At 37.9% G+C, this 54,395-nt stretch overlaps 6 protein-coding genes across 6 annotated transcripts; 4 read left to right on the top strand and 2 right to left on the bottom strand.

The window, feature by feature from the left end:
- Positions 1–4,279: 4,279 nt before the first annotated feature.
- LOC132551404 (acetylcholine receptor subunit alpha-like) lies at positions 4,280–5,431 on the bottom strand. The gene has a single exon (XM_060215545.1). It carries the CDS (start codon positions 5,429–5,431, stop codon positions 4,280–4,282), a length of 1,152 nt encoding a protein of 383 aa, XP_060071528.1.
- Positions 5,432–7,932: 2,501 nt separating this feature from the next.
- LOC132551403 (neuronal acetylcholine receptor subunit alpha-6-like) lies at positions 7,933–9,249 on the bottom strand. The gene has a single exon (XM_060215544.1). It carries the CDS (start codon positions 9,247–9,249, stop codon positions 7,933–7,935), a length of 1,317 nt encoding a protein of 438 aa, XP_060071527.1.
- A 3,908-nt stretch (positions 9,250–13,157) lies between these two features.
- LOC132551402 (histone-lysine N-methyltransferase, H3 lysine-79 specific-like) lies at positions 13,158–14,717 on the top strand. Its single transcript, XM_060215543.1, has one exon. It carries the CDS (start codon positions 13,158–13,160, stop codon positions 14,715–14,717), a length of 1,560 nt encoding a protein of 519 aa, XP_060071526.1.
- Positions 14,718–26,508: 11,791 nt separating this feature from the next.
- On the top strand, positions 26,509–28,209 carry LOC132551324 (uncharacterized). Its single transcript, XM_060215449.1, has one exon. It carries the CDS (start codon positions 26,509–26,511, stop codon positions 28,207–28,209), a length of 1,701 nt encoding a protein of 566 aa, XP_060071432.1.
- A 2,726-nt stretch (positions 28,210–30,935) lies between these two features.
- LOC132551365 (uncharacterized) lies at positions 30,936–34,116 on the top strand. The gene has a single exon (XM_060215503.1). The coding sequence runs from the start codon at positions 30,973–30,975 to the stop codon at positions 33,319–33,321; it is 2,349 nt and encodes a 782-aa protein (XP_060071486.1). The 5' UTR covers positions 30,936–30,972; the 3' UTR covers positions 33,322–34,116.
- Positions 34,117–38,270: 4,154 nt separating this feature from the next.
- On the top strand, positions 38,271–40,766 carry LOC132551401 (histone-lysine N-methyltransferase 2D-like). The gene is made up of 2 exons (XM_060215542.1): positions 38,271–38,334; positions 39,037–40,766. Exons 1-2 carry the CDS (start codon positions 38,271–38,273, stop codon positions 40,764–40,766), a joined length of 1,794 nt encoding a protein of 597 aa, XP_060071525.1.
- The last annotated feature ends 13,629 nt before the right edge of the window (positions 40,767–54,395 follow it).

Below are 54,395 nucleotides of genomic sequence, written 5' to 3'. Positions count from 1 at the left end.
ATCTGGATAAAGTCAGCCAAGTAAAGGTAGTCCGGACAATACGGGCTAGGTCGAGGTAGTCTGGATAAGACAAATTAAGTCTTGATAATCCGGGTAGAAATTTAACAAAGTCAAGGTAATATTGGTCAAACCAGCTAAGTCAACGTAATCCGGGTAAAATCAGCAACTGGTAGATCAGTCCGGGTAAATTCACCAACAGGTAGATCAGTCCGGGTAACATCAGCAACATGTAGATCGATCCGGGTAAAACCAGCAACAAGTAGATCAATCCGGGTATCATCAGCAACAGGTAAATCAATCCGGGTATCATCAGCCACGTGTAGATCAATCCAGGTAAAATTAGCAACAGGTAAATCAATGCGGGTAAATTCAGCAACATGTAGATCAGTCCAGGTAAAATCAGCAACAGGTAGATCAATCCGGGTATCATCAGAACGTGTAGATCAGTCCGGGTATCATCAGCAACGTGTAGATCAGTCCGGGTAAAATTAGCAACAGGTAGATCAATCCGGATAAAATCAGCAACAGGTAGATCAGTCAGGGTAAAACTAGTGTAAAATGATTTGTTTTTATTTGATTTGCAACTTTTGAAGTAATCGGGGTTCTATACCTCCATAATGTGACGTCATTGTGTAATTAGCAAGTATGACTTCATTTCACAATTATGACGTCACATTATTTAAAGAAATTATCAAAGCAGCTCTTTGTGTCTGTTATGTGTTCTAGAGAAGTTTACCGTGTACTTTAGCACGTTACAAAGATATCAATATTAAATTATTTCCATCCAGCATTGCTACCGACCGTTGTTATATCGCGGATAAAATATTTGACGTCAGGTTTCTTGAACCTTTAGAATACATTTGAATATCCTATCTACTTATATCACCCTTTTTTGTGTGTAGCGTTATCTATCATCGGTATATTGATCTTTAGCCATAGTAAAGCGCAGATGACTACTTGTTTTCTTCAAAAGGAAATCGCCTTAGAAACATTTTATTCAGAAGTTTTAACACCTATCTTTATAAATGGAAAGGGTTCCAGGTAGAGACAAAAAATCCTTAAGCGTGGGGTTACTTTGAATGTCTTTTAACTTATCTCTTATTTTAGAAAAAAACGCCTGTTGGAATCCTCACTAATCGTGGATGTATATCAGATTTACAATATGTAATAGATTTAAGTATTCTGAGACTATCTATTCTAATTTTTATTCAACAGTTGCATGACGATGGTTGGGCGTTTTCTTATGTTAATGAAATGTAAAATTAACAATGACATATGTATATATGAACTTAAAACTGTTAAATATGTACTTTACAAAATGGATAGTTTACACAGTATCAACAAATTTAGCTAAACTGCATTCAAATATGTTCACAGGCTGATACTAAATGGCGTTTTAAAATTCACCGACAGGTGTTTGCAATAGAATAGCTCAATACCCAACTTTAACTTGAAGCAATTAATTTGAATAGATGCCCATAATGGACTTAAGAAAACAGGAATGGCTTCCATTATTTCTGCTATTTGTAAAGGTCATAGTGGAGTTGGTGATATCTGATATTGATTCTGATTCTAATTGCCTTATGTGTACATACTTATACATGTATATAAAGACATATTTGTTAAAGTGCTGTGAAATAAACTGATCAAAATTGTCTCTTGTCTTCTTCATTTATATAAAATATACTTCAAATCCAAACCAATCTCCGATAAAAACATTATATTTTTTTGATAAAAAAAGAATCAAAAGTGTCGGTTTTTTAACCTTCAAAAAGCACGAAACGCATTTCTAGATGACCATATCCCCCAAACAATAACTTACATCTCATTAGAGAACTTGATATAACTTACTTGGGTTGATTAAGATTTACATGGTAGATGAAGCAGAAGACGCGCACTCCTCTGGAACACGTGGTTTTATTCTCCTTCTTGTACTTTTTCTTGAGACGTCGTGTAAGTCTTTCTTTAAACCATATTTTGTCAGATTTAAATGAATATGAGTTTGGACTTTGATTATGATAATATATTGGTATTTTCATTTTTCACATTTTCCATTCGTCGAAGGTAACATTTCTGATTCCCTATTTAAAAAGGAATGTACAATAATTAAACAAAATAGAATTGCAACCTCCAATACAAAATTAACATAAGGTAAATTTGAATCAAAGTATTAGTAAACTGGTTCGTTCGTCTAGGATTGTAACCGTGAAGGCGACAGAGAAAAATGAAAATTCCGTGATCAACAAAGTTAATCGTTTTCACAAAAAGGATATTTCAAACAGACATCAGGTTTGTGTCACTAATCAAACGGGATGCAGCTAACAGAAGATTTAAGGATGTACTGTTCTGATGTGTGACCAGAATTCAATATCAAATGGATTTCAGCGTAATGTTTTGAACTTTTGTGTGTTTACATACGTTGTTATCTATCGTTCTACATATTAGCTGCAAAAATGACTTTTTTAAAACAAAAATCAGTTGTGGACTACATTTTAGACGGTGTGATTCGGTTAATAACGTCAACAATTTCGACGTTTTATTCGTTACTGAAGTACTTCTCATGAGTATAAACCGGAAGTCTAGGGGTATTTTTCAACTTAATTTTACATGAATTATCACAACGAATCATAGTTTCAAAATTCATAAATTTCGACTTGGTTGATCACTTTCCTCGAATTTTAGGACTGAAAAACTAATATTTCAGCTTGATTCTTGATCTTGTAAAACTGGCTATTTGGATTTCAAAATTTGAAGCATAGAAATCTCCTCGTGTTTAATTCTGAAAATTCTTTATCCAAGCATAATGTCTTTAAAAAGTTAAATACTGAGATGGTCAAAAAGAATTTGAGCCATTTTTCGAGCTTTCTATTTCTCGGTTGCTACACAGGTGTACTTTCAATAAAGCAAATGAAAATTTAACATTTTCACATAATTTTTCTCAATATCCAATTATCATACTATTACATTTTAATGAAAGATGAAAAGGTTTGTCACGAAATAACAATGAACGTCCGTTAACCAGGAAAACTATAAGAATAATACGTGAAAATGAATTATTTCCTGTGACACGTATTCTGATGGCATTATCAGAAAAAAGACTGAATTCTACTGGTGTAAGGGTTTCTCAGATTCCTAAATAGAGGCAATTGAAACAATCTCTTACCCAACAAAATGAACCATGCTACTTTCCTGTCAAAAACATTTAAAAGGTGAGATCAAGAACTAGCAAAAAGAAGGTAAAAAAAATGCTCAGAATACCAGTCAATGTATATATCCATAATGGTTTAAAACACAACAAGAAAATACCAACAAGGCAACATATTCATAATTCAAACTCATATTCTATAAAACTAGGCATAACACTGAGTTCTTCTTATGAAACACTAAACACTCTTACATGTCTTATTTAAGTCTGTCTGTTGGAAAAAATGAATAAAGAAAATAGTAACATGTCAACATGATCAAGATTCAAATTCAAATTCGATCAAACGACTGCAAATATGAACAAAACAAATATTGATGCGGGGACTCCTAAAAAAGTACAATAAGACCAGGTGTTTCGGAAGCGAAGAAAATACAATAAGACCAGGTGTTCCGGAAGGGAAGAATAGTACAATAAGACAAGGTGTCCTGGAAGGGAAGAAAAAGTACAATAAGACCAGGTGTCCTGGAAGGGAGGGAAAAGTACAATAAGACAAGGTGTCCTGGAAGGTAAGAAAAAGTACAATAAGACCAGGTGTTCCGGAAGGGAGGAAAAAGTACAATAAGACCAGGTGTCCTGGAAGGGAGGAAAAAGTACAATAAGACCAGGTGTTCCGGAAGGGAAGAATAGTACAATAAGACCAGGTGTCCTGGAAGGGAGGAAAAAGTACAATAAGACCAGGTGTTCCGGAAGGGAGGAAAAAGTACAATAAGACCAGGTGTCCTGGAAGGGAGGAAAAGATACGATAAGACCTGGTGTCCTGGAAGGTAAAAAAAGTATAATGCGACCAGGTGTTCCGGAATGCTGGAATATTTAGACTGTAAAACATATTTCCCGGTGTAGATGAACAGTGACGGATTACACAATAAACACTTCCCGTGGAATAATAATTATCAGTTCTTCGCTATGAAATGTTATTAAGCTGTTAATGGAGAATCTAATATGTTAATTCAGATATTAGATTCCACTAGTAAGTAAAACAGTTTTTCCAATTGTTCAAGAATCTGTCCTCCAGAAATAACGTTCAATATAATCTAGTACAACTAAGATTTTCAGTACAAATAACACAGTCATTGGTCAACCTATGCGATGCGTAATGCGCACCAGGTTGTAAGTAATCTCGACAACAGTTACACATGTAAATACCACAAAGAATACGTTGTCCAATGCCTGGCCAACGGAACGCCACGTGGGAAATGAGGTAGTATATGTGATCTGTGCTATGCTTTGTGTGTCCTTCATTTTATCGACAGTCGGACGATCCTCTTGCTTTTCAAATTCATCTTTGTTGTCAACTCTATTTCTGGATCGTATTATGCGCAAAACCCACAGTGGAATAGGCTTGCGTTCATCAGTGTGGTAAATTTTCAAAATGAAAACAACGGTCAATACTATCATGGCGCTGTAAATAAGTTTGATCATTAAAGAAGTGGTTAGAATGGACACCGGATCACTGGTGTTGGGTATACTATCCGACATTATAGTCATATACACGGACAGGGTTAGGAGCACCGTGATGGCGAACGACACCCTCTCCCCAGAGTCTGCCGGCAGAATGAACGCTAGGAGATTCACGAAATTTAACAGACAAATAGGCAGAATAATAGTAAAAATCAGGTAGCTTGGACGTCGCTGAATCATTAAAGATATTTCAATAAACGATATGTTTTTCTGTTCGTAGTTTTTGTATTTAAAATCAACTATTTTCCAAAGAAGATTATTCTTTGTGTCTGGTTCCATCTTCATGTCCAGAATCGTGGCTTGTATCTCTGAGGCCAGCTCTTGTGTAGTCAGTGTAACTGAGCACATATGGACATCGTAAGGATAATAGGTGATGTCCGGTTCACATGTTGTTGTCATCACGCCGTTTAGTAAGTATACTGCCTTCCCAGAGCTGGAGAAAGATATTGAAATATCCCCAAACCTTGAGGTTCTCGTGTTCATGTCATCCGCGCCGTTAGCAATGAAGAAAATAGGAGCCCATACATCTGACTCCCTAAACGCTACCTTCTGTATGTTTCCATAATCAGCGGGATTCCATGTCATTTTCTCATCTGTCCATGCTAAATGAAATAATCCCATGGTGGTCATTCTTCCATTAACTACGTCGAAGTCGTTGAGTGACTTCAAAGTGTATATCATAACAATAAAAAGAGCGTTGTCCTGGTTTTCCAAGGGGCGAACTTTCCTAGAATAACCCGTCAGAAGGTCAGACTGGAGGCCAGTCATGTTGCCATAGGACGCTGCTGATGTACTCGAGAGGAACATCGACAGAATTAATAACATTGTCCTTACGTCATGGGTCGTAATCTTCATGATGTACATGCAATATTTCTGCTGCTGCACTGAAACTGTAATCCTCAAAAGAATCATAAAGTTATTTACTGACCAGGTTACCCTGTGTGTGGTTCGTGAGATAATGACTCAAAGTTAAGCTGCTACGTAGACTTATCCGATTCCAATGACAAAAAATCAATAAGAAATTATGATGTATTACAAGTAGTATTTGTAGATCTGTTAACCTGTCGACATTCTTTAAAAGGCTTGGTAGCTTGTGGAAGTGATAAATCATTTCAGAATTGTATTTTCTTTTAGCAATTTCTCTTAAAGTAAATAGTTCCCGTCTTTGCCAATAATGGCTTATCATGAATTACAGAAGTTAACTTACACCACTATATCAGGAATAATTATGCTGGCTTGTAACGTTGTATCTAATGCATCGTTAGGTTGACGTAGCAAAATATAAGCTTATAGTCAAACCTGTATATAGGTAGAAGACCATTATATACTCATCGCCGGACCTTCGCTTACAAAACTCACATTGTAAAGACAAATCTATAATATCGTTTGTCGATATAACAATGTCGCTAAAATTAATGCTGTTACAATATAGATTCAAAGACACAAGCCTCGCGTTATATCAATTAGTAACCGGAAGAGACTAATGACTTCGAGAATTTGATAGTGTTTTCTGTGGCCAGTCGGCTTAATGTGGGATTTGGAGATATGTGATTTTCATATATGATGTTCATTAGAATAGTAGCACGGTTCAGAATAAGAACATGCACGTCACGCTCTTATCGAGTCGTTACGTATTGAAAATAGCTAAAGAAAAACAAGAAGAATGCACCTACATGTCAACATAATCATAATCCGAACTCATTCAAATCTAGTGAAAATAGGAACAAAAGAACGATTTACACGGAGAGTCTTGAAAAATTATAACACCATTCTGCCAATGACTTTTAGCATTATAAGATACCCTAACAACAGCAAAAATTGGGAATTGTTGGCACAGAAATACGAATTTTGACGTCACCTACGCCGACAAAACATAGTCCACAAATAAACGTTCTAAAAAACATCATATTTAGCACGTAAATTTGACTGCTTAAGTAAAACCTTTTTACAATAAAGTACATATCAAAACTAAAGACATTAAAATATCACGTTTGGATTAATTTGATACTGAATTATATTCTGCTTCCGGTCAAACATTGGTTTCAAATATTCTGAATATCATTGCCCAGTATCTGTGAAGTTATGGTAGAGAAGTGGTATTTCCTTGGTAGGCTATGCTATCAATAAGAGTTTTGTTGGAAGAGCATTGTAATGAAGTATCTGGGGCGGCATTTCACTTCTACATTACCATGGTGATATGAATTGTTTGATACTCTCGAAGTAAATTGTCCGTCGTCACATTGTTCCCAGGACTGTTTATTCTGATACTGATCAGCTTATCTTGATGAATAGTTTTAGATGCAGTAGCTTCAAGTATGAAATCAAATTCATCCTGGAACCATACTTTCATCTACATGTATACAATAATGAATTTCAATACATGTGACTTTTTTATAATTAATTTATTGTGCTGATAAACAATGCTGTATTCTAAATCATCGAAAACTGCTAATCCATATAGAATAACTTATTGCCTATCTTGATTTCGATGTAATTTTTGTTTATCAAAGGTGTAGTGGCATAAAACGCCTTCACATGCGTTTCTTTTTTAATTTTCTGAATTGTAAATACTACATGTTTATTCACACGTGTTTTGTTAAAATCAATGCCAGACAAAGACGGGACACTGTCGCCCCTCGCGGATAAATGTATCTGCCATTGTCAAGGCACGGTATATTTCAAGTAGACTGGGATAGTGCTATGATGATATTGGAAAAACACGACAAAACGATATCACAAACGTCTACAAGGGATGGTCAATTAGAATTAAGTAGATACGGGACGTCAAACAAGAGGATGTAAGTACATGGCAGTTATACCATCAGCTCTGTAACTCAACTATTGAACACTATCGGATTATCAACGTTGCATGTTTCCTCGTATCCACACCAATTTGTTACATACATGTACCTATATATAAGGACTTGCAGATCCTTCAGACATGGCTAAAATCAAAGTTACAGAAATTGCATATACTATAGGTCTTCGTTTTAAGTTGTAAAGTTGGAAAGTTAAGAATGACATAAATACATATTTATTCCTCATTTATTTTTCTGCATTGTTTCAAATCATAAACATTCGTAATTACAATTAATTATCTTTAGATACATGTAAATTATAAATACATCCATATGAATTACCAGAACTGAGAAAAAAGGCAATTTCGCACGGAAAGATTTTGCCATTAAATAAAATTGTACACCAGTATTGTGTAATGAGCATTCTAACATTGTAACTCCAATAAATTCACTTCAAATTTAGACAAAAAGTCAACCTCTTCGACATATTATTCGAACCATATGGAAGATGGTTTCTATACTTATCACTAAACTAAACACCAATAGCAACATGTAATCCAACGATCTCCCAACCTTTGACCACGTGATGGAAGAATCTGGCATCTTCTTTTGCTCCATTGTTGTTGCTCCTTTAACTTCAATATCACAATTTGTTCTGCAATGCTCTGTTTTAAGATCTGACATTTCAAGCTTCTGACCAATCCTTGAGCCCCTAATTTTGATCTTACGGATCGAGTTTTTATGTAAACATAACATGCGCGACAGCCAACTAGGAATTGGCGTGACGTCACTGAGGCGGTATATATTTAACGTCCCGATCACTGTCAAAACTATAAGACTGCTGTTGATGAGTTTGATCATCAGAGAAATCGTGAGGATGGACACCGGGTCACTGGTGTTTGGGATACTATTCGACATGATAGTCATGTACACGGATATTGTTAGTAGTATCGTAGTGGCAAATGACACCCTCTCCCCAGAGTCTGCCGGCAGTACAAATGCTAAGAGGTTGACGAAATTCAATAGACAAACAGGAACAAGTATATTGTACAATGAAAACGTCGGTCGTCGCTCTAATGCAAAGGTTACCTCGATGAAAGTGTTTGTGTTTTGAACGTTGTATGCTCGCATTTCCGAATATTCGAGTTTCCAAAACAAATTACTGTCAGCACCGGGCAATATAAATACTGCATCAAAATTTAGACTGACTTCATTCATTGGTTCCTTTGTTGTGAACTGTAGGTTACATTGATGTACGTCATAAGGGTAATACGTAATATCCGGGTCACATGTTGTAGATATGAGACCACTCAAAATAAGCGAAGCCTTTCCCGTGTTGTCATAGAGAACGGTAGAATCTTCAGATTTCGTTCCCTTGATATAAATATCATCGGCGCCGTTGGCAACTACAAATGTTGGTGCCCATACAAACGTTTCACGCATCTTTATCGTCTTAATGTCATCGTAGTCTGATGGAAGCCACGTAATCATCTCATCCATCCAGGTGACGTACAGAGACCCTGTGGTCACCATCCTTCCATTTACGGCGTCAAATTCGTTCAAAGATGTGAGCGTGTACATTATGTTGATCGCTATTGAACTACTCTGATTGCTCAGTGGGCGTATATCTCGGTTGTAGTTTGATCGTAAATCCTTGTGAAGGTTAGACATATTTCTGTAAGAACCAGCATAGGAATATGGCAATAGTATACACAGCATTATGATGGAAGTGACCTGTGATACTAGGTCTAATCCAGAGGAACGTCTCCTGTAAAGATTAACTGTCATTTTGATCTCCTCAATCTCGACACTGTATTAAAACTGCTGTGTTACATGGACATTGTTCAATTCTTAATTGTACATTAAGCTATTACTATCTAGTGTGTAGAGTGTGTCCCTGAAGGATCTGTCGACCTGTCTCCCACTATATTGTATTTGATTAGAACAGATTTTACATTAACATGGCTGTAAATCAATATTGCATACAATCGTTTTGTCACTTAGTACCAGAGAACATTTCGCGATAAAAAAAATGAAATTCTGTATAATTATGGTATTATTGACCTACACTGGATAATGGGCATTTTACCTGTGTAACCTAATCTGTGTTGTGTAACCTATTCTGTCTTGAGCATCCTATCGTCTGGTGTGTAACATATTCTGTGATGTGTAAAATATTCTGTGTTGTGTAAAATATTCTGTGTTGTGTAACCTTTTCTGTCTTGAGCATCCTATCGTCTGGTGTGTAACATATTCTGTGTTGTGTAACATATTCTGTATTGTGTAACCTATTCTGTGTTGTGTAACCTATTCTGTGTTGTGTAACCTGTTCTGTGTTGTGTAACCTATTCTGTGCTGTGTAACCTATTCTGTTTTGATAATCCTATCGTCTGTTGTGTAACATATTCTGTGATGTGTAAAATATTCTGTGTTGTGTAACCTAATCTGTGCTGTGTAACCTATTCTGTGTTGTGTAACCTATTCTGTGCTGTGTAACCTATTTTGATCATCCTATCGTCTGGTGTGTAACATATTCTGTGTTGTGTAACATATTCTGTGTTGTGTAACATATTCTGTGATGTGACCTAATCTGTGTTGTGTAACATATTCTGTGTTGTGTAACATGTTCTGTGTTGTGTAACCTTCTGTGCTGTGTAACATATTCTGTGATGTGACCTATTCTGTGTTGTGTAACCTGTTCTGTGTTGTGTAACCTATTCTGTGTTGTGTAACCTATTCTGTGCTGTGTAACCTATTATGTTTTGATCATCCTATCGTTTGGCGTGTAACATATTCTGTGATGTGTAACCTATTCTGTGTTGTGTAACCTATTCTGTGATGTGTAACCTATTCTGTGTTGTGTAACCTATTCTGTGTTGTGTAACATATTCTGTGATGTGACCTAATCTGTGTTGTGTAACATATTCTGTGATGTGACCTATTCTGTGTTGTGTAACCTGTTCTGTGTTGTGTAACCTAATCTGTGCTGTGTAACATATTCTGTGATGTGACCTATTCTGTGTTGTGTAACCTGTTCTGTGTTGTGTAACCTATTCTGTGTTGTGTAACCTATTCTGTGCTGTGTAACCTATTCTGTTTTGATCATCCTATCGTTTGGTGTGTAACATATTCTGTGATGTGTAACCTATTCTGTGTTGTGTAACATATTCTGTGATGTGTAACCTATTCTTTGTTGTGTAACCTATTCTGTGTTGTGTAACATATTCTGTGTTGTGTAACATATTCTGTGATGTGACCTATTCTGTGTTGTGTAACATATTCTGTTCTGTGTTGTGTAACATATTCTGTGCTGTGTAACATATTCTGTGATGTGACCTATTCTGTGTTGTGTAACCTGTTCTGTGTTGTGTAACCTGTTCTGTGTTGTGTAACCTATTCTGTGCTGTGTAACCTATTCTGTTTTGATCATCCTATTGTTTGGCGTGTAACATATTTTGTGATGTGTAACCTATTCTGTGTTGTGTAACATATTCTGTGATGTGTAACCTATTCTTTGTTGTGTAACCTATTCTGTGTTGTGTAACATATTCTGTGTTGTGTAACATATTCTGTGATGTGACCTAATCTGTGTTGTGTAACATATTCTGTGATGTGACCTATTCTGTGTTGTGTAACCTGTTCTGTGTTGTGTAACCTAATCTGTGCTGTGTAACATATTCTGTGATGTGACCTATTCTGTGTTGTGTAACCTGTTTTGTGTTGTGTAACCTATTCTGTGTTGTGTAACCTATTCTGTGCTGTGTAACCTATTCTGTTTTGATCATCCTATCGTTTGGTGTGTAACATATTTTGTGATGTGTAACCTATCCTTTCTTGTGTAACATATTCTGTGATATGTAACCTATTCTTTGTTGTGTAACCTATTCTGTGTTGTGTAACATATTCTGTGATGTGACCTATTCTGTGATATGTAAAATATTCTGTTTTGATCATACTATCGTCTGTTGTGTAACCTAATCTGTGCTGTGTAACCTATTCTGTGTTGTGTAACCTATTCTGTGCTGTGTAACCTATTCTGTGCTGTGTAACCTATTCTGTGATGTGACCTATTCTGTGATGTGTAACATATTCTGTGATATGTAAAATATTCTGTTTTGAGCATCTTATCTTCTGGTGTGTAACCAATTCTAACCTATGTAACCTATTCTGTGATGTGTAAAATATTCTGTCTTGAGCATCCTATCGTCTGGTGTGTAATATACTCTAACCTATGTAACCTATTCTGTGATGTGTAAAATATTCTGTCTTGAGCATCCTACCGTCTGGTGTGTAACATACTCTAACCTATGTAACCTATTCTGTGTTGTGTAAGCTTGTCACATATCACATGCATAAGAACTTTGAATTACGCGCGCACGGTAGAAAGTCGTGTATCGGATATTTATTTGGAAACGAGGGGAGGACATTCGAATATGGGACACTAGCAGGTGCGTTGTAACCGTGGGCGGTTAATAAACGTAAATACGGGAATAACACCAACGGAAACCGCAGCTTTCGGTGAGTGCCATACCCGTTAAAGGTTTATATATGTATTGTTAAATTCATGAGTTATTTTGCTGTGAGATAAACAGCCGTAAACAGTGTCATTACCTGTTCTATTTATAGAGTCGCAACCGTACTGTACAGGTGTATACACGTGTTAGCAGGTGCGCGTTTGTTATTGTAAGCTAGTAAGGTGGTGACGCTACATTTGTATATTCAAGGAGTGATGCGGCATAATATGTAACATTATAACAAACCCAATTGTAGTTAAGTAATTACTGTTTATAAGCTGGAATAATTTTGAATAATTATAAAGAGTTTCGTAGAGTGGTTACATCTATTGTGGCTTATGATATTACACGCAAAACGGGTTACGTTGTAGCGTTGCTAGTAATAGCGTGTTCCTTAAAGACGGTTACTGCAATTTACTCAGAATGATAGGGAATAAGTTTGTGATTAGTGGATGTCAATTATATTGTAGTTTAACCCGATATTGTTGGTGCCGGTGGGGTCTCACATTGACGTTTCCGGAGTGTTACGGACCGGTGGCCGATGCTATTGACCGGTGAGGTAGACCAAGGTTCATACAGTCCTCCAACTGGGAATGGTTATTTGGGATGATCGTCCAACCCTCGGGTCTGTTGATGTAGGATTCGTCTTCGGCTTGGGAGGGTTAAGGTTGTGGAGTACCTGGAGTAGCTATGGTAGCTAGGGACTCAGTACACCGAAAGTGGAACTCAGCCCACTAGTAAGTGTGAGGACGTTTGGCCGTCAGTGTGCAACATGGTGGATTACTGCCCACTTGCATTGTGATCTGAGACAGTAGTGTTCATTGTTTGACTGTTTTATAGAAAGTGTGGACCACAGCCCATCTTTACCAGTGTTATTGTGTATTTTGTTGTGTTGTAGCAATGGAGTCAAAGAGTGAGAGAATCCGTGTTAACTTACCTTTTCTGTCATTGTAAATAAATATATGTACAGGTATACTAAGGAACAAGTGTCAGTTATATATGTCAGCATCAACACAAAACCGCTCTTCCCGTTACAATTTTTGGTGGCAGCGGTGGGATGAAGTTTTGTGTTGATGGAGATGACTGATGATATATACATATGTTCTTTGGTAGGCCAATTACTTGTATAGAATTTCTTTACCAAATTGTCTTATATGCGAATTTGAAGCTTATAAATTCACAATGTCGTCTATAAAAGAGTTAGTTGCCATAGGAACTGAAATGAAACTTGAGGGTGAGGCACTCGCGAAGTTCGTACGTGAAGAGCAAGCCCGAGAACGCGATGAGCGTGAACGTGAACAGGAGGAACGCCAACGTGAACGTGAACGCGATGACAAACTTCAGGAGGCAGCCCGATTGCATGAGCTCGAGCTTATTAAAGAAAAACGCGAAAGTGTTGAGAAGGAGGTGAGATTTCAACTTGAATTGGAGAAAGACCGCGAGGAACGTGCAATTCGTGATCATCAACGGAAGCTTGAGCTGTTAGCAGTTGAGAAAAAGCCAAGTACTTCCGATTTGGAGGGTAACGCGAAACCGTCGGTGCGTGGTCCCAAGCTCCCACCGTTTGAGCAGGATAAGGACAATATAGACTCTTACATTAGACGGTTTGAGCAGTATGCGTCGGCACAAAAATGGGAAAAAAGTAACTGGGCGACCAACTTAGGGGCGTTACTTAAAGGGCGAGCCCTTGATGTGTATACAAGGTTACCTGTGGAACAGTCGTTCGACTTTGATATACTGAAGACGGCACTGCTAAAACGTTTCGAAATGACGGAGGAAGGCTATAGGAATAGGTTCCATACATGTAGGCCGGAGTCAGGTGAAAGTTTTACTCAGTTTGGCGTGCGACTCGACAGTTACATAGAACGATGGCGAGAAATGTCTAACACGGCTAAGATTTATGAGGGTCTTAAAGACCTAATTGTGCGCGATCAATTTCTGCAATCATTTGCACCAGAGCTTGTGTTATGGCTAAAGGAACGTTCTACCAAATTACTAGGTGAAATAGCTAAATTTGCTGACCAATATTCCGAAGCGAGGGGTAATAAAGGCAGTCTTGTTAAGCATAAGAACGCGGGAAAGAATCCTTCTCATGGTCCTAAGCGGGAGCAGTCCGACACACCGGAGTCATCGTCCTCTGCTAACGCAAATGTCAAGGACAAGGAAAAGAAGAAGCCTCGACAATGTTTTATCTGCAGAAGTACCGATCACATTGCGTACAACTGTCCTAAGAAATCGGGCACAAATCGTGTTTCCATGGTAACCGGAACAGATCAACACCGCCATAGAGCTAGAAACCGGAAAAAGAAACCAGACACTTTGGAGTACGATGAGGTGGTCGTCGATAGGGAAATGTCGGATGAAGTACATAAGACAGACCAATCACAGGGTAGGATGCCGGTGGTTGAAGGGCTGGTTGGCAGGCAAGTAGTGACGGTTTTAAGAGACACGGGGTGTAGTGGGGTGGTGCTTAAGCAAAGCTTGGCAACACAGGACCAGTTAACTGGTGATACTAAGACTTGTACATTGGCTGATGGAAGTCTTCTTCAAGTACCTATTGCTAAGGTAATGGTAGACACGCCTTATTATGTTGGTTCTGTAGACGCCTGGTGTATGCAGAATTCAATCTACGAGCTCATTTTGGGAAATATCGAAGGCGCAAGAGCCCCAGATGATCCTTACTTAGGATGGAATTATGGTGAGGAACTTGTAGTGGCAGTCAAGACAAGAGTGCAGATTTAACAAGAAGGGAAGCCATATCGTCCTCTCACTGTACCTACAGCTTTGACAGACGTTCAACCGGGTGACATCAGACAGGCGCAATAGGATGACCCTAGCTTGGATAGTGTCAGAGGTATGGCAAAGCGGGAAGAGGTCAAAGAGAGGCGGGATGGAGGAAAGTCGAAATTTTTCGAACATGGTGGATTGATATACAGGGAATATCAGAGTCCTGCGGTGGCGAATGGTCGAACGTTCAAACAGCTTGTTGTGCCCGCATGATGTCGGGGCATCTTGGAGCCAAACGGACAGCGGATCGGGTCATGATGGAGTTTTACTGGCCTGGAGTGAGTAGCGACATTACCAGATTTTGTCGATCGTGCGATGTGTGTCAGAGGACCTATCCCAAGGGACGCGTATCCAAAGTACCCCTTGGTACCATGCCTTTAATCAACATTCCGTTTCAGCGGGTGGCGATAGATCTTGTGGGTCCTCTTCAACCAGTGACCGACCGTGGAAATCGGTACATATTGACAATCGTAGATTACGCGACGCGCTATCCCGAGGCGGTGGCGTTAAAAGGGATAGAGACTGAACGCGTTGCGGAAGCTCTGGTTGACGTTTATAGTAGAGAGGGAGTCCCGCGCGAGGTACTAACGGACCAAGGAAGTCAGTTCACATCAGACGTGATGAAGGAAGTCAGCCGACTGTTGTCGATTCGCCAGCTTACGACCACGCCCTATCATCCGATCTGTAACGGCTTGGTTGAACGATTTAATGGGACGTTGAAACAAATGCTTAAGCGGATGTGTGCTGAGCGGCCCAGAGATTGGGATAAGTACTTGAACGCACTGCTATTCTCTTATCGCGAGGTCCCTCAAGAGAGTTTGGGTTTCTCGCCCTTCGAGCTGTTGTATGGGAGAACGGTACGCGGGCCTATGATGGTATTGCGCGAGTTGTGGACCAAGGAAGTACCCGACGCGGATACTAAAACTACTTACCAGTACGTGGTAGATCTCAGAGAACGTCTTGAGGAGACCTGCAAACTCGCTCACGAACAGGTCAAGTCTGCACGGTCCCATCAAAAGAAGTATTATGACAGAAAGGCAAAGGAAAGAACCATGGAGCCAGGACAGAGAGTGCTTGTTCTTCTGCCAACGAAACGTAACAAACTGTTGATGCAGTGGATGGGCCCGTATGAGATAGTTGAAAGGAGAGGGTCTATGGACTATCGTGTCAACGTGAGAGGAAAGATAAAGACCCTACACGCGAATCTGTTGCGTCTGTACGTCGAACGAAAGGATGCAGCAACCACAACCTGCGGGGTGGAACCAGGAGTCTGGTCAGTAGTTTGCGCGGCAATTGTTGAAGAACATGGAGGGGTTGATGAGGAGGATGTTTCTTTGGAGGCGCTAGAGACAGTACCAAGTCCAGTTAGTTCGGAGTCGGTGGCCAATGTGGATGTATCAGCTTTGTTGGATAGTAGTAAAACACAGCGAGTGAACGATTTGTTGACGTCGGTTGCTGATGTGCTGACCGATGTTCCTGGAAGAACGGACCTGGTGGAACACGACATCAAGTTAACGACGCATGATCCGGTCAGAGTCAAGAGTCGCGACTTTCCTTTCCAAATGAAGCAGACAATTCGAGAGGAAATGGACAAGATGTTACAGATGGGTGTAATTGAGCATTCTGAATCGCCGTATGCTGCACCCGTTGTCATGGTCAGGAAGAAAGATGGTAGCAACAGATTCTGCGTTGACTATCGGCAGATCAACAGAGTTACGGTATTCGACGCTGAGCCGATGCCTAACGCTGACGACATCTTTTCTAGATTGTCGGGACACCACTATTTTTCACGACTTGACTTGAGCAAGGGGTACTGGTAGGTACCGATGGCGGAAACATTCAAGGCTAAAACGGCGTTTACGACACCCGTAGGGCTATTTCAGTTCACCGTCATGCCGTTCGGGCTAGTTAACGCTCATGCCACCTTCTGTAGACTGATGCGCAAGCTTTTGTACGGGATGTCAAACGTTGAAAGTTTTATCGATGACATGCTCATTTACACTACGACGTGGGAACACCATCTTGAGGTTCTACGCGATCTTTTTGAGAGGTTAAGGAGAGCTGGATTGACGGCTAAACCGTCAAAGTGTGCAATAGGTTACAAGAGCCTAGATTGTTTGGGGCACATGGTTGGCGATCAACGACTCTTACCAAACCCGGATAAGGTCAAAGCGATACTCGAAGCATCGCGGCCGGTAACAAAGACCCAGGTCCGATCCTTCATAGGGTTGTCAGGATTTTATAGGAAATTTATTCCGAACTTTGCCGCAATTTCCGCACCTCTGACGGATCTCACAAAGAAAGGTCAGCCCAACAAAGTGATCTGGAAAGAACCCCAGGAATCAGCATTTTGCACCTTGAAGAAGATGTTATCTTCTAGTCCTATCCTAATACTCGCTGATCTCGAGGCGGAATTTACTCTCCGTACCGACGCGTCTAATGATGGACTTGGCGCGGTATTACTGCATGAGGAGGAGGGAGAATTATTCTCAGTCGCGTACGCGAGCAGGAAACTGAAAGGATCCGAACGATCATACGCGGTCATCGAAAAGGAGTGTCTGGCTGTTATCTGGGGAATAACGAAATTCCAGCGATATTTATACGGACGGCAATTTGTTCTAGAGACTGACCATCAACCTCTGTTATATCTGAACAAATTGAAAGGAACAAACGCTAGGTTGATGAGGTGGGCATTGATAATGCAGCCATACCGTTTCCGTATAAAATCTATTCGTGGAAGAGACAATGTAGGGGCGGATTATCTGAGTCGGGTATAGAGACAATTTAAATGTTATCCAGTCAGAACCAGTGATATGTGTTATATAAATGGAAATTCTCCCTAATTTCATTTTTTACCGGGGGCGTGTGTCACATATCACATGTATAAGAACTTTGAATTACGCGCGCACGGTAGAAAGTCGTGTATAGGATATTTATTTGGAAACGAGGGGAGGACATTCGAATATGGAACACTAGCAGGTGCGTTGTAACCGTGGGCGGTTAATAAACGTAAATACGGGAATAACACCAACGGAAACCGCAGCTTTCGGTGAGTGCCATACCCGTTAAAGGTTTATATATGTATTGTTAAATTCATGAGTTATTTTATCCATTTTGCTGTGAGATAAACAGCCGTAAACAGTGTCATTACCTGTTCTATTTATAGAGTCGCAACCGTACTGTACAGGTGTATACACGTGTTAGCAGGTGCGCGTTTGTTATTGTAAGCTAGTAAGGTGGTGACGCTACATTTGTATATTCAAGGAGTGATGCGGCATAATATGTAACATTATAACAAACAAAAGTTGTAGTTAAGTAATTACTGTTTATAAGCTGGAATAATTTTGAATAATTATAAAGAGTTTCGTAGAGTGGTTACATCTATTGTGGCTTATGATATTACACGCAAAACGGGTTACGTTGTAGCGTTGCTAGTAATAGCGTGTTCCTTAAAGACGGTTACTGCAATTTACTCAGAATGATAGGGAATAAGTTTGTGATTAGTGGATGTCAATTATATTGTAGTTTAACCCGATATTGTTGGTGCCGGTGGGGTCTCACATTGACGTTTCCGGAGTGTTACGGACCGGTGGCCGATGCTATTGACCGGTGAGGTAGACCAAGGTTCATACAGTCCTCCAACTGGGAATGGTTATTTGGGATGATCGTCCAACCCTCGGGTCTGTTGATGTAGGATTCGTCTTCGGCTTGGGAGGGTTAAGGTTGTGGAGTACCTGGAGTAGCTATGGTAGCTAGGGACTCAGTACACCGAAAGTGGAACTCAGCCCACTAGTAAGTGTGAGGACGTTTGGCCGTCAGTGTGCAACATGGTGGATTACTGCCCACTTGCATTGTGATCTGAGACAGTAGTGTTCATTGTTTGACTGTTTTATAGAAAGTGTGGACCACAGCCCATCTTTACCAGTGTTATTGTGTATTTTGTTGTGTTGTAGCAATGGAGTGAAAGAGTGAGAGAATCCGTGTTAACTTACCTTTTCTGTCATTGTAAATTAATATATGTACAGGTATACTAAGGAACAAGTGTCAGTTATATATGTCAGCATCAACACAAAACCGCTCTTCCCGTTACAAAGCTAATCTGTGTTATGTAACCTATTCTGTGTTGTGTAAGCTATTCTGTGTTGTGTAAGCTATTCTGTGTTGTGTAAGCTATTCTGTGTTGTGTAAGCTATTTTGTGTTGTGTAACCTATTCTGTGTTGTGTAACATATTCTGTGATGTGTAACCTGTTCTGTGATGTGTAACCTATTCTGTGCTGTGTAACCTATTCTGTGTTGTGTAACCTGTTCTGTGTTGTGTAACCTATTCTGCGTTGTGTAACCTGTTCTGTGATGTGTAACCTATTTTAACATGTGTTATTCATTGTGGTTTGTATTATTTTGTGATGAAGGACACGCTTCACCCTAGTTGCTAAAATCAAGCATGGGTGACCTTCCGGCATACTGCTGAGAGTTGAGAGAAGTAGAACCCGTGTACAATATATTACAAGTAACAATTTTAACATTACCTGACTGTTTAAAAGGTGATGAAACAAACAAGCAAACAAACAACGATCCAAGTGTTTAGTTTTATTTTAACTTAAAACCATTGACATAGCAGTATAAACTACATACTTGTAGATATACAATAATGGACAGTGGTCATTATTTATTTATCTAATGGGTTTTACGTTGCTACACGGTCTTTCAGTCCTTCAGCGGACGAAAAAAAAATAAGAAATTAGAAGAAAAGAAACAGGTATTGCAGTGACTGTGATAAAGAGATAGTGTAGAGAGGGGGTTTCTTTACTATCAGACCTACTGTCTAACTTTTTTTCGAAAAATCCCAGAGTAATTTTTTTATCACAGAGACAGTCTTATTACTTAAGGCATCCTTAATTGTCACCCTTAATTTGTTTTTAATGAATTTACGTAGGAGACACTAATCTTCAATATTATGAACGTTCAATAACGAACAACACTCGGAAAACATTACTTCTGTATTTACCCAATGCTCTGCTTATATATTATCCAGTTTCGGATTTCCCTATGCGCTATATTTAGACGGTTTGGCTGGGAGTATTCCCGTCAATTTCACCTGTCTAAACTTATCACAGAAGAGATATTCTGATACTGACAATAAATTGTTTTATAAGTCGTTAGAATGAGTTCTTAGAAGGTTTAGAACAGGCAGAAATTTTGCATTTTGGAATATTACTTTAAAGAATCGTACGAATCTATGCAAAATGTCACACACGTGTTCGGGAAGCGTCTATGGAGTGAAAGCTCTGTCCTTCTGTATACCGAACATGGCACACAATTAAGAACATCACTAATTATCAGTCGCTCAAGTTAATTACTGTATCCTATTTATGGTATATCTAACAAGCCTGTTTTACCTCAGAGTTGTGACTGCTTGTTTCGCCCAAGCCACGCTGGGATGTTTGGCAGGACAGGCTACATCCTATGACGAGGAACATTTTATCTGTAGTTTCCAATAGTCATGTACATATGGACATAAAGAATGACATTCAAATTAGATTGTATTGATGAAGTGATTGTCATGTGATAGTTATCAGTATAAATTAATTTCTTATTACAGATTTAACACTTGAGATAAAACCAAATCCCTTGCATGATTATAACAGTGTAAGGGAGATAACTGTGACAGCCTTAGAAAGTCTGTACAGAATTATCGTTAAATCGAGGCTAGTAGTAGTATTATGTATTTAAAGATATGGACGTTTCTGTGACAAATCCTTTTATAGCTAACCATTTTTCTTGTAAACTTGGTTGTTACAGTGACGTAATACCACAACACACCGTGTTTATTGTACACAAATATGGCCGAGCTGATCTGTATCGTTATTGATGGAAAGCCTATCATTTATAATTGTTTGTCATGCCATTTTAACCTAGACTTCACAACCCTAATTAGTTAATAGAGTCGCATTTCACTGGAATTTAAGTTGTTTGAACTGTATCATGTTTACAGAAGGACGGACGACGGAGGAAACACGATGAACAAATGACCAAAAGTGAAATGTCGATGTTGTAAATGTTCGGCTTCAATTTACATTAGTTTCTGTTAAAAGTAGGACAGATAACCAAAAAAATACCATGACATCAAAATATCCATTTTCAAATAAGGAGTACATGACTTGTACATTTAGAATACACCTTTTGTTACCAATATATGTGGATAATATCTGTATACTTTGGGTGAATTGTCAGGGTCTTGGCGATAAAGTGAAAAGAAAACATGCTTTTTCTTCTGTGAGGGATAACATTATCGTATTTATTGCTTGCAGGATATTCATTTTACTTCGGGTAAAAATTTTGCATGCTAATATTTCTGCCTCTGTTGACATCCATCGCGGTTGTCGTCAGGGCGACCCTTTCTCCCCGTACATTTTTATTTTGTGCGTTGAAATTTTAGCAGCAAAAATCAGGACTGATAACAATATACATGGTATACAAATTGATAATGTATCTATTATTAATATACAGTATGCAGATGACACTTGTCTTATACTTGATGGCTCAGAAAACTCAAGGAATCAATTACTGAACTAACTTTTTTGCTAGAATATCAGGTTTACATATTAATACAAGTAAAACACAGGTAATTTGGATAGGAAGCAAAAAATATAGTGAGGATTCTTTCCCTCCAAAATGGAACCTTCTCTGTGGCAATAATAAGTTTACTTTTTTGGGTATTGAATTTTCGGTCAACCTAATTAAGACTCCTAGAATGAATTTTGACAAAAAAATAGTTAAACTGAAAGCAATTATAAATATGTGGCATAGACGGAATCTTAGTCCTATGGGTAGAATTAACATAATTAAGTCACTTCTAATTTCCCAATTCAATTATTTATTTATAACTCTTCCTAATCCTCCCGACAATTTTTTTGCTAAATTAAATTCATTACTGTTCGAATTCCTCTGGAATGGTAAGTGTCATAGATTTTAAAAGGATGTGGTAATTCAAAGCCATATAGATGTAGGAGTTTTTATGGATCCTCTTAAATCATGATGGATTAGAAGAATCACTCAGTCATCAGGAAAATGGAAATTTCTATTGAATTCTATTGTAGAGGTGAAAAAATTGTTTCATTGCGGAAAGGAGTATGTTAAGTCATGTAGTAACAATTGTGGCAATATATTCTGGAAAGATGTTTTAAAAAGTTGGGCTAGATTGAATAATTCCTTTCCTATGAGGCACAGTAAGCCTGAGTCAATCCATCCATTTTCAATCAATACCAACTATTTACAGTACCGTGACTTGATTACAGCCGTCAAGTGTTTCTTGAGAAAACATGACTTCCATCCATTAGGACTATTTCAGCCTTTTATACCATTTCTATTGGATTTTTTCATAAAAGTAAAAAAAAAGTGCCAAAGAGAAACAATCGTTCACTGTCTATGGGAGTGTATAGAGGTACAGACTCTATTGGAGAGATTTGAATCTTTCCTTGATATTCTTCTGGTTTCTTTCTGGATAAACAAAGAAACATATTTATTTGGGACTATCCATCCTAATGCTAACACTGTAGATAACGAAATTTTATTCTCATTAAACACTTTGTTTATAAGTCAAGATGTCTACAAAATCTATTAATCTAAATGCTCTTATCAATAAGATTAAGGATCATTTCCATGTTCAAAAAGTACATTTCTAGCAAAAACACTATTATGAAAACAAAATTTGAGAATAATTGGAAAAAATTGATGCCCATTTTGGAACTATAGTATGTATGCTAACAAGTCTGTTCCCAATGGCCATGGCCTTGACTTTACCAAACTGACTTTGAATTTATTTAATTTCCACAAAATTAGTGCTATTTTCATTTAATAGTGATTATAACCCTCCCAATCCTCTCTCTCCTACTCTCTCTTTCTTTGTTTAGGATGTACACTGTTTTATATATATATATAAATGTATTCATGAGTGAGTATATGTATGTGGGGAAATATCTTTGATAAGTGTAAGTGATACGATTTTGTATTTGAGCATTTTGTTAAGTACATGTAAGTTTGCGATGTGAGTGTAAGTGGGTCTGAATGTTGATGAGTGAGTTTGTGTGCAGGAAGTAGTAGATACATGTGCATGATGATGATGATGATGCATGTACATATGTAAGACATATTCAAGTCAGAGCACACAAGTGTGAGAGTGTGGGTGTATGTTTTTGTGTGGATTCTCTTATATATTGTGTAATATGTAAAAACTTGTCAAAAAATAAATGAATTACAAAATAATGATAATAATAATAATAAGTCATATTTAAAAAAAAAAAACATATATAAATGGGTTTATAATGTGATTTAGCCAGTAACCTGATGACACTATACACTGAAGAGGTTGAAAAAGGAATTTGTTCTTATTATAGCAAAACAACACACACAGGAACCATTAAGTTATTTTATGGGCAGTGAGTGTTGTAAGGTTTGAGTAAACTTGTTCAATGTCAACATCATACGGAGAGCTTGGAACTGTCAGTTGTAGTCATATACAGGTACAGTCATTAGAGTGTTAACATTCACAACCACTGGTGAACACCTAGTGTTCTTGGTTCGACTCTCTCTAGCTGGGGTGGTTTATATTTTTACCTGAATTGTTCTGGATGACATATAAGTTATAACATATAACGAAAGACATTTAATAATTCATGTTTATTCTGTAGCTCACTGAAGTGTTACAGTTCTAGTGAAATTGTGACTATGATCAATATCCAGGGTTGTTAGGACCCATTTGGTTAATCGCACAAATGAGTTAGACTTATTAAACAACTATTTAAATAATATCATGTCTACATCTAGCCTTAAGCTTGCAAGAATGTTTCTTTATGTGAAAAGAAATTATGTTAATTAAATATAACCTGAGAAGCTAGAGTTTGATCCCATTCGAATGTCACATTGTGAGAACAATTTGCTGAAAACATAATAAGCTACAAGGCAAGCTACACAGTCCTATAACAGATATTGAAGCATACTGCATATCTCTTGTGATATCTCTAACACAAAGAGATAGATCTCAGTTACAATTAAGTATGAGGACATGGTACTCTCGGTGTACACTATGTAGACTGATAATTAATCAAACATATTTACCTTCTATTTACATACCGCTGCGTGGCAACCGACATGCTGGTATACCTAACACCTGCCGATGGGCCCGAGGACAAAAACCCTCAGGTTTAATATTAGCACTTTTCTATTCAGGTATATAGTGATATCAATTTAGAAGAGGGTAACAGGTGTCCATGTTTCAAAATCAGTTAGGTTTCAATCGGGAATTACCAGTAATACGTGTACAGGTAACGGCAGGGAACCCATTTACACGGTTATTTTTGAGTCGGAATGAAAATCACCTTACCTGTACACATGTGCATAATTAATTATCAGTACAACAATACACCATAGCATAGCATACCCATGGGTATCAAAGTCTAGGGCTATATATTGATGTGTAAAGGTGTAAGCACTTAGTGTGCAACTATAGTCTGTGTGAACGTATCCATATAGCGTATGTGTTCATAGTATAATACTCCACGTCAAAGAGTACGTTTATATATGTTTTTTTCTGTGTGACAGTATGTGAATTCTGTGTGACAGTTCACTGTACCTATATACCTTGTAAGAGAGAATATTATATACAATCTATGTGACAGTGTGTGTGTGACAGTTCACTGTACCTATATACCTTGTAAGAGAGAATATTATATACAATCTATGTGACAGTATGTGAATTCTGTGTGACAGTTCACTGTACCTATATACCTTGTAAGAGAGAATATTATATACAATCTATGTGACAGTATATGAATTCTGTGTGACAGTTCACTGTACCTATATACCTTGTAAGAGAGAATATTATATACAATCTATGTGACAGTATGTCTATTCTGTGTGACAGTTCACTGTACCTATATACCTTGTAAGAGAGAATATTATATACAATCTATGTGACAGTATGTCTATTCTGTATGAATACATTCTAGGTAATATATATATATTCTGTATAAGAGAATGTCATATACACTTTACACTAGCTGGTAAGGCATTTTGTATATATACACTCCTATTGAAACAGTGCATTATATACACTCTATGTGACAGATTCTACTCGTTCTAACTTATTACCTACATCGTGTGACAGTACATTTTATATAAATTTTGTACAACAGATATTGTAAATATTTATTGTGTGACAGATTACTCCGTGTTACTGTATATTGTGTGACAGTTTACTCCGTGTTACTGTATATTGTGTTACAGTTTACTCCGTATTACTGTATATTGTGTTACAGTTTACTCCGTATTACTGTATATTGTGTTACAGTTTACTCCGTATTACTGTATATTGTGTTACAGTTTACTCCGTATTATTATTGTGTTACAGTTTACTCCGTATTACTGTATATTGTGTGACAGTTTACTCCGTATTACTGTATATTGTGTTACAGTTTACTCCGTATTACTGTATATTGTGTTACAGTTTACTCCGTATTACTGTATATTGTGTTACAGTTTACTCCGTATTACTGTATATTGTGTGACAGTTTACTCCGTATTACTGTATATTGTGTTACAGTTTACTCCGTATTACTGTATATTGTGTTACAGTTTACTCCGTATTACTGTATATTGTGTGACAGTTTACTCCGTATGTTTGTAGATCGTGTGACAGTTTATTCTTGATTCACTTACATTGATGACCGTTCATCATTTCGTCCCCTAAACTCTCTCTTTTTTGGATGTTTGGATATAACTACTTTTACAATATATATATATATCAACTGCTTACTTTGTAGCGCTCTAGGTTCGAATCTCATATAAAGATGATTATTTACATCTGTTGAGAGTCATTTCGCTATTCTATTCTATTATAAATAGAAGTACATTCTAACATTTGTTGTGACAATGCTTCATAATGTCATTGATAGTACGATGATGGCGTGTTGTCGAAGCATATATGACATGTACATAATTAATTTTATTTCACTTTGACCTTTCTTATAATAGGTTATATACACCTGTTGCCTATATATAGACACCTCAACCTAATCACTAATTCTCATTTACCAGTACTAGTAAGATTAAAGGAGTTGGAATAAGTGATTTTAAGGTAGTCAAATAACGGGAGACGTGTACAAAACAGTTATATAAGTAGGGATAACTCGCTGGCAATCACTCCGCTCAAGCATGAATTCTACGTGTACAAACTTATACCATAACATAGGTATTTAATGCATAGTCGGAACATTAATCCTTTACAGATTTGGGGAATGTAGGCTGGCGGATTACAATACTGATTCGATGTAATAAGTCGACTTATATATATACTTCAGGTGGTTTATGCCTCGAAGAAATACAGTTTATATAATGACATGGTTTGTGTTCGGTAAGCTACTATTGTTATCACAAGAGAGGCGATTTGTATTGTCCGAACCTAATTACCGTTATAAACTTATATACATACAAACCAGTACACCTATTCAGGTGTTACCGAAGTAAAACAGTCGCTGCTGTACGACCTATGTGGAACTACCGCAAGAATATTCTATACACGGAATCGACGGGTATATAATTATGGCTCGTCTACAGGAGATATTTACCCTTGTATACATAATTCATTTAGAATTTCGTATTAGGTAGATATACACATATATAGGCCCGGAGCTCCCAGGTGACATGTACATCTCGGTGTGAATCAACCAGTGAGACAGCCAATAGTTAAATATGGCTGAAACCAACGAACAGGTTCTTCAAGATGTCCGCACGAACATAGATATTCGGACGGAAGGACGGAAGGAGAAAGGTATGTGTAAACGCCACCCAAAGAAAAAGATAAGGTTTGTCTGTGAATCATGTAGTGGCGAAAAAATATGCAAGAAGTGTTTAAAGTCTACCCACAAAGATCATCAGACAGGACGTGTGCCTAGTGCTAACAAGACAGGACGTGTGTCTAGTGCTAATAAGAAACAACTCAATGGGTCGAAACACGGTCCAAACGGAACAGTAGGAGATACTGACGATCATTTGCTGAAGGTCATGGGTGTTGGTCACGAGGACAGCGAGGATCACATCATGATTGACTTACTGAAGAAAGCACAAAATACGATAGAAGAAATCGACGTGAAAGTGAAACAGTTCGCGAAGGCCCGTAAGGATTTAAAGCTGGCCACAGAGGTAGAAGTGGAAAAGGTTAGAGATAGATCTATTGCATTGAAACAGCAGGTTGATGAACTTGCAGTGAAGCTGGAGAAAAGACTAAGACACTTCAGGAAATCCAAAGATGCTGTTTTCAAACAGCACGAACGATCTCTTAAGGAATATTCTAAGGACTTAAAAGACTATTGTATTAAATGTCAATCTACGCAGAACGAATCCTCCAGCGATTCTGGACTACATGTTGAGAAACGTTTCGATATTCAACACGAAATGGAAGATTTTCTTAACAAAGAGCATCAAATACACCTTCCAGTGGCGACCATGGACGAGTTCGTTCCTTGTAAGACTACGCTTGACCACTTAATGAAGGTGTTCGGTGATATGGAGTCGATGGAGAAGGCGGATGTGTTTGAGGACAATAAAAATCGAATCGTACCAACGTGTACAGAGTTTACGGAAATGTCTGCCTTTCAATTCGAGGGCGAAATAATGCGGTCCATCTGTCCGACATCCGAAGGAAGTTCGTGGATAGTGCGTGAGACACATAATATGGTGTATACGGACATACAACATGTGACCAATGACGGGGAAGTGGCAATGTCGAGTGTTTTTGATACAGGAGTTCTGGACATTGCTTCGAACCTAGCCGACTTGACTCTGGTCAGCTGTACGGACAACACTGTCCGGAGATTGCTACCCGATGGTCAGTCAATCATTCGGTTTCGAACTGAAGCCAGACCAGAAAGTCTTTGTTTCCAATCAAACAACGATGTGGTTGTGTGTTTCTTTAAGAAAAAGAAAGTGGCAGTGTATAATCTTAAGGGTAGACAACTGCTGTCATGCACAGATGTAAAATCAGAATCAGATTTTATAACACAGCCGTTTCGAGTGAGGTCGAACCGGAGGAACGATGACATAGCTATTCTCAACGCTAACCCATATTCATTGGTCGTTATGAATAAAAACCTCAGCCTCAAATTCATTTACAATAGTTCAACCTACTATCCAGAGGACATTCGAGATGGCGGTTTGACGCAAGTCGCTACGCCAAACATCCCAGTACTTCCAAATGACGTGTGTTTTGACAATGGAAACAACATCCTTCTCTGTGATGCTGTTAGCAAGTGTGTTGTGACCCTAGACCGCAATGGTGTTTTGCTCCGAACTGTTTGCCCCGGAAGTGACCTACCGTCGTCCCTGGCGTTTGATATTAATAACTTCCTGTGGGTTGGGTACCACAATGGACAGGTGAAGATAATTGATTTTTGATTTCAGTAAGATTTAAATGTATGTACATGTACGGAACAATCATAAAGATGATCTTCCCAACAAATTCTGAAATATACCTGACGATTAATAGAATCTTCCCCTACCTGTGTGACAGAGAAATCTCCATTCCGAGGGGTGATATTCTTGGTTGTCTAACCCGAGGCTATGCCGATTATTTTTATTATGATTATTTTTCTTCCATCATACTTTTTCTCAGAGAGTCTTAGCTATTGGTAAATTCATACATGTATATTTGTTTGCATACATGTAACAGACGACGTGTGTAGAAGTAGTTCCGGTTCACTTCCGGTGCACGCGCTATCTGTTATACCCTAAGGATTGACAGAGAAATCATACCCTAGGGGTTGACAGAGAAATCTTGAACAAGTAAAACGGGTGACAAGCCTGTGAATGATGGGAGAAAAAAATTATCACATCCTTTATTCATCAACGAGATAATTTTTTTTCATAAAGCCTAGTTAGATGTTGATAATTTTACACAACCAAAGTATTTCTGTACTGCTTTTCATATATATCAGACTTCGTGTACTTCACATAATACCAGGTACACGGAAAACTAAGGGGAATAATCAGGTAAAATGTCCAGATGGTAAGTGTCCTCTGTACCACATAAACATATAACAAATACCTATCTTTTGTCAGTAACGTATAGATAGCTTCTGTCTATTTAACACTAATGAGAGTTATTTTGGAGTCCATTTCATTAGCTGTGGAGAATCAGTCCAGGATATCAATGTAAATTCTAATTTCATAAAATGGGTCTGGGCGATCAAGCTTGACAATGTATTTCTATCACTAATAGATGTTTAGATGGAAACAATATATACCGAAAACTCTGAAGCATTAACACATAATGTGTTTGATATTTCAAAGGAACTACTTCTCTAGTGACAGAATATTGAAATATACAGCTAAGATCGACCTGAGCCTGATTAGTGATCAACTTATTTTGTTTGAGAGTTGATTTAACTGTATTACTGTACATTGTAAAGCTGCTGGATTTGGAACAATTAAACATTAAGACTTTTCTTTCCTTTTCCTGTTTTCAAGTGCATTTATAATTATTGCTCTTCAGACAAAATTCAGAAACTGAATTGACGCAATATTTGGCGCAAAAAATGCTTAAAATAGATAACAGGTAAAATATGTACACTTAGAGAAACGCGTGAGAATGTAAGTACATATGTACCAAACAACAAGACATCTCGTCCAAAAATAGCAGAGGAGGTACACAATCACATATACAATAGTACTATATCGAAAGTAGAGCACAAAGTGAACAATTTACCAGGCTTTATGTCTGGAGCAGTGCTCACTACAACTTTTGAATTCAGTGCAAGAATCACATTGAGATGGAATCTTTCCTGTATAGCATCTGAGTGATTGAGATAAAACATGACCTGACACTAAGTTCAAGTTTTGTTTGTTTTTGATTTTTGTTTGTTTTTCCCATTTAAAAAAATACATCTGTGATATTCCAAATTTATTAATTCGATGAGCTTTATTTTTTCCTGTCGTTTAAAGGGACAATTTATTGAAAGTTGCTGCTTATATCTTGTCTGCCATCAAGCCTCATTAAGTCGTGCCGTGTTAGAAAACTTTATCGCATACAAAACAAACGTGACCTAGTCAGTATTGAATCTATCAATCGGTTTTAGAAAAGAGGGCGTGTTTCAAAGCAGACAACATTTAAATCCAATTTCACATAATTACATTGGTTCTGTGAAAATCAACTATCGTCTAAGCCACATGTATTTACTTAAAGTTCCTACACTGTACAAGATAATGACGATAAACTTCAATATATATGTTCAGATTCGCGTACATTTAGCACGGAGATTTACACCGATATGTAAATATCTCCGTTTAATATTCATCTGTTTGAATTTAAATTCAATTCAATTTCTGGCCACAATGTTTGAAGTTCAAAGTTTGAAGTCCACAACAGCAAACATATTTCACGCATGGTTCCTGGAGAATCGTTCTTTAGGACTCTGGTGAATGTATGACATATATATCAAAGATCAATAAAATTGTATATAGATTTAATGTATTACTAACAATATCACGTAAACGACATGGGTTCCGTGTCCTTAATGTAATTATCAGGTTCAAGTTTTGTGCAAGAGAGTAGACACTACATATACATGTATATATAGGGCAAATTATCAAATAATTACACAGATACGTGCGTATTATTACAGAAAATGAGATTATATAAGATTGTTTATAAATACTCAAGATATACACCTAACCTAACCTAACCGAATTACTTTAGGTCACTCAGAAAAGTGTGACCTCAATCCATACTAAAGGATTATCGGATTATTTACTACGATCAGACAAATCATTCGTCCAAAGTTGACTTTATATTATCTTATTACGACCAGAAGATGTCGTCGATGAACAAAACAGGAAATATTTAACCCGATTTCTAGTGAATTACACTCAAAAAATAAGTATTTCCTAAATGTAGTCGGTCACGAGCTGTGATATGAGATTCTACTTCCTCCTAACTAGGATACCGTGTCTTTGAACGTAACGGAAGTGTTTCATTATAAAAAGATTTAGAGATTCTTCCTTGTCGCTTTAGTTTGTGAGTATAAGATCTGTTCGGACACTTTCTGTATCGATTTCTGAATAAATGTCCGGACTACTTCGTCGTCTGATAAAACATTAGAAACATATTTTTGAATCGGTACAGGGACTATTTACACATACCTTCCGAGACATCAAACGAACATGTTGATCAAGGTTGTTCTTTTGTTGTTGTGTGGAATATCATCGTTACATGGAGGAGTGTGGGATGGTGATAGTATACCGCCAGAAGGCATTAGGCAGATGTGTGCAAGTAATATCACTAAAAAAACAAGTGTGGCCTGTGACTATTCTTCTCGTGAAATTGATTGGCAGTCCACTGCCATACAAGACGGAGAATGTAAATTGAACGTGGAAAAGAATTCACTTCAGTATTTCAAACGGACTTTCAATCACCGCCATTTTGACTTCGCCAAGTTGCTCCTCAAGTTTAAGAAAGGAGGGAAGCCAGTGTCGGTATCCTGCACACACTGTGTGATAGAACCCTTGACATGGGTCTGGACTCACAAGGCGCAGAAAAGTGCCTACAAAGCCCTGTATTGGCCACGTGATTATTCGATTTTATCTCTAGGAATGCTGGAAAGAAAACTATATGGACCATATTGTGTGTTTATCAACATGAAAGGAAACTGCTCATCTCTGGTCATCGGTGAAATGAATACAACACTGACGATAGTTCGTGCACTTTCTAAATTGATACCGCGCAAAATGAAAAGGAACGAGTTTGAGGTAGAAAAGGTGCCAGACACGAACATGTGGTGCTATACCAAGATGATTAACATGACAGATACAATGAAACTATTGTGTCGGTACATGATTTGCCAACAAGACACTGTGGGGTATTCCTGTTGCAAACACGACACAAGGAAAAATACTGTTTATTGTGACGGCCAGCCATTCCGGTATAGTAAGGTGTGGTGGGAAATTCCCTACATAATTGGCAGTATTTTGTTTTTATTTTGTCCTCTCTTGTTCATTGCCGGCTCGGAAATTCTATATAGGATATTAAGGGACCCAAAATCCCTGAGTCATAAACCAAATGGGCAAGAGGAATGTGAATGGATCGCCCATAATCATGTGTGCTTCAGCTCGGTACTGTTCTCTCCGTTACGTGGTTACGTCGTAAGACACCCGGTAGCAGTGTCGAGAACAGTTAGGATTTTTATATCGTTCTCTACGGTGTTTGTAACCGCCATTTACCTCATTGTAGTAAGAAGGGATTATTCTCTACGTTTGTTCCTGAAAGATCTAACGAAGAACCACGTGCCAACTGACGTAGGGTCTATGCTCTCTGGTTTCGAATTAAGTCGGCAAAACTTTTTAACAATATTCGGCGGTCCATACATCGCATTTGCGATATTTATTTTCCTGTTCGCGGCGCTGTTATCCGTTCCAAAAAGCTTACCTATTTTATTGGAATCAGGATTACCTGATCCGTCTCCGGGACAGCTATCCCCTCTACGGGTAGATATGGCCAATAAAGCTAAATTAGGGGCGACAGAGTCACTGCACGTGAGCATCGGTTACATCAAGATATACAAAACTTTGGTGGCCCAAATGGTTATGTTATTGAATCCAGAATTCTGGAGATTCGTTCTGAAATGCCAGACTGGGAGATGGGTGAAACTTCGGGATTATTTGTCCCTGTGTAACATTAGTATTCTTAATCCGGTTTACCTAATTACATTGCCGTTATTCGCATCTTTATGTGTGTTCGAATGGTTTCTCTGTCTAGTGTATTACGGATTTCCGATTGTCTTTTTGAATGTCATAACATACAGAGCATACTGCTTGCAAATACGCCAATACTTTCGTGGGCGGATATCAAAATGTTTTACTGTTTGTTTTATTGCCATTGTTCTATTTTACTGTTCCTATATTTTACATATACTCTTTGTACATAGTTTGGTATTTCTTGCTCGCGGTGCCATTTTTACCTACACGGGATTCATTGCTTACCCAGAACACTACCGGAACTATCTCATATGTTACCTCAGTGTCGCCATCTACGTCGTGGAGTCCGTTCGCTCCATGAGATTTACGTACGACGAACTGTTTGACAAGACCAAACTGGTGTGTGACATCATGATGGACGATGAGGCATTCGAGGGCCCCAGCATTACCAAGAAGGTCGATTCAACAGTCTTTATTCCACAGCGCTTGTTCAATTTTGTGATCAGCCATCACAAGCCATTGAGAATTGAAACATTTCTGATACTTTACAAACTGCTACTTACAATAATGATCATCTACATTTCTGTTCTTTTGCTCCTTATTTTTGATACATTTGACAACATGACCCTGTTGACAGAAATCGGCACCACGGTCGTCATCTGTGTGGCGCCGAAGGCTTTACGGAATATGTTTAAGTCTTCTGGGTACTGGAACGAGGTTAAGGAGCGGAAAACCATCAAACTATGGGTGAAAGACTACCTGGCAGATTCTACATCCCATCATGGCAAGGACAAATCAGTATCCATTTATGTTTTGTGAAGTTACACCGGTTTGTTATCTACAGTTAACTCGTATATAAGATCAAGTGTAAAATACTGAATGGAATCTAACGGACTTGCTATACTTACTTATTATAAAATTAGCTACTGAACTGTAACATACGTTTGTTGTGGCATAATTTTTAATAGTTGAAATACCGTGGCATACCGAAATGCAAAGGCGCTATCGAAATGAAGTAATGTACGTACTGTAGCTCGGCTACACATAACATACTCTGACTATAAAATGCTTATTGTACTAAGTCATAATTATCTGAACTAGAACGCATTATGTGTGTGATGTGGTTCATATTGAACTTTAACATATTTTTCTGAACTGTGAAATAATTGTTTAATTTTGACATGCGTATTGTGAGGTTCACATATTCAAAGCACGAAACACTTATTACGCGATGACTTACACTTTGAACTTTAGTGTAAATATTAAAAAACGAACAAAGCCTTCAAAGCGTCTTTACAATTATCTATTTCGACAGAGACTGAAATCAGGCATAAACAAAGTAATAAAAACATACAGACATTCGGCGTTCATGTCAATCTTCAGATAAAAAATATTTACTTATTGATTGGTTGATTGGTAAATTTGGGATGTTTGCCTGCGTTACTGTGTTATTGTCTCTCAAATACAAAGTGTATAGTCTATAAGAGTAGCCTCCCTTATTTGAGAATACAAACGTTCCTATCACGCGATCTGAATTAGACTTTCCTTTTATTACGTCTCATTACGACTATATTCAATGACATAAGATTTTATTCTTAGTTGATATAAAGATAAGTTCGCACTGACTTCACTTTGCAAGGTATGCGTTGATTGGGATTTAAATGCTTTCACAATTTACAACGCGCTTTTCTCAGTCCCGCGAGAATAGGACAACATGTAGTTCTGCATATTTCATCTTACTATTCATTCCCTTATCTTATTGAAAGTGTAAACATTAAACCTGAAATTTCTGATAATCAAGTTGTATTTACATATATACTAAAATATATATTTCATCACGGTATCTCCGCGTGTTTCCTCCACCCACTCGCTTGTCACTTTAAAACATTTCAATGGTCTAGTTGAACGAGATTATGTTTTCATTGGAGCCCTGTCACCGGTTTCCGGACCACCGAAAACTAAAGGCAACACATACAGGAATGGTGGTAAAACTGTCAGTCTCTGATTTTAATGTTTTAATAAATCAAGTCTTTAAAGAGCATCGTTCGACTGTTCAATAGTAAATATTATTTATTGTTTTCAGTGTCTATTGAATTAAGTTATGGAGTCTTTATCTCCGTATAATTGTATGTTTATTTAGTGAAAACCTTTTGGATTATTGATGTAAAGCTATTTGATAAACAGTTATAGCAACACTGATGAGTTCCATCTATAATAATTTTTATCGCATGAAACAAGAACTGTATCTAATGAGTAACGTAGACCAACATAACGCCAAAATGACGCCGGCCTTGTTATGTAGAATTTGCAATTTATCTGTGCAGTCCATATCAATATCGATTTAATGGAAAAAGCAAAATGTAAATATATTAACTAACGAAAATTGACATCAATATGGATCTGTGACACTTACTGAACGACAGTGCTAACTGTGAAGTAGCTAATCGATACACTAGGTATACATAACACATATTAGGAATCTGAATACTTTGAAAACCCAAAACTTTCCTTTTATCCCATAATTTCCATTACATAAATTTTGTTACATTCGCGCACGTAATGACTTCTAAGATGGAGATAAATTGAGAATTATGAAATGCTGTTGTCATAAATGCTTCCAAAAGTATTCCTAATATGTGATAAACAGAATCTTCCATTCGTTACTTTCTATGATATTGATGAAACTCCTCATGATTTTGTTTATTTTAACTTGCCATAGACTTGACCAAATATTAAATAAAATTAAAAATTCAAAGTTTGTTTGTTTTTACTCTTATAGAATGGAAACGTGAACACCTGCTTATTGTTTATTTTTTGCTAATTTTGCAGAATATCGAACTGACGTTTGTCAAGAGATGATACAGCCGGTTAAGAAAGATATTGTTGATTTTTCATCATCAAAACGAGGAAAATCAACATATTAAATTGATTGTCCTTGAACATCATCTTTTTGAAGTGAGATTCGCGTGTGACGAAATCAATCACTTATCCCTTTTAAAGTTTACATTAAGAATATTTTAGACGATAACATTAGATCACTGTTATTCTCGTCTTTCTAGTCAGCTTGTATCCCTAATATATCAAATTCAATACATAAATGCAATGAATGAACACTTTAATATTCTTCATTCCAGACTAAGACACGATTGCAGTCCCCGAACTTACTTCGTCTATGACTCGATCTTCATGCATTATGGCTATCAGAGGTTTGATATATCTCCTTCCTTGAATATCTTATAAATAATTTTTGTTGTGAAAGTCAAATCCATTTTCACAATTTTGATGAATAATTCGAAGACGTTTTCTTTTTACGAGTTAGTTCCCTTCCTACGAAACCTATGTCGACTTAAGGGTTACCATCACTGGGATTAGCTAAATCAACATCTACAGTCGTTACATATTAAGCGTGTTACATGGTAGAGGTAAAAACAGAACGACATATAAGTGCCCTGAAAGTCAGCTCTCCACTGATTAAGGTTAGTTGTTGGTAGAGGTGCATTTTATTTTCGAAACCAATCAATGTTCATCGTCTTGTAAACAAAACCACCTTGCTTAAAATGAACATTGTATACAGTCAATTATTTAGTAAATAGTTACAACCACATAAACTGGGGTGAAGAAAAAAACAAGAATTCGTCATGTATTTTGTAAAGTTTGATAAACATACATCGTCCTACAGAAATTCATCTACGGCAATGTCTACAAAGTATAATACACACGTTCAGCGAGAGCGACCCATATATCATACATGTTAATAACAATTTTTCATTACGTTTCATTCATTTTCAACACACTAAGTTGATATATTAAACACATATAAGGGGTACGCCCGTGATCACACACCACAATTATATTACGAACATGTAATGGTATATAGCGCAATGTTTGATAGTGTTAATTTTTTCGTGTTCAGTGAAACAAAAAGACCGTGCAAGCAAACCTCTGGTTATCCCATCTCACCACAGGTTTCTGCTCAGAAGATAATACATTTAAATGCAGTACTTCTTTAAAGCAAAATAAATAAATAAACAGATAAATAAATAAAGATTGTACAAGGTTTATGACAACATAATCATCAGACATACTAACGAGCATTAAACACGACCATCTTTATATCGTTCACATCCTCTATACTAAAGGGGTTACAATCAGTTTCGCTTTCTGCACCCGTGGAACATTTCATCACAAAATTTAAGGTTCCATGTGCGGCATCTTAAGGACAGGATGAGAAGATCAGTTTGATTCTTCAATGTACATAAAACAATTGGGTGACACTCCTTTATAATCTTCAAAGGAACATGGCTGTCTGTGTTGGTATTTTTTTCTCTCCTGAAACCCGCTTAAGACAAATCAAATTATTTCGTCTGTGCCGTCAATCATGCAATGAAATGCACCAATTAGAATGAAAGTAATCGTTACCCCTGGACTATTGTGTATGTATCGTTCAAGAAAATAGACTATTACCAATGGGAGGTCATTATGAGATCGTTAAGTAAAATTGAAGGAATTTTATCTTCATCCCATCGGTACACCATGGGTTACGATCACTTCGCACCCAGCACCCCTAAGAACATGTGATGACAAATTTGAAGGTTTCATATGCTACTACCTTGTGGACAAGACGAAAAGACTAGTATTATCTCTTGATGTACATCAAATCGCGAAGTCGCACAAGGTATATTGTAATGGTTTTGATGTTGGATGTTGCTCTTTGTAATCTTCAAAACGAGCGTATCAGCCTATGATTGGTCAGAATTTCCCCTAAAACCATACAAATTACTTAGCTTGTGACTTCAATTAACCATGACATGTTCCAGGGGTGCAGAGAGTAAAAATGGATTGTAACCCCTGGAGTATTGACGATGGAGATTTAGACGACACGTACATTGCTGGCGCGCTAAACGCAATACGTCTGACATCTCCCGCAATAGAGGTCATTAGCAGTGTCCATAGCTTCCTGTGATCCTATCTACATACAATGTAGTATCCCGTAGTTGTGTCGAAGATCTTCTTTTATTCTTATGTAAACTTCAAGATAAAAATATTGATAAAATAGTTACAAAATTATAACTGTTGGGGAAAAACATCAGGCATTACAAAGATAATACATTATTGAGGAAATCAGCGTGTTTGAGATCATACTTACAAATTATTTACTGCTAATAACAAAACAAGTAATCAAAATAGCTTCTTGCAGAATACTTCAACTTTTATTATCTTAAATAAACGTGGATGAAATCTACAAAATACAGTCATTATATTCAAAACGCCTACTACCTCCGATTTTTTGTAAGGAAGCGTAGATGGACTCCTGTAGACATTGTAATACTAGTCTATGATAAAGAGGCGGTATGTAATCTGTCTGATTTACCTTAAATCTTTACTTTGGTATCTGACATTTAATCAGTAGACAAATAAGGACATTATCGACAACACTGACGTATGGTAACAGTATGATTATCGTCAATATATCGCCTTTGTATTTAACACATCACACCCAGTGACGTCAATATAAATTTAATGGAAGAAAAAACTATCGTTTACATTAATAAGCCTGACAATTATTGTCCACCTCCTACATGTCACTGATCGAGTGTTTCCTCGCAGCACATCTAACATTCAAATTCCTGGCAAACTGACGGGCATTTCAATTGCTGAAATTAGAATGCTTGTCATTTTGATAGGAATTTCCTGAAATTGCCTTCTGATACAATTATAAACTTTTCTTAAAATACGTTTTTTATGTCTTTGTTCCTACTTCAAACATCATGATTGAATCATTGAGTATTGTAGAAAATGCTAAATATCTTAGTTCTGTGAAATACATCCCTTGTAAGACACACACAATATTTTATATCTTTTATCATCTTCCCAACAAAGAAACCAGACGCATTCACAGGTCACACACTGCTTACTATGTTTAAGTACTAACGATACGATAACATCAGACAGTATCTACTTCACCGGCACATCGAAGCCTTACAACATTTACCTTAAAGAGACTACAGAGGAGTAGCAGGTGGTGAGCTTATTTGTCCCTTGTATTATAAACATATTTCCTGATAAAATCCTTATCAATTATAATCCCCAATTCAGTCTTGGATTTTCTGATTTGATTGTCTAAACCCTTGTAATAAACACACTGAGACAGATCGATTGCAGGATACATTGCCTACAGAGATTTCATTATTGATTGAGATTTAAGTAACCGGGGGGTCTTATTTCACTCTGTTACGACATCACAATTTGCCTTATCGAATTTGTACATGAAATTTTGTTTAGAGTAATGTGTCGATGTTGCAACTTTTAAATTTCCGTAAAAATGTAAATCAGCATGAAATCCATTTTTCCTCATTCAATACTCATAACATTGTGTACAAGCAACTGATGTTGTATATTCCATCACGATGTAATATTGGAATTAATATAAGCTCTAAGCTTGTTTTCCCATCCCAATAGTATCATATGTATGTGTTGTATAGTCGAATATAGAATGAAAAATAAAAAAGAGGACTGTCCTATACCCCCATCTAGATTACCGTCCTATACCCCAGTCAAGAGGACGTCCTATAGCCCCATCAAGAGGACCGTCCTATATCCCCATCAGAAGGACCGTCCTATATCCCTGTCAAGAGGACCGTCCTATACCAACGTCAAGAGGACCATCCTATACCCTATCAGAAGGACCGTCCTATACCACCGTCAAGAGGACCGTCCTATACCACCGTCAAGAGGACGTCCTATATCCCCGTCAACAGGACCGTCCTATACCACCGTCAAGAGGACCGTCCGATACCACCGTCAGGAGAACCGTCCTATATCCCCATCAGAGGGACCGTCCTATATCCCTGTCAAGAGGACCGTCCTATACCACCGTCAAGAGGACCGTCCAATATCCCTGTCAAGAGGACCGTCCTATACCACCGTCAAGAGGACCGTCCAATATCCCTGTCGAGAGGACAGTCCTATACCACCGTCAACCTATACCACCGTCAAGAGGACCGTCCGATATCCCCGTCAAGAGGACCGTCCTATATCACCGTCAAGAGGACCGTCCAATATCCCCGTCAAGAGGACCGTCCTATACCACCGTCAAGAGAACCGTCCTATATCCCCGCCAAGAGGACCGTCCTATACCACCGTCAAGAGGACCGTCCAATATCCCCGTCAAGAGGACCGTCCTATACCACCGTCGAGAGGACCGTCCAATATCCCTGTCGAGAGGACAGTCCTATACCACCGTCATCCTATACCACCGTCAAGAGGACCGTCCTATACCACCGTCATTAGGACCGTCCGATATCCTTGTCAAGAGGACCGTCCTATACCACCGTCAAGAGGACCGTCCAATATCCCCTGTCAAGAGGACCGTCCTATATCTCTGTCAAAAGGACCGTCCTATACCACCGTCAAGAGGACCGTCCTATACCACCGTCAAGAGGACCGTCCTATACCACCGTCAAGAGAACCGTCCTATATCCCCGCCAAGAGGACCGTCCTATACCACCGTCAAGAGGACCGTCCAATATCCCCGTCAAGAGGACCGTCCTATACCACCGTCGAGAGGACCGTCCAATATCCCTGTCGAGAGGACAGTCCTATACCACCGTCATCCTATACCACCGTCAAGAGGACCGTCCTATACCACCGTCATTAGGACCGTCCGATATCCTTGTCAAGAGGACCGTCCTATACCACCGTCAAGAGGACCGTCCAATATCCCCGTCAAGAGGACCGTCCTATATCTCTGTCAAAAGGACCGTCCTATACCACCGTCAAGAGGACCGTCCTATATCCCCGTCAAGAGGACCGTCCTATACCACCGTCAAGAGAACCGTCCAATATCCCTGTCGAGAGGACAGTCCTATACCACCGTCATCCTATACCACCGTCAAGAGGACCGTCCTATACCACCGTCATTAGGACCGTCCGATATCCTTGTCAAGAGGACCGTCCTATACCACCGTCAAGAGGACCGTCCAGTATCCCCGTCAAGAGGACCGTCCTATATCTCTGTCAAAAGGACCGTCCTATACCACCGTCAAGAGGACCGTCAGATACCACCGTCAAGAGGACCGTCCAATATCCCCGTCAAGAGGACCGTCCTATATCTCTGTCAAAAGGACCGTCCTATACCACCGTCAAGAGGACCGTCCGATACCACCGTCAAGAGGACCGTCCAATATCCCCGTCAAGAGGACCGTCCTATATCCCCGTCAAGAGGACCGTCCTATACCACCATCTTGGTTGTGTCATGTTTTTAGCGTGTTAAGGTCAGTTTCCAACAAGATAACACAACCATTTAACTTTCAACTACACATTTCGTAGGTATGTCACGTTGATGAAGGTAAACGCTGGAGTAAATACGGAACAAGTCCCTCGTTAACAGGTAAATTTTGGCAAAATATTTCTGATTACTTTTTTGAGTTAAATATTGATATTTTAGGACATTTTGACGTTGTTGACGTAGTTATGGTGAATGATGAAATGAAAATCATTTTCCTTTTTCATGTCTGAGTATGATACTCAATGGTTTCTCAATGTACATCTTTTGCTTCACGAGGTTCGATAAAAATGCTGTGATGATGTAAGTTTTCGTGCAATTTCTGGAACTTCTTTGACAAAAAAGCGATGTATATGTACTGAAATCCTAAGTAAATAGAACTATTTACCATTCCAGTAGGCATAATTTCTACATCATTTATTTCGAGTACAGAGTATTACAGAATAAAATTCATTAGTTAAAATAAGGAAAACGTGTTTTCTGCGAATCAAATATATATTTCAACGTTAAGAAGTTGGTGCTTAAAGTACATCTGCTGAAGTAAGTATTAAATGAAACGTTTTTGGCGTATATCACATACGTGGCCTTTAGTTGACCCCGTATAAAGTCCTCTTCCCCGACGGATCGCTATCACAAGAGAAATTGGTATGATATCTTACGGCAGAATTTGGTACGTGTAATTGTCCTTTGAATTTCTCTGAATGATAAAAAAGCAAAGGAGGAGGGTGTTTTTTGGCGATAGGGGGCTGATTTACTGGCGTCAACGTGTGGGGTCAGAGGCAGATAGCAGAAACCATCCATAGCTCGTGACTTCCTGTCTTTGATTTGTTTTCGGTATCGGTCAGTCACTAATTTCTTTGACTTTCTAGTAATCATTTCAGCAGATTTTTGCATGTTTTTCCTTACTGTTTATTTACCAGTTTCTAAGTTTACGCGGTAAAGATATCTTTATACAGCCAAAGTGTTCCGGTGTTCGAGTCCGGGATTATAGTAAAACATGTATGGAAGATTAAAGGACATCGGTATATCATCACACACAAACAACTTGAGACCAGCTGATCTACGGGAAATCACTGAAAAAAACTCGTAACATAGACATTCAAATGATGCAGATTGTTGAGAAGTATGGAGGGGTTGTACGGTTGCCATAGTGATATAATTGACAAATATTCTATTCCTTTGTGCGATATGAAGCTAACGCGTTTGATGCTCGTTAGTTTGTCTGTTGGTTCCGTTAAAATGACATTACTTCATTGGACTGTCCGAGATTTGCACGGTTGGTGCTATCGATGAAGCAGAAGACGCTTACTCTTCGGAACACATAGTCTTATCCTCCGTGTACTTTTTCATGAGTCTCTGTGTAAAGCTTACATTTTTTCCATATTTTGCCAAAGTTACTGGCTTTGAATTTGACGTTGACATGTTGGTGTTTTCCTGTTGCTTTTTCATTAGTTGTTTAATTTCCTTTCAGATTACATATGAGGAAACATCGCCAAATCACTTATTGAAAAATGACCCCCAGTTTGGTTTTGTGTGATCCATTTGGTAGTCAATGGCACCAATATTTTAATGTACACACATCCTGAATAGAAACACTGTTAGTGGTCATTTTATTACATTGGTGAGCAGCGTCGCGGACTTCAACTTCTGTGAATGAGTCGTTCAATGAACGTTTACAATTAAAACATTGATGAACATTATTATTTTCACACTAAACTAAGAAGCCAAAGTAATAGTTGGTTGTAAGTATGTGATGTTTCTACCGTACTTCACCACAAGATGTATATAATTCCTTGTCTAAATACTGATTTCTGTGATTGGGATTAGTAAACAGCCTACCGGATGCGTATCATGTGAACGTGAGGCGATGCGATCAGTGATGCTATCTTTTCTCGCCGACTAAGACTGGTCTTTAACTCTACATCAATATATAACCGTCTCTACAATACATTCCATATCAAACCTACAGTGTAATTTAAACAATACCTAGGTGTTCATCACCCGAGTGGTCTATACTGGGTCAAGCTGACCTATATTGTCCGTGGAGACAATCGTATCAATATTATCAGAGACCTACCGATATCCTTGATGACAAGGGTGTGCTCATTAAGATGGTTGCATGATACTCACAAAGTCATGCCCGTGAAGCCTGGGGGTCGATACATGTGATTAACCCCCCTTTAATGGCAGGCTTGGACAGGAATGACGAACGATGCGTTCTCTAATACTGAAGTGGTAAATTTAGACAATAGAGTGAGAGCGATCATCAAATAGCAATTAGATTGACATTTGTGATTGGATCCTGACATTGGCTTGATCCACGAGTAGTTTCGAGTGTCATATATAGAAATATACACCATTCAACTTGAGCTCAACGTGAAAAACTCACTGGAAGCCACTGATGTGGCCGCCCAGTCACTGCCAGGTCAGTCGTACACCTTGTATGAGGTGACGTCAAATCGGTCAAACACCTGTTGTATCTTGTACAACTACGCACATCACTTCGGTTAACCAAGAATCTGGCATCTCTGATATTAAAGAAGCCAACTCGATACATAGTGCACAGCCAGTACAAACACAGATCGTGACCACTGTTATATGTTATATCGGTTGACTGTCACATCTACCGACAAGGATCTTATCTCTCTCATATCATCAGGGCCTGTTTTTATTCCCGGGTTTATCATTATTACAATGATTTTATTCAATTACATTTATTTATTTATTTATTTATTTATTCATAACATCATACCTAAACTTCTATCATTCGGGATCAGAAAATAAACGATAACGAAAACAAAATGTAAATGGACATCTGCACTGAACACCTTGGATTATTGTGCTAATTACGCACGTGGTACTGACGGATTTAGGTGTAGACTGTATGTGCAGTTATTGCCATTGATGACGATGGCCGATGACTGATATATATAGCTGTAATTGTTGGCGGATACAAAGTTTAATTATGTGTTGTACCAGACTACTTTCGACTACACGTGAATTGCGTTGGAGGAGCTGATAATCACGTTCCGGAAAATTATCAGTTTTCTAAAACGTGACACACTTTCCTGTTGTTTTTTATATATATATTTCATGGTAATCTGCTGGTCACGATCTACGTTATAGTGGTTTCCGGTTTGAAACATGTAGATATTATGGCTGTGAAGGCACATCGATTTGGAAGCCAATTATTTATGAACTGGAATGTAATCATTCACTATTGTGATTGTCGTTGGCGTTATGAATAAACACCATGTCTGTTTTCAATATGGTCCATCGATAAAAGATGTTTGTTATAAGCGAAAAAGTTCGGTTGTATGTAATACAATACCTTCCTTAGAGTTTACATCAATTTGAAGCAAAAATTTAAAGAGACATCCCGGACGAGTTGCGAATTTCTCGATGTTCTCTACCTTTTAAGACCCGTTCCCAATCAACTATTGGCAGCATCAAATATTTTTTCCTATGATCAGTCAGGACAAACAAAATTGATGGAAATACCACTGGCCAATTCAAAATTAGATCGTCGAAATATAGAACATTTATCACGTGATGATTTTGAACTAGAAACACGATGTCTTACCCAACAGTAGCAATCGATTTCTTCCGTTTGCTTTGTATAGAGCATTTATTCTCTGAACTTCATATAATTACAACTAATAGATACGAAATACATAGAAACCCACTCGCGGCTACATAATAAGTACTGCACTAAATAAGTCGCCATTTTTGTTTACATTGCACTGCGCAAGTGCAAACGTGTTGTGACGTAACCAAGATAGTTTGTAAATCGATTTAGATAAAAATATGAATATAAGATTTCCACAAACCAGATATCGAAACTTGTCTTTTGTATCGGAGTACGCTGTTTAACGAACTCAAGTAGATACCTACGTACGCTTTGTTAAAAATTGCATCTACCGAAATCCTAATTTAGTTAGAGACTGCTCGTAACCCATGGAGTATCGAGGCTGCTAAATCTCGACAACTACTAGAAGATTTATGCACTACTGATGCACTAGATGTAGATACTAGTCTTCACTCAACTGTATCCTTTGTTTCGATAGACGATTAATTCCTTAGATCTGGAGTTCGATGCTAGGGCATTACACGAATCAAACATTGTCCTACTTCGCAATATGTGTTAAGCTCATCTTTCCATAATGACAGAAGATTGAATTCTTACGAAGTAAATATAGATGTCAATAAATTTCACTTTACAGAGCAACGAACCTAATGTTAACGAAATCTTCTAAGACGTATGTCAGACCCGGAGATTGCGTCAATAGCCGTTCTGGTCATCCATCATCAACCATACTTTATTGGCGGCGTCTTCAAGGTTGCGTCAATAGGTATTCTGGTACGCACAGACATTATAACTTATATACTTTTTGTCATCATAAATAAAGGTTCCATTGTCAGTTTTTGGACCAAAGATACTGGTAATGTATAACATACGTAAATACCCAGGGATTTACCATGGACTTACAATCTGGGAACGATCAGAAGATTAAATGTATGTCCTAGAAAGTGTGGGAGGAAATATCTGTTTATAAATACAACCTGATGACGACCTGATGTAATCTGTGTGTGTCATATTCATCTTTCTGTCCTATATTTGTGACCTTACAAAACCTAATCTTGAATTTCTCGGGCGATCATTAGCCTTAATGCATTTCATCGTCATATCTTCCTTGTTGAGATAATTTTTGCCGAGTTAGAAAATTTAGATCATGATGTTATGTTGACATGTTAGTAGTTTTTTTTATTATTTTATAAAAACGTTAAAATGAATCTATTGAACATGGTAACACAATTGACGAAAGAAGACTCGAACTCACTACCTACGGCACCAAATCGCTTAGCCAAGAGATTCGACAACTACCTAACTAACCACCTAGACATTCCCAAAGAAGGATGCTTGAAATTTGTAGTGATGGACAGCTGGAATTCTTGACATGATCATTGTGGCATCATACAATTATTTCATCCTTCTAGGACTCATTATGAATGTTAAGGCCCTAAATTGTGATGTCAAGGAGACTGCTGAAAAAAAAAATCAAAGTGATCGAAAGCCGATGTTATACTAAAGAGAAAACAGAAAAGGGCCACTTACGTCCGCACTTCACCTAAGATGAGGAGCTTGTTATATGTTTTCATTGTCGATTGAATCCGTATAGCTTTAAGGTTTATGACTGATCCACATTAAAGACGTTGAACAATGTGACTTTAATCAAATTCAAGTTAAGTTTTCAATGAATTAATTCGTGATCTGAAAATTTGATAACTTACAACTCTCATAAATGTGTTTTATGCAGCTTGTTATTCACACAGATTTCGGTTAAGTATTTTATTGTTGACTGTTTCAGAATTTAGAAATAACGCATTTTGTTTAAGCAAGAGTAGTCTTGCTGTAGAAGGCAGTGCCTTAGATCGAGAGCGTCGAACAATGAACACAATGGAAAATACTATCTTCACAGGTCAATGTTACAACAGCCAAGAAATTACAGCATTTCAAATTTACAAATTGGATGTGAAGAAAGTCACATTAAAACCAATTAATGTAAATCTTAAATAACACTGATGGGAGTAATATTGCTAATTTATTTGTGTACAGGTACCATAATTATTGTTTTTTTTTATGTAATTATTTTTTCTTGAGACAGAGCAACAGGATGACTAAAACGTCAACATGTATTACCAGAAGTGATACCTCATCAATCTTCGGATCTTAAAAAAGAAACATGTTGTAGGCAAGATATTTGGAATAACACTTAGTAAATCAAGTTTTTAGCAACCATATTGAAGTCTCATGATAATTGTTCTACATGACGGATTTATCTGTTTTCGTGTTTTATAGTTTATTTCCTACACGGAACAAACCATTGATTTCCCGAGACATCACAACACCAGTGTATATAACCTTTGTACGCTGCACTTATTTACGTACTGTGATCACACGAACTTCTTTTTCTAAACTAAAATTTCATTGTTAACAATCGGTGTGTATTATTTAGTCATCAAATTGTAAATTCTATGATTTAATACAGATCCAGAAATTTTTTAGAGGAAAGAAGAATGATTGAAAATATGATCGAATTCTTCGGTTGCCATGATCCTTATCAAGAATATTCAATACTGACATGATGAGTGTGAGTATTTAAGTTTCGGAGCAGCCCATCCTAGAATATAGGTTCAGAATTGACAGGTTGCGTGGGATTATGTCTGCCAGATATTAAGATTTAGTATTCCAATCGAAGGTACAAAAGAAGGGTTCATTTTTATTTTCAACATAATGAATACAAGCACAGTAATATAAGCATTTCGAACTTGTACAACATAAATACTTTTGTTGTAATACAGCTAAACAACCGAAACAAAACAAAGAGTAAAGAGAGAAACATTATGTGTAACACCCTTCGTTGAATAAGATAAGTGTTATGTCACTCAACAAAGAAGACATCATTGTTAGATTATCATTTCAAAAAATGTTCAAATTCTGTGTTAAACGTCATTAAGGATACAGTATTTGATAGTGAATAGATTGGTAATTTGAATATCGTTGTTGGTAATTAATGCACGTAAATGTTGAAAGACATGCGTGTTGATTCTAAGAACAGCTCACAAACGTAAATGTTGACAGACATGCGTGTTGATTCTAAGAAAAGCTCACAAACGTAAATGTTGACAGACATGCGTGTTGATTCTAAGAAAAGCTCACACACGTAAATGTTGACAGACATGCGTGTTGATTCTAAGAAAAGCTCACAAACGTAAATGTTGACAGACATGCGTGTTGATTCTAAGAAAAGCTCACAAACGTAAATGTTGACAGACATGCGTGTTGATTCTAAGAAAAACTCACACACATAAATGTTGACAGACATGCGTGTTGATTCGAAGAAAAGCTCACAAACGTAAATGTTGACAGACATGCGTGTTGATTCTAAGAAAAGCTCACAAACGTAAATGTTGACAGACATGCGTGTTGATTCTAAGAAAAGCTCACAAACGTAAATGTTGGCAGACGTGCGTGTTGATTCTAAGAAAAACTCACACACATAAATGTTGATAGACATGCGTGTTGATTCTTAGAAAAGCTCTAGAAAAAAACTCTAGAAAAGCTCACAAACGTAAATGTTGGCAGACATGCGTGTTGATTCTTAGAAAAGAATATTATTATTCGACTGAATTAAAGCCACCACTTTCATGGAATTGGTTGAAGTAGTCCTGCTGGTCGTATTTTTGATAAAATACAATATGTCAACTACACGAAATCCACCCCCCTTCAGGAGGTATAAGTAATGTTATGAGCTAATGGCTATTATGGGAACCCTAACTCAAACGCGCTGGTCTTAATAATAAAGTAATAATATACAGAAAGAAAACAATATGAGGAATGTGTGAAACGTCACTCCCCTGGCCAGTTATACAATACACTTCTCCACATGAAACTCTTAGCAATGTATTTTCACATATTTTATAGAAAACAATGCTCGAACTGCACATACTTTCTCTTCCTAAAATAAAAACGGACCAATCTGTAGCCAAACGGAGAGTACATGTCAACCTTGACCTTCCTAGTGGATATCACAATTTATCATATAAAATACGTTATACTGGCCGGGTTTCGGTGTTACTTTGTTACTGGTAGAAACTTGAAGGTTTGTTGTCCAGAACAGGTAAATAATTACCACAAATAATAAAGATAAAATCTCCATGTCCAGTGAGTGCTGTGTTTATATGTATTTACCACAAAATTACGCTACACAGGCTATTACATATTGGTGATGTTTCTATCAAACTAATATAGAGATCTCCAAGTCAACATTGAAATACACTTCTCATCACGAACTCTTCATATCATCCACAAGTACTAACATTGAAGTGTTATTTTACTTTGTAGAACATGGCTTCATCACCTTGTCCGTAGAATGTTTCATTGTGCCTTTTAACTAGTCTTTCGTCAGATTGTGGTGTCTCTCTTTACCTTTCTAACATTACTTTTACTAAGATATTTTCGGATTATGTTTTTTATTTCTACTTCTATGAACCACAACTTCTGCCAACTCGTAGTTAATGAATAATCTGGTGGAGTACGATAACCAAACCAGTGTTATCTGTTACTTGTTTAACGCAGTTTAAATCAATCTTACACGAAACCATGGTTATCGTCCTCTCCTGTCGCTCTTTATCAATTTAATTTTGCGTTATGTGAGAATTATTTGGTCTCATATTACCCGAATTTAATTATTTAGATGATGAGTTATGCACATGGGTTCTAGTCACGCACTTCGTAACTTTTTATTAAGATGATCGATAGAGTTAACTCCCCGCTGTGGAGCTCTTTAGTTTCCGTTCAGCGAAGATGTTTCGCATAAATAGTGTGATAATATGACGTACTGATCTATATTTTATACGTTGCATTTTGTTATAATTTGCTACAATGGTGTCCATAGTTTTTGAGAATACTTTTCTAATAAATCTACATGTGAACATCATTGAATCCAATGGCATTTCAACAAGGTACCTCAAACGATGCAATTATTAGTTCGTGCTTAGCGGATTGGATCGCAATTTTTCGAATTCTTTAGCTGAGCAGAAAAAAATAAAACAATTTTATTACTTCTCAACATGAAATGTTGTGATTTATGACATTGAATGGAGCAGGATGTACAATTTCCTTGTTAAAGGCAGTTTATGCTGATAGCATTATACAAGTTATGTTGGGATGGCGATGGTGAAAGCGACAGGTCTGTTTTACATATAGGTTGTGTGTGTTACCTGAAGCCGAGAGGTTAGTTGTACGTGTAAAGTTATCGGTGTTACCTGTAGTCATCAGGTTTAGTTGTACGTGTTTTTATCGGTGTAACCAGTAGTCGTCAGGTCTAGTTGTACGTGTAAAGTTATCGGTGTTATCTGTAGTTGAGAGGTCTAGTTGTACGTGTAAAGTTATCGGTGTTATCTGTAGTTGAGAGGTCTAGTTGTACGTGTAAAGTTATCGGTGTTATCTGTAGTCGTCAGGTCTAGTTGTACGTGTAAAGTTATCGGTGTTACCTGTAGTCGTCAGGTCTAGTTGTACGTGTTTTTATCGGTGTAACCAGTAGTCGTCAGGTCTAGTTGTACGTGTAAAGTTATCGGTGTTACCTGTAGTCGTCAGGTCTAGTTGTACGTGTAAAGTTATCGGTGTTACCTGTAGTCGTCAGGTCTAGTTGTACGTGTAAAGTTATCGGTGTTACCTGTAGTCATCAGGTCTAGTTGTACGTGTTTTTATCGGTGTAACCAGTAGTCGTCAGGTCTAGTTGTACGTGTAAAGTTATCGGTGTTACCTGTAGTCGGGTGTAACCAGTAGTCGTCAGGTCTAGTTGTACCTGTAAAGTTATCGGTGTTACCTGTAGTCGACAGGTCTAGTTGTACGTGTTGTTATCGGTGTTACCTGTAGTTGAGAGGTCTAGTTGTACCTGTAAAGTTATCGGTGTTACCTGTAGTCGTCAGGTCTAGTTGTACGTGTAAAGTTATCGGTGTTATCTGTAGTCGTCAGGTCTAGTTGTACGTGTTACCTGTAGTCGACAGGTCTAGTTGTACGTGTTGTTATCGGTGTTACCTGTAGTTGAGAGGTCTAGTTGTACGTGTTGTTATCGGTGTTACCTGTAGTTGAGAGGTCTAGTTGTACGTGTTGTTATCGGTGTTACCTGTAGTTGAGAGGTCTAGTTGTACGTGTTTTTATCGGTGTAACCAGTAGTCGTCAGGTCTAGCTGTACGTGTAAAGTTATCGGTGTTACCTGTAGTTGTCAGGTCTAGTTGTACGTATAAAGTTATCGGTGTTATCTGTAGTTGTCAGGTCTAGTTGTACGTATAAAGTTATCGGTGTTACCTGTAGTTGTCAGGTCTAGTTGTACGTATAAAGTTATCGGTGTTATCTGTAGTTGTCAGGTCTAGTTGTACGTATAAAGTTATCGGTGTTACCTGTAGTTGTCAGGTCTAGTTGTACGTATAAAGTTATCGGTGTTATCTGTTATCTGTAAACCTGTCAGGTCTAGTTGTACGTGTAAATTATCTTCATGGTCTAGTTGTACGTATAAAGTTATCGGTGTTATCTGTAGTTGTCAGGTCTAGTTGTACGTATAAAGTTATCGGTGTTAGTAGTTGTCAGTCTCGGTGTTACCTGTAGTAGGTGTTGTACGTATAAAGTTATCCATGTTAACCTTCAGGTCTAGTTGTACGTATAAAGTTATCGGTGTTATGTAGTTGTCCATGTAAACCTTTATCGGTGTTACCTGTAGTAAGGTATTCGGTGTTAGTACGTATAAAGTTATCGGTGTAAACCAGGTCTAGTCATCGGTAGTCTCCGTGTAAACCTGTTACCAGTTGTCAGGTCTAGTTGTACGTATAAAGTTATCGGTGTTATCTGTAGTTGTCAGGTCTAGTTGTACGTATAAAGTTATCGGTGTTACCTGTAGTTGTCCTAGTTGTACGTAATCGGTGTTACTTCAGCAGTTGTACGTATAAAGTTATCGGTGTTAATATTCAGGTCTAGTTGTACGTGTAAACAGGTTAGTTGTACGTAGGAGTTATCGGTGTTACCTGTAGTAGGTCTAGTTGTACCTTTATCGGTGTTACCTGTAGTTGTCTAGTTGTACTAGTTGTTATCGGTGTTACCTGTAGTAAGGTCTAGTTGTAGTCTCCGTGTAAATCTTCAGGTCTAGCGTGTAAACCTTCAAGTTATCGTGTAAATTAGTAGGAGTCTGTACATGTAAATGTTAGTCGACAGGTCTAGTTGTACGTGTTGTCCATGTAAACCTTCAGTAGTCGTCAGTCTAGTTCTATGTAAATCTTCATGATTCTCCATGTAAACCTTCAGGAGTCTCCGTGTAAATCTTCATGAGTCTGCGTGTAAACCTTCAGGAGTCTCCGTGTAAATTATTAGGAGTCTCCATGTAAATGTTCAGGAGTATCCATGTAAACCTTCAGGAGTCTCTATGTAAATCTTCATGATTCTCCATGTAAACCTTCAGGAGTCTCCGTGTAGTTCTATGTAAATCTTCTCCGTGTATTCTCCATGTAAACCTTCATAAATCTTCAGTCTCCGTGTACCTTCAGGAGTCTCCGTGTAAATATTCAGGAGTCTCCGTGTAAACCTTCAGGAGTCTCCGTGTAAACCTTCAGGTGTCTTCCTGTTAATCTTCTTGAGTCTCCATGTAAACCTTCAGGAGTCTCCGTGTAAATCTTCAGGAGTCTCCGTGTAAACCTTCAGGAGTCTCCGTGTAAACCTTCAGCAGTCTCCACGTAAATCTTCATGAGTCTCACTTTGAATGTTCAGGACTCTCCGGGTAAATGTTCAGGACTCTCCGTGTAAATGTTCAGGACTCTCCGGGTAAATGTTCAGGACTCTCCGGGTAAATGTTCAGGACTCTCACTTTAAATGTTCAGGACTCTCACTTTAAATGTTCAGGACTCTCCGTGTAAATGTTCAGGACTCTCTGGGTAAATGTTCAGGACTCTCACTTTAAATGTTCAGGACTCTCACTTTAAATGTTCAGGACTCTCACTTTAAATGTTCAGGACTCTCACTTTAAATGTTCAGGACTCTCCGTGTAAATGTTCAGGACTCTCTGGGTAAATGTTCAGGACTCTCACTTTAAATGTTCAGGACTCTCCGTGTAAATGTTCAGGACTCTCCGTGTAAATGTTCAGGACTCTCCGTGTAAATGTTCAGGACTCTCCGTGTAAATGTTCAGGACTCTCCGTGTAAATGTTCAGGACTCTCACTTTAAATGTTCAGGACTCTCACTTTAAATGTTCAGGACTCTCCGTGTAAATGTTCAGAACTCTCCGTGTAAATGTTCAGGACTCTCCGTGTAAATGTTCAGGACTCTCACTTTAAATGTTCAGGACTCTCCGTGTAAATGTTCAGGACTCTCCGTGTAAACCTTCAGGAGTCTCCGTGTAAATGTTCAGAAGTCTCCGTGTAAATGTTCAGGACTCTCCGTGTAAATGTTCAGGAGTCTCCGTGTAAATGTTCAGGAGTCTCACTTTAAATGTTCAGGACTCTCCGTGTAAATGTTCAGGACTCTCCATGTAAATCTTCATGAGTCTCCGTGTAAACCTTCAGGAATCTCCGTGTAAATCTTCAGGAGTCTCCATGTAAACCTTCAGGAGTCTCTATGTAAATCTTCATGATTCTCCATGTAAACCTTCAGAAGTCTCCGTGTAAATGTTCATGAGTCTCACTTTAAATGTTCAGGACTCTCCGTGTAAATGTTCAGGACTCTCCGTGTAAATGTTCAGGACTCTCCGTGTAATTTTTGTTGCTATTTAGCTGTAGCCGCATCAATTTAGAGTCTGTTGACACGTTGGTATTGTCCTTTGTTTTTATTCTCACTTAAAGCAAACCAAACAAATGTAACTACAATCGTAATATATATTAAGTCATATGATGTCAGTGTATTAAAATATATTAAATGGATAGTTTCTACATGTGAAGTTTTTTTTACTACATTACAATTAAATCAAAGTTATTGAAAAGTTTTAAAAGGCCGGGAGCATTGAAACAGCACATGACCTATGGCATATTGTGTAATTGCTGAAGTGAAACGAAGTCTAACTATTCACTTACCCATTTAATTTACTTATCTGGTATACAAAAGCTATGTATTTGTCTACCTGCCTTTATACGTTGCTCTTATCTCTCTGTGAAAAGCATTGTAAGTGCCATGACCTTGTATATTATGGGGGTTTGTTTCTCAGCGAGGTCACTTTCAGAATCATTTACGTTTTCATCCATACAGGTGTCCTTCGGAATGACAATAAACAAAGGCTTGTAGCGGAATAAAGAGTTGCCATTTAAATTATCATTGTAACATGGTGCAAAAACAAATTCCGTGTGATGACGCTTAATTTGGATTTGTTTCCATTTACTAGCGTACATGTTAGTAAGGTAGCAATGTCAAATATTACAGTGATACAGATTTCATGTTGATTTATAACGTATCTAAAATAAAACAAGCTAAGTCCAAAAAGCATTCAGTTGATTTTTACCTTAACACAAAGATTAGCTATAGATACTATCCGCACAATTCCTGTGGCGAAAATAAGAACTCGGCTTAAACAGACCACGATGTGTTTGACAGGTGGCCGTGAAACAGGTTAATGACCGAAGCAACTGTTTCGAATTAATATTGCGAAGTTAACGTTAGGCCTGTCGTCACCTTGTTCATAACTTTATATTACGATGATTGATAGAGTTTGCTCCCCGTAGTGTAACTCTTTAGTTTTCGTTCGGTTGAAAGGTTTCACAAGAGGTGTGTTGCAATATCAAGTGTTGATATATGACGAGTTCTGTACTAACAGCATCCTGCTGCTTTTCGTTACTTCGGTAGTATTAGTTTTCGATAACAAAACCTGGTAACAGCACGTTCTGAGTGGATTAGTGCAAACATTCTTAAACATGTCAGTCAAAGTAACGAATTAAAGCTATAGTTGTAAAGATAATCAAAAGAAACACACAAACTGTACGTAGCCAAAAGTTTGTTGTTAGCAGCTGGAGGTGTTCATAATGCAGTTTTGACGCCTTCATTTCACATTCAATAAAAATCGAATATCGTCGACG

The sequence above is a fragment of the Ylistrum balloti genome, unplaced genomic scaffold, assembly GCF_031769215.1.
Source record: "Ylistrum balloti isolate Yb309-2 unplaced genomic scaffold, AGI_CSIRO_Ybal_v1 Utg370196, whole genome shotgun sequence".
In the NCBI taxonomy this organism is placed as follows: Eukaryota; Metazoa; Mollusca; class Bivalvia; order Pectinida; family Pectinidae; genus Ylistrum; species Ylistrum balloti.
This window is presented reverse-complemented; position numbering and strand designations above follow the sequence as displayed.

Bases quoted from the DNA above. Each gene is read 5' to 3' on its own strand.
- LOC132551404 (XM_060215545.1), bottom strand. From the start codon at position 5,431: ATGACTGGCCTCCAGTCTGACCTTCTGACGGGTTATTCTAGGAAAGTT.
- LOC132551403 (XM_060215544.1), bottom strand. From the start codon at position 9,249: ATGACAGTTAATCTTTACAGGAGACGTTCCTCTGGATTAGACCTAGTA.
- LOC132551402 (XM_060215543.1), top strand. From the start codon at position 13,158: ATGTCGTCTATAAAAGAGTTAGTTGCCATAGGAACTGAAATGAAACTT.
- LOC132551324 (XM_060215449.1), top strand. From the start codon at position 26,509: ATGGCTGAAACCAACGAACAGGTTCTTCAAGATGTCCGCACGAACATA.
- LOC132551365 (XM_060215503.1), top strand. From the start codon at position 30,973: ATGTTGATCAAGGTTGTTCTTTTGTTGTTGTGTGGAATATCATCGTTA.
- LOC132551401 (XM_060215542.1), top strand. From the start codon at position 38,271: ATGATTGAATCATTGAGTATTGTAGAAAATGCTAAATATCTTAGTTCT. The intron at 38,335-39,036 runs GTAAGACACACA...ACCCCCATCTAG, and splicing joins TTCTGTGAAATACATCCCTT to ATTACCGTCCTATACCCCAG.